Source organism: Aythya ferina (genome assembly GCF_964211825.1).
Source record: "Aythya ferina genome assembly, chromosome: 1".
Lineage (NCBI taxonomy): Eukaryota > Metazoa > Chordata > Aves > Anseriformes > Anatidae > Aythya > Aythya ferina.
The window spans coordinates 61,594,595-61,656,325 of record NC_140296.1 but is presented as its reverse complement, the minus strand read 5'-3'; the positions used below and the strand labels follow the sequence as shown (position 1 = coordinate 61,656,325).

The 61,731-nt window shown below is 46.4% G+C and overlaps 2 protein-coding genes across 8 annotated transcripts; one reads left to right on the top strand and one right to left on the bottom strand.

Moving 5' to 3' along the window:
- Positions 1-1,851: 1,851 nt before the first annotated feature.
- On the bottom strand, positions 1,852-36,501 carry CARS2 (cysteinyl-tRNA synthetase 2, mitochondrial). Of its 7 annotated transcripts, XM_084515227.1 has the most exons (15): positions 36,252-36,334; positions 36,108-36,158; positions 32,369-32,486; positions 30,049-30,120; positions 29,272-29,377; positions 28,498-28,581; positions 25,990-26,119; positions 22,641-22,774; positions 17,763-17,830; positions 14,848-14,914; positions 11,103-11,241; positions 8,926-9,049; positions 7,145-7,243; positions 4,515-4,778; positions 1,852-2,011 (listed from the first exon to the last, which is right to left on the bottom strand). In XM_084515227.1, the coding sequence occupies exons 3-15, from the start codon at positions 32,420-32,422 to the stop codon at positions 1,937-1,939; spliced, it is 1,416 nt and encodes a 471-aa protein (XP_084371353.1). In that variant the 5' UTR covers positions 32,423-32,486; positions 36,108-36,158; positions 36,252-36,334; the 3' UTR covers positions 1,852-1,936. The 7 variants fall into 7 exon arrangements, 6 of the variants coding, with proteins under 6 accessions (XP_084371353.1, XP_084371352.1, XP_084371350.1 ...); XM_084515226.1 differs by lacking the exon at positions 32,369-32,486 and having other exon boundaries at positions 36,252-36,495; XR_014691730.1 differs by lacking the exon at positions 32,369-32,486 and having other exon boundaries at positions 7,145-7,257; positions 36,108-36,501.
- Positions 36,502-42,671: 6,170 nt separating this feature from the next.
- ING1 (inhibitor of growth family member 1) lies at positions 42,672-47,407 on the top strand. Its single transcript, XM_084515287.1, has 3 exons — positions 42,672-43,191; positions 43,487-43,614; positions 46,233-47,407. The coding sequence occupies exons 1-3, from the start codon at positions 42,800-42,802 to the stop codon at positions 46,934-46,936; spliced, it is 1,224 nt and encodes a 407-aa protein (XP_084371413.1). The 5' UTR covers positions 42,672-42,799; the 3' UTR covers positions 46,937-47,407.
- Positions 47,408-61,731: the final 14,324 nt, after the last annotated feature.

Below are 61,731 nucleotides of genomic sequence, written 5' to 3'. Positions count from 1 at the left end.
AAGACAGGGATAGAAGAATGGTGGCAGGTGCTCAGGCTCTGGGTTTAGAGGCGTTTTGCTCTGCCATTATTGCCAATCTATTACCTCTATCTACTGTTACGAACACATCTGCCTGGCGGGCAGAACAGATGAGTGCTGGATACAAAGGGGAAGTTGGATTTTGCACAATACCGCTTCTGAAGTTTTTGGAAATTCAGTCAAAGCTTGTAAGGACTGAAGCAGTGTGGAGAGAGGGGCGAGCTAACTTGAAGGGCTGTCACAAAACTTTCAGTGAGGTCTGGCAGCGGGTGCTACCGTTGGACCTACGGCCCAGCTCCGAGTGTATATACTCCTTAAAGCGCAGGAACAAGCACACGAAGATGTGTCTAGTTCTTACAGCAGGTGTTATATATTCATTGCAACCACTCTTTTTTCCCAGTGGTCTGACTGTAGGCTGGAACACGGCATCGCTCATAGGTTCTTGTTCTCGTTCCTTGCAATAGCTCCCCACAAAAAGCACCTGAAGTCAGGCTGCTCTCAGTCCTTCCCCTCCCGCCCTTACGGTCAATACTTCTGTATGCACTGTGACTACTACCTCACCCCGATGCATTTTTGGTTTTTCTTTTTAAACCAGTTGCCTATTTTTTAAAATAGGTTTTTAAATGTTTGCTCATTTTGGTCTATGAGGGTTCACGGACTTCTTTTTAGATTAGAGCAACTGTCTGTCTGCTCCTAAGAGATGGATTCTTGGGGTTTATTTTAAGCAATTTTGTAAACTGTCTACATCCCTGGGGAAACCAAGCTACAATTACTTTTCCCCCCAAACCTATTGGGGAAGCCCAACTCCTTTTAAATAAAGTCAGTGCTGGATTTTCTTCCAAATACCGAGCGTTTCTGTATGTAGACCATCACGGTATGCTAGCCCAACGGCGTTTGTAGGCAAAGGCAATCAAGCCCCAGGTATCCGTACAGATTTCAACCTGCCATGTCGGTTTTAAACCTACACAAAAGTTGTAACTTTGTTATTCACTAATGTATGCAAATTGTTACAATTTTTACGCATTCTGGAAATGTAGCAGTTTCTTTCAGTAGGAAATAAAAAACATAGCAAATGAACCCGCTGGAGTTTGGTGTGTTCTGATTACGCTGCCCCCAGAAGCTGAGCTGGGGGACGTGTCTGCCCTTCCTTCTCCTTTGCCACTGGTGGAAGCAATGCAGCCACTAACAGATGTAAAATCCCAGCAGAGGCACTTGAGCCTAAGTGCTAAGGAAGGCTGGTGACTAAAAATGGGTTTAGCTTAATAAATGCCACTTGGTGTAAAAGAAAGCCTTTATCCTTTTGAATAGATCACTTGTGTAATTTCAGATGTATAAGCCCATCTTCTTATTTAGCATCTCACAAAGTGATTTGAACATACAGAAACACAGTGGTAGGCATTTCGTTCACCTCCAAAATGCTCAGGTTACTTACTTCACAGGGGCTTAATGACCACCCAGGTACCACACCACATGTGCTAATTGCATTTTTCCACTTCTGAGAGCTGGATCCTGAGCCTGCCCTAGTCCCAGCACTAGGGAAAGCTCAGGGCAATCTGTGCAAAAACAAACTGGAAGGAGCCCAAGTCTTACAGGTAGGTGCTTGCGTGGTAATGAGGGAGAAGATTTCACGGACCAAGCCAGCAGCACTGTAGTAGGAGTTACTTCAAGGCTTAACATCATCAACTCCTTCTGTGCCTAAGAAAAAAATACCTCTGCTAGGGGTGTTTGGATGCCCGCACGCCCTGCATCTCATGCACCCCTTCTGCAAGGCCAGTACTTATTTACCTAGTAGTAGGTCCAATGTTTTTGCTGAGATTACATCACTGTTAGACATTTTGTTCCAAAGATTTTATTTGGATACTACAGGTATTTACAACACTGAGCAGCTGCAACCAAAACCAAGTCCTGTAATGATGGTTCAGCTTTTTTTCTCAGTCTGCTGCTCCACTCGTCCGCCTTCCACAATTTCCCAGGTCGAAACAGCACTTCTGTCCTGCAGGAACAAGGAAACGTGTTACTCTCATCAGCCTGCATCACACAGGGATCACTGGAGCTGGCTGCAGCCCGTTCAGCGCGCCCTGTAATGTACCAGATGGAGCTCAATGAGTGTGCAGATATTATTTTTTTTTTCTGTCTACTCCAACACAAACGTCACGCAGCAAAGCTATTAATCAAGTTAGGAAAAGAGGTGGTGATACCATCTCACAGGAATGCCCTCACTACCAATGCTCAGTAGTTGTAAAACAAGCCCAGACAATTCTTCACAGTTAAGAGAAAAATAATTTAAAAAATCACTACAAGAAAACAAGATATATTTTTCAGTGTTAGGCACTCATAATCATATTCTCATGTTTAAGTGGCTGGCCTACATGGAAAACATCTCTTCTGTGGTCAGTACACAAGAAAATATTGCCTAACACATTCCTCTCTGTGAATTTTTAGGATAGAAGCCTGTTGCTGTAAGAATCTGTAGTGCAATGTTATATTTTTGAAAGAGTATCATAACCAAACCGATAATTTCAGTTTTGATGTAGTCACTTGACCAGAGCTGTTGAAAATGACAAAAGTTTATCTGAATATTAAATGTTCAACAAGCTAAAATGTTAAAGGAGCTAACATAAGAAAGGCTGGAATACAATGTAGGATTTTCTTTGTATTGAAGTGAAAACTGTGATGCTTAAATAACTGTGTCATTTCACTTCATTATATGATATATCTTGCATTTAGTGCACACTTACTGTGACAAAGTTCTGGGAACAAAGAGCCATGAGGCCATGCCATGAAAGGCCAGGTGAGGCTGGCAGTAGAACTGCTCCAGTGGTAATAAACAGGAATTATGTAAAATATTTCCCTTTCTAAAATAAGCACATTGTTGTATCTCATACGAGCACGCTACAGCAACGCAACTCTGGTGTTCTGCTCGAGTTGTGAGCCGGCCAGAGGAGGTAAAAGGCTGCAAGCTGGGTGCTGCCACATTTAACCTCCAGGTGGGAGCCGTCAGTACCGAAACAGGGAGCTGGCTCCCTCCTGCAGGACGCAGGAAGAATCAGGGGTCAAAACACCACCAAGAGCCAGCCTGCACCTGGGGAGTTCCTCCAAAGGGGCACGGCCACAGTGATCGCAGCAGGGAATAAGCAACATGGCCCGGGACCGGGGAGACTCATATAAAAACTAAAATAAATTGGGCTGGATCCCGGCTAAGGCCAATTTCTAGGAGGTTATTAAATATCCGTAAATCCCTTTAAGAACAAAACAAAACAAATCTTCAAAGGGGCTGGGGGGGGGGGGGGGCACAGCTGTTTGGCCAGATGGATCAAACGGGGCCGCTCCTCTCCAAGGCTTGGATTTGCCTTCCTGACAGAGCAGCGAGGCTGAGGATTTAGCGACGTACAAACAAGGAAGCCGATGCTCCAGCTTCCCACGGGCTCCCTTTGCTTTCACAGCTGCAGCTCGCCACCGCTGGGCTCCGGCCCCCAACCCCACTTGTATCCCTTCCACATGAAATCCCGAGCGCTGCCCACAGCTCGCGCTTGATTTTATTCAGTGCATCGACAAGTGACAGCTCTCACGCTCGGCAATTATAGGGGATGTGTGCTGCTATCCCCTAATGTAATCGTGCTTCACGGCCTCCCGTGGGTAAAACGATGCAAGGAGGCTGCGCGAGGCTCAAAACACAAGCGAGGAACAGCGCGAACTGCAGGGAGGGAGAAGGATGCTGAGCAGAAAGTGGAGCGTGATCCTGCACCTGAGGAACAAGATCAAACTAATGCCATGGAGCTGAGATGAAAAGGGCAGTGGAGCAGGAGAAGTGGAAGAAGCAGCGCACACGGAGGAAGTCACGCAGCATCTTGAGATGGGGAGGAAGCAGTGAGCCAACAAGGGGATTTCTCTTCAGCGGGAGACACAGTCGGGGGAACGAAAAAGAGGAACAGTGGCGTTAGGAACGGGCTGAGAGCAGAAAGCACTATGGAAAAAGGAGTGCGACAGGAACCAGGCAAAGCACTTGTGGCTCAGGGACATTTAGGATTGCACCTGCCAAAGACAGAAGAGGCTTTCTTGCACGGACTTATCTTTTTGGTGGGGAAATGTGAGGAGGTAGAGGAAGGTATTATTTTCCTAAGTCATCTCAGTTTATTTTCCAGTTCCTCTGCAGCCTTCTTAAAATAGCACACGTTACTCCTAGCCTTTCTTGTGTGTTAAACTCGGACAATTTAGGGATTTCTGAGCATGAGGGGATTATCAGTGGCAAAATAATACTTCCTTAGTAACTGCAGTAGCTACAGCGTGCACGGAGACACGAGGCTGAGGGGAGCAGAAGAGAAGGCCAGCAGTACCATCAGGAAGAGCTCAGCTTCAGCTCAGCTCCTGCCTCCTGCCACTGCAGCTGTATGGGATGCAGGGTGTAACGAGGAAAGTTGCTGAGGGGGCAGGAAGGGCAGAAATAACGCTGCCTTAGAGACCCTAGCAGCCTCACAAGGCAAGTAGCTGTCGTCTACCTTGATGTGGATTCCAAAGGCAGCAAGGTTCCCGCGCAGGCCGTCACAAGCCTCCAGGAGAGATTTTCTCTCCTGCATTAACTTCTGTCTCTTCTCCTTCTGCTCTTGGTTTGGTCCTTTTGATCCCACGGCACCTTCTTCTGTTTGCATGGTGTCCGCTGCTTCTGGCACAGCAAGCGCGTAATTACGGACCTTTGTGCGGAAGCCCACGAGCTCGTCCATCACGTTGGAGAGCAGAGCCGCGTTTCCTCCTCCCGCAGCAACCTGTAAATCAAACGCAGGGTTTTAAAAACATCTGAGAACGATTTCCAAAATCCATCACAATTCAGCTGCGTGCACGGAGGCCTTCCTCGTCACCTCGCACAGCCGTGCACCTTCCACTGCAGCGGTGTGATTAACACATCCCACCCCCTGCTCGTGCTGGGCAGGAGTTAGGGCCCAGTCGTGCTTTGGAGTAGCTCGGGGTGTTCCTACACAGGACAGTGTCCACGGGAGGGGGAGCAGACGCTGCAGCAAAATGCAGAGCACAGCAGCACCGCGGGGTGAGGCAGCTGCCAGGGGCACTGGGAGCAGAAGAGGGGCTGAGTAATTAAAGGCAGAGGGGACCGACTGCATTTAGTCACAGAACAGCGGGGGGGGGTGAAAGGAAGCCTTTTCAGAGGTCACTGGCTGAAGCAAACTAAAGAGGAGGAGGAGGAGGCGAGGAGGAAGCTATTTAGGGGCCAGAGCTTGAGATGCTCGGTGCTCTCCAGGATTGTAAGAGGCAGCAAATTCCCCAAACTTTCAAAAGATGTAAACATGCTGAAGAAGTGGCTTAGGAGAATGAAGGAGGAAATAAATCTAAACGCCAGGAATGTCCCCTTGTAACCTGGGACAGGAAAAGAGCAGAGTAAATGCTCAAATGCAGAAGGGAGAGAAAAGACAAATGATGAGAGGGGATAAGAGCAGGCCTCTACAGACACCAGCAAAGTTGAAACAAGGCACTTATTTCATGACACAAAGGCAAGATCCTCCAAAAGGAGGGACAGCCTGAGAAATGGGATCAGTTCACCTCCTAAGCAAAACACTGCATAAAGTCTCCTGATCTCCATTTTCTTCTTCCGTAGTACCATCCAATCCAAAGGGCTTATATCAAATTTATGCAGAAACGTGTCCTTGCCTCTCCCACAGATCAGCTGTCACACCTGGACAACAGCACCTGTAGGCGAGCTAAAGGCCTTACCTGTGCCCCCCAGCTCTAAAGAGGCACGATGGTTTCCACTCGCCAGCTAGAAGCCCCCAGCAGTAGCCGGTAAGGCCAAGAGAAAAACGTTTACAGGACTTCAACCTGGCGAGGGATGTCTTTATCTACTCTCATAGCCCCCAGACCTTTGTGGTGTCTTGAGTAAGAAATCAAGATTTTCATTGATTCGGTTATTTGAGGGCAAAAGGAAAAAGCAGAGAGTCAGGGAAGGAGCTGCAGTGCTGTTCCTTCCTTCCTGCCTACCTCTCACCAGCATCTGCTGCTGACCCCAATACCCCAAAGAAAGTAGCAGCACACAAAAAAAGAAAAGCATTAAGGCACTTATTGCACTACAAATAAATATTCACTTGCATACAGACAGCTCAGAATAAGGAGGAATGGCTTCAACATTCAGACAGACACACAAATGTAAGTGTTGAGTATTTAGTGGGATGCTAAACATGGCAAACGCGTGCGTTATGAGGAGCAGCAAACAGCTGAACTGCATCCAGCAGCTGTTTCAGGAGAAATTTTCTGGGAAAATCCGCAAAGAAGCAAAGTAACTGAATGCACTGATTGCTGTACTGGATGAACAAGGTTATTTGTATTTCCCTATTCTCTTCTTCCCCTCCCTCAAAAGAAATTTCTGTAGAATGGTTTCTCTGAAGAAAGTTTTTAACTTTCAGCCCACACTCCTTTTAGCTCTTCAGCCCCACACTCCTCACGGAGCTGCAGGAGGTGAGCACAGAAGAGCTCGCTCATCTCCAAACCTTCAAACTGCTCCCCATCCATATACCAGGATATCACCTGCCTGTTCATTGTCCTCTTCTCTCTGCAGCACTTTGCATTGGGCTTTTCCTCTCTTTTTTCCCTCCCTGTTCCTGCCCTTTTTCAAGCACTGGCAGATAGGTAAGGTATTTCCAGTGAAGGCCCCTCCTGAGGGCAGAGCAGCCCCTTCCTCCTCACCTTGGCTTTCTGCAGAGGAGCCGAGCCCTGGCTCCTGCTGGGCAGAGAAGTATTTGTATGGCTACCAAAGTCAGCCTGGATGCCATCAGAAAACAAGGAAGAGCCAGGGAAAAGACAGACAGAGAACAGTACCAACATAAAGGCCTCCAGCACTAACTTTTTCTCGTTTTGTTCCTCCAACTTTCGTTCCTACAATGCGATCGCTGCAGAAGTCAAGCAGGAATACCCAGGGGAAGGAGAAAAGCCCCCGTTGTGCTTTACCCTTTTCTGCCTGCTCAGACGCTCTCTTAAAACATCTCAGCAGAAACCACAAGCAATGCAGGAGGGTTTACTGAAGCCATAGATAGCTCTGTTACACTTCATGCTTTCAGGAAGCGTTGCACAGCACCCAACACTAGCACCATTACCATGTACCGGTGTGCACAGAAGAGGTGTTTCATACCTGTCGTTCTTCAAGGGACATCCCAAGGGCCTTAAAAACGCCTTCTACGTAGGAAATAATGCTTCCATACACAACAGAGCTTCTGGGAGAGCCGCCATCCTGTTTAAAAAACACTCAAAAGAGATTGTCCAGTCAATACACATCACAGAGCTCGGCATCTCTCCACAGCCGCGGCCGCGAGGGAGAGCTACCGCTAATTCGATAGCTCCACCTCTGCCAGTAAAACCTGCCCCAAACGGGAACTTTTACGTGGCTATAAAAGCACCTCCAGCAATCCCCTTTGTGCCGTGAGGGTGAAAAGATGCAAGTAAATGGGGGAGGGGACGAGCTTATTACCAGGCGAGGAGGGGAGATGCATGCAAGCACAGCGCGTTGCACGTAAATTGGACCTAAAAATAGCACTGCTGCGCACGGAAACCAAACAGAAGAACAAAATCGCAGCTTCAAGGGCATCCTTAAAATAAAGGTCAAAAAAAAAACAAACCACCCTTTTTTGTGTCTTATTGATTTAAACAACATGAAGTCTGCTTTGAGATTGCTTATGGTGTTTTGTCGTGCCCTAAGAGCAGCAGCAGTGATGGACTAGTGTTTAAGGACATGGGTATTTCTTTCTCTCCTCTACATTTATTGCACTAAAAAAATAAATTCAAGATTAAGTGACAGACTGAAAAGAGATTTAAGGGACTAACACTTGCCTAAAAAAGAATAATGATATACACAACCAAATTAGCAGCTGGTGCTGGATTTTATCTGGTATCTCCACCAGGGTCTGAGATAAGCCATAACCTACAACTTCCAAACTGGAAGGAGCTGAAGTGAGCTGTTGAGGAAAGAAACAGGCACGTGCCAACTGAGATAAAAATTTTGAGAAGATAAACATAACTCATTCCTCTTTTTGATGCGAATTCACTCAGTTCTTAAGGAGAAAAAGCACCCACATGTTGACTAGGAGGTAAAACAAAAAGCTGCACTGCACCCAGAGGAGCGTCAAGACACCAAGACCCAGCTGACCCAGCTGACAAAACGAATTCAGAGAAAACGAGCAGCGACCAGCAATACGTGTATTTACGGAGCAGTAATGCTACTGCAGATCCCTACTGCAAACTGGCTTAAGCCAGGGATCTGTTTGGCGAGTGATTTTGTAACGAGAAGGGGCAGATGGGGCTGAAGAGGGAGTTTAAAATCGGCACCAAAACAAGACCAGGAGGAGGCAGGATGTTTAAAGCAATGAGCAAATTCTCTCTTAAAATTGGTTGTTGCTATATGCTCGACATCTCCTTCACAGCCCAACAAGGTGGCCGTCGTGAAAACAGCAATTAAGGAGCACAGCAGCAAGGCTGAGCTGTTTGCCTCGAGCGAGAAAGGGAGCTGTGGGTAAAAGAGAACAAGTCTTCAGACCGCCCAGAAGTGACCACCACCCCTTTCCTTACTAAGGCCAACTTCAAGGCATGGATACGAAGCAAAGAAGCAAGATGAGGCCGTAAAACCAGCATTAAAAATTAGCTGCATGTCACAGAGGCTTCGGGCCTTTCGAAAAGCCGAGGTATAAATAATATCGGGCAGCAGCAAAGAGAGATACTTTGGACACAGCGAGGCATAATACAATAGTCGTATATAATTCCTGCGCTACAGCCAGGACAAATGGGGACCATTAAGGTCAACAATTTATGGAGCTTTGTTTCTGCTGGTTTCTCGTGTGAACAATAAACTAATCTGTCTGCATTAAACAGTAGGACAGTGGACAGCTGTCATTTTCTGATCTCTGTATCCTAATGGGTTACCTTAGTAACAGCCTTAAGCTGTCTGTTGCCATGGTGAACGAGGTCCATAATTGCTGCAACAGCCCTGGAGGTGTCAAAGTCATCTGCAAGTGCAGCCTTCACGTTTACTTTTGTGCTGGCTAGCCTTCAAGAAGAAAAAAGGTAACGTTTAAGATAAGACAAACAAGATGCCAGCAGTAGGCTGAAGCCGTCAGCTAGCCGGGAGGAGTCACGGGAAGGACACCCGTTTCCTCCTGAGCTGCTCCGGGAGGGGAGATGCCGCGCCGATCAGGAGGGAACACATTTTTCGGGAAAAAACTTGACGCCTGTCAGACCCCAAAGCGCTAGATCCGTTCAATAAACACATCATTAATCACAGCAACCAGCCGCGGAGCGATGCTCGCCTTCATCGTTTAAAAACAGATGGAAAGCTGCCTTGATATGAAGCACATTAGCAGTTTTGCTACGTCCTTTTATTCTGGCAGCCCGTTCTTCATGCTGAGGGCACGCTTCTCTCCCAAAGCCACGCCACGCGCGTTGCTCCAGCGCTTAGCGGGAGAGCTGGGCCGGGTCAGGAGGGAGTCCTGTGGGCAGGATCCAGCTCCGAGGCAGGCTCTGCTTCCCTGTTTCCTAGGGTAGCCAAATTCCAGCTCTATAGGGTGAGATAAAGGTCTATCTATAGGGTGAGATATAGGGTCTGGTGGAAAAGCCAAGCCCGCCTCACACAGCCTGTGGGCGGCCTGCACTCGTCAGGCAGGGCCGCTTGGCAGGGCAGGGTGAGCTGAGCAGGGGGAACAAACAGCAAGCTGCCAACAATTGCTGGGGACTTTCTCTTGTACAAAGCTAGATGAACTGAATAGTTATTGCCACTGACACGGGGATGCTGCTCCACAGTAAAGCCGGAGGAGCAGAGTTACCCGGGGAGCCTCAAGCTACCGTAGTACCTCTGGGGATGGCCTCAACCCCATTTTGCCTGTTTCTGAGTGGTTTCTCCTGGAATACCTGCCTCTCTCAGGGATCAAATGGCTGCTACCCTAAATCCATTCACCTGAAGCTATTCCCTGTGAGTTTCCCCTTCTCCATGCAATATCTATCACTTTCCCAAAATAAGCACTTTAGAGATACCCAAGTTTTGCCTTCTCATACGTCCTCCACTGACACTCTATTTTGGCTTCCTTACATGCCTCACACCTCTAAGCCTTATCCCTCACCAGCAAGTCCCCTGGAGCCTCCAGCTGAAGGACAGCTTCAGCTGCCCAATATCACGAGTAGCTAATTCACCCCCTCTCCTTGTGACATGCTCCAGTGCTCCCTATGAGACACAGTGAGACGCAGTCGGTACAGCCACGAGCTCTTCAATATGACTGTGCACGCACCACCAAGAAACTTGTCTCTCACTCCATCTTCCCCTCTGATCGCATGCCTCAGAGCTGCCTGTACGTGTGGTGCTTCACTGCCTCTCCCACCCTAAATCCAGAGCACCAGGCTCCTCAGGTTTACTCCCAACACCATCCACATCTCCGCATTTGAGCAAGCTGCTCTAGTGGAAGGCGTCCATGCCCATGGCAAGGGGCTGGAATTAGGTGATCCCTAAGGATCCCTTTGAGCCCAAATCACTCTGTGATCCTGTAAGATGACCCAGTTTTTGTAAGGGACTCCAAAAGAGATTCTCCTCATCACTGCCAGGGTCCCAGCAAACAGAACGTCTTCTTTCCCTATGAAATCTCTCCTGACCAGTTTGAGTAGCCCTTCCCTCCTTCACACCAGCCTGTCTGCCAGTTTCACTGCAAGCTCCTGTACCCAAGGCTTGTCACTTTCCAGTTGTCTTCTTTCTCCTTCAGTCACTAACACACAGTTCTTCTTATGTCCTGGGTAGCTTTGCAACTTCAGACAGAGCTTTTCCTTCTACATCAGTCAGGAGGTGCAAATGTGCTTTTATTAGGTCAGGCACACCAGATAAACAACGTGATTGTACAAATACAATGCATTAAGTATAGCAGACTGTGAGGAAAAACAGTTGGCTACAAAATTAAAAATAAATCCACCCTACCCTCGGTGAGGGTAGCAGGGAAGGCTGCTTCCCAGCTCTTCTTCAACAGAACTCAGTATGTTGCGAAGTTCAGCCCTTGGAGCCTGCCAGCAATTTGCAAATTACTGCTCACATAATGACAATCTCCATCTAGAGGAAGCACACTTACCTTTCCCACAGTATGTCTTCTCTAACAGGGTCACATACCAGCTGTCCTTTTATATAAGCATTTGCATCTCTAATAAACGAGGAGATTGCCTGGAGAAGGTGCTTTGCATCATTCATGGTCTCGTCACTGAATTCTACTGCTAAGAAGAAAAAAAAACAAGCACTGTGCTATGGAGGACATTGCTGTCACACATGGGCACGATACCCTGAGCCACGGTAGTTCCAGGAACACAAGTTTGTAGTCACTTGTCAGAGCAAACTTTTCTTAATTGAACATTTAATTAGCAACTCTGCTTTTCAAGTGCACTAGGTGAATTAGATCAACATAAGAGACAATCATTATATGTGACAACAAGGAACCTACTGGAAAGGCTTCAGACTGGTGTGAAGATTAGAAGCTCTCTGAGGCAACACCTGCTTGAATTAAAGTATTTTTTTCAGTATTGAATCTTTCTGCCTGGTTATTAATCTCACACACTTGGATGGGATGTACTTCTAATTGTCCCTCCAGATTAAAGCTGGGAGAACCCACCTTTGATCTCCCCCTGAATTTCATTCCAGTTTTAATTTAGGTAGACACAGTCAGCCTTTGGAGACCTCGGAAGACCCCTAACCCTCACCACTGACTGAGGAATACAGGCACTTACCTCTAAGGGACTGTGTCACCAGCACCTAAACGCCTAGAGGCACCCAGCATGTTGCAGTCTAGGTCTGCACCAGGTAACTTCACCGAGGGCAGAAGCCAGATGCGAGCCCTGATCTCGGTGCCATTAGCACAAATCCCAAAGAAGCCGAGCTGTCCAAACACACTTTCTGCAGGATTTGTCCCCGTGTAACTGAGGCGTTAGTCTGGACTGTATTTGTCAGGTTTTCCACTTGTGTGTAATTAAAAATCTGCATTCCTGGCTCGTTAACATTGGTTTTAGAATTAAGCTGTACTAAGCTTTTAAAAAGACCGATGTAGTGACTTTTAGGAAACTGTGAGATATCGAAGGAGATCGTTTATATCCACTAAGATTACCCAGCTGATTACGCTGGTTACAGGGGCTCCGAGAGGAATACTTGATGAAAGTTTATTCTGATGAAGCTTTGATTAAAGCCATTCTTCTCCACTGATTCAGGGCATTCTTCTAACCCGCCCCGTGCTGCAAACGCACCACGGGGCACACAGGCTGCTCGAGCAGCTTTCCATCTACCCCTTCCCTCCCTGCCATGGAAACCATCGCTGCTAAATGACGAATAACAGAGTGTTTGCTGCTAGCACCAACTTTTGGAGACCTGAACGAGGAAAATGTTTCAGTTCCTTCAAGTACAGAGTATCTCTGAGTCTGTTCCAGAGGCAAGCAGAGGGTTTTTGGGGTAAACCTAACACAGGTCACAAAAAGGCACAAGACGAGCACCAGATCTACACAAACTACAGCACCAAAGGACCATCTCTGAAATATCCAGGGAAATCGCGAAGTACTGACCATATGCTCGATATCCTCAGAACAAAAAACTCAGTAAGGAGAGCAGAGAGGCCACAAATCAGCGATTACAGCATCGGCAGTGGCAGCGGCAGACCACGCTGCTCTTCTGTTGCACGTCTTATTTTCCCCTAACACCCCGCTCAGCACTTGGCGTGCACAGCAGCAGACACGCAGGGCTAAGCTGGAGGCAGAAAGCCACACGTGGCAATGCCACCCAGCATTTGCTACCTGGCTTCTTTAAGCAGAGGAGCAAACTGCAGGCTGTCACTGCTGCAGCACCCAAGCACAGAGGGAGACGACTAGCATCTGTCAGGCCTCATTTCTCAGGCTTTATTTCCAAAGCTGTTTCACTGGTTGTGTCTCCTGGGCTGTTGTGTGCTCCTACTGCTAAGTAGCACCGATGGCTGCAGCCCGTGGTGACCTGCCCCCAGCCCCAGGCAACGCAGCCCCTTCTTCACAGAGGAGCTTTATCCTAGCGGACAGCACCTCCATGCTTCCAGAGGAAGACACCAGCCTCATCTGAGCGCTCCTGAAGGCCTTTTATGGGCTCAATGAACGCTGCCCATCTCTCCAAGCTGATATTCCAGCAGGGTAACGTGTTCTCCTTCCAAGGCTGGGATGGCAGGAATCACCACCAACAGGCTCAGGCTGCAGGAAGAGTTTTAGGAACAGAAGGTGCTCGGGATCTCACCTCTAATAAAAATACTGTGGAAGCAGGCAGCAAGGAGAAATGCAGCGGTCATCTTTGAACTGAGCTGACGGCACGGGCACGCTCTGACTCACTGCACAGTAAGTGCCTGGCTCTGCCCGTTTGTCTGACAAGGGGCCTGCCTCATCATGTGGCAGTGCTGCACACCTTCCAGCAACCCATATCTGTCTGCACAGCGGCTTACTGGCATTATATTGACACAACACCACCGCTTCCTTTCAGCAAAGCCACCTAGATTTGCACAGGCAGCCTGTTTTTTTTATCGTAGGAAGATATTTATCTGAGAAGGACGTGGCGATTCTTTGCCTTACTTCTCAGGTTGGTTCAAAGGCAGCCAGGAGCTCAGGAGCAGTGCAGAGAGGTGTGCAGGCATCCTCAGCTGCAGGGCTGCCCGTGCCATCCCTCACCCCTGAGGCAACTAAAGCAACCCAGCCTCTCAGCTTTTGTTTCTAGAACAAACACGTGTGTGACAATGCTGCGGGTGCCAGCCTTTTTTCTTCATCCTTTGTTTTATTCACTCCAGACTCCCACCACTCACTCTCCTACTATTCCAAACTTCCAAGTATTTCAGGAACACGCAGCCTTCCCGGTGCCTTTGGCTGCCTTAGGAAAAGCAAGGCTCTGCCAGGCAGGTAGCTCCTGCAAGTAGCCAGAGGTATTAATGAGCAGAAAGATCTCCCAGCCCAGTAACTGCCTGTCTGTGGGGATGCACAGCGTGTTAGGCATTAGCAAAGCCACAGAGCCTTCACCACGTCAGTTCTCCCAGTCCTACTGCTAGGTGTGCTTTATTTGAGGCATCTCGAGGCTGGATTAATAACACAGCAGGCGTTTCAGCGTGCTCCAGCATCTCAGCGCAGTACTAGGAGAGCTGACAAATCACATTATCCGCCAGCAGCCATGGTGCTACCATCCACTTTTGGCAGATATCAATGAACTGGTTTAAAAAAAACCTGGTGCTATCCACACAAAAACCTCCTCTGGTTAAAAGCAGCGCCTGCCTGATGGCAACACTCTGGTGGAGAGAGAGGGAAGCCAGCAAAATTCCCCCACAGCTTTCCCTGCCAGCAGCTCCTGCCAGCTTGCCACGATCATCAGCTCATCAAGTGTTCACCCAAGTGAGCTGCACCGCCCTGAATGCCGAGCAACTCCACGGGACAAAAATAAAATAAAAATAAAAAATTATTAGTAAACCCTTGCCGTACCATAGAGGAACGGAAGGTAAAGCTCTACCTACATATGTCTCTAAAAGCAGTTGGTTGTGACTGAAATGTAACTGGCTGCAACAGATGCAAATCAGAGGTGCAGGTAATTCATTAATTGAAAGCGTAATTAATTCCGAGTTGTAATTAACCTCAGTTTCAGGAAGGTATTTAGACAAACAGTTAAGTGCTGCTCTTGGTAAAGATGCCTTCCTAAATGTCAGCCTAAGAGCAACCCCACAGAGCACAGCAAACCTGCCCGCTTAGGGTGGGAGCTGCGGGGCACGGCAGGAGGAGCCCCCTCCTCTACACCACCAGGTCTCCGCTTGGGGAGCTGTGTGTGAAAAGCCAGGCGTAGCTTTTCCTTACCTGAGCTGTACCTGCTGCGCAGACAAAACATCCGGAATTGATCCGATGAAGACTTCTCCAGAAAATCCTAAACTCCACCCAGAAAAAGACAGCTTTAGTATCGCGTCAGATCATTTCTTAATCTGTTGTTAATTCTCTTACGCTGGTTTTACAGCATATTTCAGGCAAATTGGCATTACAAAGAAACTCTGTCCTTTAAATTAGGTTTAAAACTTTAAATGAGAAAACTTGTTCAGAGTCTGAACTAAATAAAATCGAATTCCATCGACATACAATATGATATATACATAGAATATATAAGTATACATGTAATGTCCATCACAAATATAAAACACTGAAAAATACTTTGTTAGGATGATCAAATGTTTATGCATTGAATAAAGACCTGTGCACAAAAACAAACTAAAATTACTAGACTAAGAGGTGGATACAAACCTACAGGAAAGGACAACTCCTAAGTTTTTGCAAAGTTCCTGACAAAGAAAAACTTCCTGAAGAAGAAAATGAGCGGACCTTTTCTGGAGGAGTAGCTTATGAAAGAAAACAGGGGAGCGAACAAAAAGCTTTTTTTAAAAAAAAATATATATATATATATCACTGCAATTTATCTACGCTAGTTGTGAAGCCTCATTAATTTCACCCTGCTACTTATCTAGCTTTAAAAATAATTTACTATCCCGACAAAGAACTATTTCAGTGCTTGGAAGGGACGCGGATAAAACATTCAATCCCTTGACAGCTCTGCTCTCAGCAAGCCGGTTGAACAAGGTGGCAGATTAACTGAACATCGCATACCTGCCTCTTTTTTTTTTTTTTTACCCCCAATTTGCAAATTGGTGCTAGTAAGTTTGTAACACTGAAGTACCACTGAAATAGAAAATCGTAAGGTGAAGTCAGTACAAGAAGAAAACACGGGAAGTGTCATCTGCTTAAAGATGCACATTTCGGAATTTAGCTTCTGCTGCCAGACTAAACCAGCCTGAACACTGAAGGTAGCAAAATGTCAGCAATGTGCAGTCTCTCAAGTGAAAGTAGAAATAATTGAGGCAATCAGTGCAAGCTAAATCAAGAAACAGATTGTGAAACTAAGTGGTCTTTTTTCTTTTTTTTTTTTGGGGGGGGGAAATAAACTTAACCCATAACTTTATGTACTCAGTGTTCCCAGAAGCTTTATGCGAATACACAGAAGGAAAACAAAGTCAGTAAAGTAAGGAAATAAATTCCACTGAGGAAAACTTTGAATTTGGGAAGGGGTCATCCAAATTGCAGAAATCAGTTCTGCGTTTCATTAAAAACAGAGCACGGAGGAAGAAAGTACTCGTAAATCTTTCCAAGCGGGTTGCTTGGCCGTGCATTATCGCCACGCACTTGATTTTGGAGGTCAGAATTAATAGCCTTTATATAAAAAAAAAAAAAAAAGAAAAGAAAAAAAAACACACGAACAAGGGGGAAGAAAAATAGCGCAGCTGGACTGAGAGCATCCAGCACGGCTGCAGGAAAGGAGAGCCATGCCTCAGTGGCTGCCAGGAATGCGCTCCGCGCTCCTCTGCCACCCAAGACAAAGGAAAAGCCGCCGGCACCATCCGAGGCCGTGAATTTTTCAGAGCACAGGCACGGAGCTCCATACAGGGCTTAGCGCCCAGGCTGCAGAAAGACTGTATGGGAAGAAATCTGGCTCACTGGACTGAAAGTTACTTGCCGGAGAGGATTAATACTTGCTCACCATGTCTAATCGCAGAAATTAAAAGAAGAAACCCACAAGGAAAGGGAGAAGGCCCTGAATGTTTTGTTGCTGAGCACATCGCTGCTGGCTACAAAGAAATTTCTGCATGCCTCCTGCACAACACTTTGCTCCATACAAAGAAGTGCCACTGCATAGATGCAGGGGAGCATTTCTATACATTTTTTTTCGTTGTGTGCATTGCATTCACAGCCACTCCTCCACTCTGCATCTGCTTGGACTCAGGAAAGTGCTGTGAAAATGGTGAGGGATGGATAATTTTCCTAGGGGAGGAGAGGCTTAGCTGTACACACACGAGACGAGATGGGAGAATTCAGAATAAAGCAGAACTCCCTTTAAAAGGACTGTAATTAGTCTTCCGAGAGGGCAGAGGGGAACGTGTGTGCTGAAACAGCCTCTCAAGCTTTGTCTAAAGGAGGAAAATTACCCGCTTCGAACAATAGGTGTCAGCCATCGCTGGAGCTGAGATGGTGTTAAGTACAGCGTATCACCAACATGCTGACACAAACCCTGCCCTGCGCTGTGCCACAAACTTTGGCTCAACCCCTTTGTGGGCCTTCGGTGAGGAAAGGAGAGGATCCACAAGTGACTGACTCACTGAACTGCTTCTGGTGAATGGCTCCTTCTCTCTGACACGGTAAAACAGGATGTATTTGTGCAGCTTGGAGGTATGAAAAGACAAAGGTTTCTGTACATCATCAAAAAGGTGACAGTAAAAAAAAAAAAAAGAAATAAAATAAAGGAGAAGACAAGAGCCCATTATGATAGTGTAGTTGCAGAATACCTGATAAATTACTAAGAAAATGCTGAGACTATGTCACTTCTCACCTAAAGCAGGACAAGGAAAAATATCCACCCTTGCCTAAATCCCAAACTCATACATGATAGATAAGTGTACAGCATTATTGCAACGCAGATTTCTGGTACTAGGCACAAATGCTGCTCCTACAAACACTCTCCACTCAGTGAGACCCAAGTTATGAACAATCCCTGAGTCACAGCAGGTTTCCTGCATCCCAACAGAGTAACAGGTACATCTGCATTAGAAAAACACCCTGCCTCACTTCTTCCACTGCACTATAAGCAAACGCTCATGTGTTTTCTCAAAAGAAAGCTGTGATTAATACTTACGTGTTACATACATACATCTCTTCAGCTCACAAAAATAGATTACCTTAATTGTTATGTAGTTTTTTAATGACTTGGACATTTTTTCTTGACTTCCTTTAACGTGCAAATGCCCTAGAAAAAAAAAAAAAAAAAAAGGAATTGGGATAAGTTAGTATTCTTCTCAATGGGCAGCGAATGAGGAAAAAACTCTGGAGTCTCAGGAGGCATACGCTGAGATGGACATGTGCCAACCATCTCAATGCAACATGTAAATTATTGTTCAAAAGCTTGGCCATGCCACCCTCAACATGGGCTGGGTGAATTTTAAAACAGAAGAAAATGTTACTCAAACAAGAACCACCCTAGGAGCAGAGACATGAGGGAAAAATAAAAGGAAAAAAAAAGTCTTCCTTAACCAAATTGATGATGAATTGATAAAAAACAAACAATCAAGCACTTTTCAGTCTTCACAGAAAAGTACTTTACCTGTTACCTTGGACTTCCCAGAAATGTTTTAAGACTTGTAAAGATCATCCAATTATCCTGCAATACGATGTTCTTGAAACCCAACTTTCTGTATGTACTACTCACTACTATTTTTTTTAATCCAAAAGTGTATCGTGTTAATCCAAAATACCTCAAGTGTAAAGTTTTCTGTGCATCCCCTGTTCTGAAACTCAATCTACCAAAAACTTGGAAGGATTTGGTTGCCAGAATGGATTAGAGGGGATAAGGAAGACACTCATATCTGAGGATCTGTTTTCTGAAGTTTGATTTTAAGAGATACCATAAAGCAAGTCAAAGCTTTTGAAAGGCAACTGGTAGATTTTGCTGCTCAGAAGTAACTTTCTGAAAAAGCCGTCTGTGTTTCTTCTGGATACTTATGCCAAAAAATCTGACAGGAGCTTATAGTCACAGAGAAGAGTTAGTGAGGAGTACTGTACTTGGGAAATGAAGTCATGGGCACTATCCGGGAGCATGTTTCCTTGAAGTGGGTCTAGTGAAGGCAGTGGGGAGCATCCAAGGTGGCCAACCAGACCTTCTCCCTGCGTGCTGAGTCCCCCTGCACAGCTCTCAGCTGTGCCACACCCAGCACACGTGCCTGTTAACCACAGCCCCTGTGGTGTGGCAGCCCTGGAGCACTCCAGGCACAAGGAGTGTGTCTGCGTGGCACCAGGAGCTGCATGCTAACGCTGCTCACAGTGCAGGTTTTTCACACAGGTTTGGCATGTGCAGGGTCCCTGCAGGTCCTCCACCAGGACTCATTGCCTTCTTGCTGCCTTGGGGAGCTGGTGAGGTAGAAGGAAAATAACAGGGGGATTTAGCTGGTAAGGAAACTCATCAGGCTGCTCAGCTGAACCCTGCTCCTAGCAGGGCTAACTTCAAAGCCAGATCATGCTCAAAATTGCCCAAGTTCTGCCTGAAGAAAGGGATTCATTTGTCTGCTCACTGCTGGGATGCAGTGTAAAGAAAGAGGGGAAAAGTTATAGCTGCGATGCCTAATTGGAATTAATTTTAAAATGTAATCTCTAAGCACTAATACAGCTTTCAATAGCTGCACAGACCCTCCATTTGCAGGGCTGTGATGCAAGAAAAAGGAAGTAATGATCTCCATCACACTTAGAGTAAGCAGAGCTTGGCTTCAGGATAAAATTCTGTCAAAGCAATGCGGGAGATGAGGCTGTATGCTCCTGGACCTTGTCTGCACTAGCCACACCACCAGCACTGATAGAAGACATCAATTATTTACAGAGCCAGAGGGATGCTGAACACAGAGCCAATAAAATGCTACTCAGCACCATTTCAGAAATGCAGTTAAAAGCTTTAATTGGCTTCTCTTATTAATAGAGCAATCCTGGAAGTTACCAAGCTCCCACAACTAACAGTTTTCAGATGCTGTTAACTGCAGAACCCAGCACTTAACCCTACTCAGATGCAGATTTTTAAGCATGAACTTTCCTTACTCTTTAACAGCACACCAGCAACCTTGCATTCCTTCAGATACCTGCTGCCTCCGGGTGCTCCTCAGGGTGGACGCACTACACACAATTACGGCTCCGTTTTCACAGATGGTGGAAGAGGTTTCACATCTTGTGAAGCAGCCCAGTCTGATGCTTGAATTTTGCATCACTCTGCACAGCGCTGCTCTGCCGCCCTGACTGGAGCCCTCTCCCTTCTCCGAGGGGACAAAATTCCCAGCAACTCTCCCAAAGAGAAAAGCAACCTTCTTGGGCCTGCTGAATGGGCATGAGAAGCGTCTGGTTTCACCTCCTAGCTCCTTCGACAGTGGTTCAAGTCTGTGGGGATTCTCCAGGAGAAAGCCACCTCCAGTCCTACCTCCACCACCTGCACAGCTAAATTTGCACAGCACCCTTTCAAGGATAGCAAAGAATCAAGAGTTGTATGAATCCAGGACCAGCTACAACAAAAACCTACAATTCAATAAAAACCTCATTTTCATGATGTTTAGTCCTGACTGCTATCAGGTGAGGCCATTCCCATTGCCTTGTAGCTAAATTCAGGGCCCTGAATGAAAACATGCAGACTGCCAGAAACACTGGACACTTGTAGCTCTAACAACTCAAACAAACCCCCCATACACAAACTTTCGCCAGTGGAAAATGAATAGCCTGGGTATGATTACTTATTTATTTATTTAGCTTTTGTGAAGCTGCCTAAATATTGACTGACTTAACTGTAGGCAGCCCAATTTCGAGCAATTTGGCCATGTTGTCTTAATAAGGCACAGGTAACACCTGAATTTGAAGTAATACTCCTCTTCAAGAGCCTCAGCGCTTGGAATGGTTTCATTAAAGAATCACAGAATATAAGGATTTTCATAACTTTGGCTTGGCGCTCTTCCCAGAGCACAAGTAGTCTAAAAATAAAGTCCTTATAAGAAGATTTATCCCCAGTGCAGGGATTTTCTTCCTCTAATGGGGATTGCTTCTCCAATTCTGAGCCTGCTAAAATTCTGAAGTCTGTTACCAGAATAAATTGTTTCTGAAGCTGATTCATTTGCCCTAAATAATTCACGTTATCGTCCTCCAGCAACATTTTTTGAATTAATGAATGTAATCTGTCAGCTCCTGGAGAAGCTCAGCACTCAAACTGCCCTTGGAATCAAGCTTTTATTTTTTTTTCTTCTTCATTTTCTTGAGAAAAGAAATCTTGAATCCTCTTTATTTGCTTAGTTTCAAAGGATATTTCCCCTATAGTTTTGACTCCAAGCTAGAGAACTCAGATTAACTGTATTTTTTTTTTTGGCAGAGGGCTCCAGCTGGCAGTAGCCAGTGTATTGTCTATCTCATTGGAAGCACAGACAATTTCCCAACACTTCAGGAGTGAAGCGTACCCTGGAGGATGCACCAGCCTCTGGACAGCATCTGGTAACTTCTAACAGCCTCTACATTGAGAACTGAAACTAGAATTCGGTATTAACCCCAAACAGCACAAATGTATAAAGGCCTCAGTAATTCCCAGGGTGTACCACAGCTCCACAGTTCTTGCTCAAACAAGCAGCAAGAGATTTTACACAAAGTGTTGTTCAGCAAGAAGAAAGGCAGGTTCAATCTGCAGTCTGTTGCTTTTGGTCCTTTGGAGACCATCCAGAACCACTACAACTGCAATAGGAAGAAGAAACTTCACAGTTTCTCCCAGAAGGACGCTGCCAGTCCCATCACATAACAGCGTTGTTCAGAGCATTGCACAGCACAATCTTCACTGAAGCATTACTGTATAAGGCAGCAGCTCTACACAGCAGCAATATCATAATACTGAAGACCAAGTGAATAAAAGACACTTTGCTATCATTTAGTCAGGCACAGGCAGCAAGGTCACTTCTAGGGGAACGAGACACAGAGGTCTGTGGCATCGATGGGCTACCCCAAGACCAAGTCGCTCACCCTGCAGCAACCTCTTTGGTCACGCCTGAGCAGACTAGACCAAAGTGTCTGACTCAGTCTTTGGCATTAACCTTGCACCTCTTACTCATCACTCATCACACTGCTACCGGAGGATTTAAAAAAAAACAAAACAAACAACAAAAACCCACAAGCTTCTCAGAAGAATTTAAATAGTTACAGGTGCGTGAATCATGCATCAGAGCTTCCAGTTCATTGCAGCAGAGCATCTGCTTGTTAGGTTTCTCCCACATTTCAAAACATCCCAGCTCGGATGTTTCTCTACAGAGTCACAACTGTGAGCTTTGTTGGCTCATCGGTTCAGGCATCTCAGCCTTCTCTCCATTCTTATCCTTCAGGAGTACGGAGTCTTTGTAAGAGAAGAGCCTTTTCCCTGTATCCATAATTACAGGCTATTTTACTCAGCACTCCACTGAAAACTGTCTTTTAAGCTCACAGGCAACTGGTGCTGAGAGATGATGGAGAGCTAGACTGGTTTATTCCAGTTTCAAAGCTTCTAAAACACTATGATCAGCTACCTGTCACCTTCCCTCACCTGCCTCCAGATACCGAGGGTTCTATCTCAAAGACAGCAGGAATTTCTATTTTTAGGAGGCCATATAGAAAAGATCAATTCTTTTCACCCTCTTCCAGCAGGACTGTCACAGCCAAAGTAAAATTGGAAAAGAAACTGTTATCATACCCAGTGCCCTCAAATTTTGCAGGAATCAGGTGAAAGGAGATGAGATTCTGCCGGAAGAACTTTTCTTTCCACATTTTTAATTAGGAATAAACGCTGTACAGATGATACTTAGTATTTCAGTGTAACCACTTAATAAAGGCACTCGTTCTACAGTTTCAAGATTCACTCATTTATGTTTCTTCTTTTAGTGAGGACAGAACTTGGTCACTGCAGTACAGCATCCGTTTGTAAGGTTTCCTTCCCATTTCATGCCATACAATGTCAAACCTTAAAAAAAAATAATAAAAAAACACCTTATACTTGTACAGGCCTCTCAGGTGATTGATATTTCACTTACCAGAATGCAGAAAATAATTCCCCCACTGCTCGCACTGATGATACACCTCGCACTGCGCGATCTCATTTTCATGATGAGGAAACGCGAGATCTATTCCCCCAGAATGGATGTCCAGCTGCTTTCCAAACACTGCGCTGTAACAATAATTTCCTGGTCAGCAAGGGGAACGCTACAAAAGGTTTTTGTAAAAGAAATGCAGAAAATGATAAGGTGAAACATCATAAATATAAACACATTATTGACTGATTACAGTTTCAGATGAGGATTTTACACAGATCTTAATACCAAAATTGCAGTAGAACCTGTGTGGACAGGACCACAACTGCCTGCTATTAATCTTCCTGCCTGTATGAGCAATTATTTTTCTAATTTAGATCAAAGAACGGCAAGCAGGACATCTCCCTTCCTTGTTCTGCTACGGTATCAGCATCAGACAGCTTCCTTCATCTACAGACTAAACAACTTCAGAGATGAACGTTTCTTGAAATTTGGTGTTCCTATGCTTTATCTTGTACCTTTCCTGTTAGAATTCAGGCAATACTGTACACAGTTTTGACAGAAAATGCTTAGTCCTACACTGTTATAAAGTCAAAAGAAAATGCCTAATTCTGGACGTATGAGAATGAGACTGAAGAAACAAATTCACTGAAAAGCCAGAAACCAAAGGAGAAACAACACTGCCATGCATATTATCTATCTCTAAGTGACCTGTTGGAAATGCAAACCTCTCATTCAGTCGCAGCCTGAATTACACACGCACATGGGTTAATGACAAGGGAATTATCTGAGCCCCTTGCCTCTGATTCTCCCAAGCCCACTTCTCTAATTCCAACAGCAATGACGACTCCGTGTGGGTTACCCAAGGGCTTGCATGGCACAGACATCTCTAAAATACTGGTGGTTGGAATGAAGGTATTCACGTGGCAGTATGACAAACCTCTTTCTGGTTAAGCCTCACAAGTCAAGGCTCATCAAATGTATCCGCTGCTTCATTAAGTCCCTGCTAGGTCATGCTGGGCAAGCTGGTCACTTTATTTTGCCTGCCTCTTCCATAGAGGATACTTAACCAGCTCACAGCAAAACAAACCAATGCTAACTGCACAGGAACTGCAGACACTCAAGTTGGGGAAGACACAATGTCTATGCAAGCAGAAAATGAAAGACAAGACACACATGTGCACTTTGGATACACACAGTCTCTCCTTATGTCCCACTAACAAGTTGGTCCTGGTTAGATGTCGAAATTTTTGTCCCTTCTTGGGACAAAACACCCAGGCTCGTGATGGCACTGCAGTTCTAGTTCACAGAGCCACAGAGTGGTTGAGGCTGGAAAGGCCCCCTGGAGGCCACCTGCTCCAGCAGGGCCACCCAGCGCAGGCTGCCCAGGCCCATCCCCAGGTGGCTTTTGAGGATCTCCAAGGAGGAGACCCCACAGCCTCTCTGGGCAGCCTGTGCCAGTGCCCCGTCACTTGCACAGTGAGAATGTGTTTCCTGATGTTCACAGGGAGCCTCCAGTGTTCTAGTTTGTGCCCACTGCCTCTTGTCCTGGCACCAGGCACCTCTGAAAGGAGCCTGGCTCCATCTTTTTGGACCCTCCCTTCAGGTATTTGTAGGCATATATCTTTATAGGTTTTTACATTTATAGACCCTCTCAGTTTGGGGCAGAGAAACAGGAGAAAACTAAAAGAGAGAATGGAAGACAGACTGTCTGTGGCTATGTCTAAAGCTCATACCCCACTGCTTCTTCCTGCCTGCTTCAAAACCAGATTAAGTGTGGACCTTCAGAGAGAGACCCCAGCTTGTCCCTTCCCTCTTGCCACCTGGAGGCAAACACTGTCCATTGGCAGTTTCCTCCGACAACACAAATAAGAGCTGAGGAGAGGGAAAAAGATCTACAAAATGCTCAGGGACAGGAGCTGCAGCCCATCTCTGACTGTAAGTGAAGCTCCAGATCAGACCTGAGTCACACCAGATGGTTCCCTCCTTCTCCAGGACTAAACTAGAGACCGATGCCCTTCACCTTCTCTCTCTCTCTCACACACACACACTTCAAAGATATTTCAAAATTAATTCACCTAACTTAAAGAGCTTTGAGATCTTTGGCAAAACAGACAAGTAGTTATTACATAAAATGGGTACTTGAGAGCTGACTGTGACAGTACAACACCTCAGGTAACTTACAAAAATAAGCTCCCTGTTTCTCACAGTCCCAGATTACCACACTTCCGCTCTCCACGGGTAAACTCCTATTTACATGGCAGGAGTCTCATCACAGTGCAGTGTACAGAAAATACATACATCCTCTAAATAGCATCACATTAGCACATAGGCCACTTTGTAACCAGTTGTCCTTTCTTACCTAGAGTGCACTTCTGTCATAGGTTGCACTTCAAATGCAACATGCCTTTGTGCACTTGGGTTGCTTTAAGAACTGCTCCACAGCACTGAAACTATTTAGTGACATAAAATCACCTTTATAATGCTTTTTGCTAGCAGGTAGTAATGACTAACGTCCCTACATGCACCAGCACGGCCTATGAAAGAGAAACCTGAAGCAGTTGTTCCACCTACTTTCAGCTTGGGTTCAAAACTCTCAAGTTACACAAGGTCAGAACTCAGTAATTTCTTATTAGCTTTGAAAAAAAGATATGAAACTAATGCAAAACTAAGTACCTCTACCAATGTTTCACAAAGGAAGAGTTAAAGCCTCTTTTTTCCAAACACAAATTAATAGGTCATAAATTGACACTTCATGGGACAAAGTATTCCTGTCCTGTAGAAAAAATAAAACAAAACTCTAAATTCTGAGCAAATTCTAGACATCTCTAAGCAAACTGCTACTGCATACAATTCACATCATGCCCACAGAATATACTGCCACGTAGAAATCTGAATATTTAGTAGTATGGCTGGCTTTTAAAGAAATCTGAATAATGATAGATGATTAGCAGACACATCCACAAGTGCCATTAAGATAATGTCAGCAAAACTTCCTGTGTCCTGATACAGCACTACAGGCTTGACTAGGTCCGCTGGAGATTACATGACGTGGAAGGGAGGAAGATGAAAGAGGTCTTTCTTAACTTTCACAAAAACTTCAGTTACTCAATTCAAGTTAAAAGAGTCCCTAATCAGCTACGTGATCTTGCATGGCTTATTTTAAATGCACGCTTTTCTCTCTAAGGAGAGAAAGTGCCAAAATATAACAAGGCAGCTATGGAAAGTATTCAGATTAGAACTGGTGCTTTCTACTGATCATAAAAAAAAAAAAAGAGCAGTACTGCTTCTACTACTGTAGTGCGACTGATGACAAAAACCAGCGATGGATTTAAAATACCAGAAATCTGACCTTGATATCGTGGAGCACTCGATGTGCCATCCAGGCCTTCCTTTTCCCCAGGGAGAAGTCCAGAATAACTCTTGAGGTTTGGCAGCTTTCCACAGCGCAAAATCTTTACTGTAGCGTTTATCAGTATCAACTACCATGGAAAAGGAATTTGTTAATGGGACATGTCTCAGAAAAATAAATAATGAACAAATGAAAGAAAGCAGAAATGTGCGCTTAGTGAACCATTCAGTTTTTATTTTCTGCCCAACTCCTTTTTCTGTGTCCTTCCTCCTTTCCTGCTTACCTTGGGCTTCCAGTTCCTTGATCAAGCTTTTGAAAAAAATAGTATGTGGAATTTGACTTCTGCAGGCTAAAAAGATGGATTCAAGATTCTTTAATACATCTCATCTTTTCTGTTCTTTTGGCTTTCTCTGGTTTTATCTCATTCGCTTAGTTACTTATCATCTAGTTTCCTAGGATATACAGGTTGGACTGCAGCAGCAGAAGAAAAAAATCCTTAATTATTTAACATTGCTCATCTGTTTTTATCAGCAGTGACGTTAGATTTACTTCTTTCCTCTACTTATTCCAGACCATTAACAAAAACACCATGTATGACTGGGTCTAAACCTACCCCTGCAGCATTCCACTACCAACACATTTTAATGATGATTCACAGCTATTTTCAGGGCTCTATCAGGTGGTCATTTTTCTTGATCCACTCCACTTGTCCTTTATTGATATTATATAGAGGCTGTTTTTATTCAGAGCGTCATGCAATATTAAGCGGAGCACATTACCGAAATCCATTACACCTGCTTCATCATTCAAAATTGATAAGAAATAAAGGGACAGAAATATAACCTGAGCTCTACCAACCGAATCTTCATCTCAGCTTTCACTGTCTTGCCAAGCTCTGTTTGACCTGCATCTGTTGATTCCATCCCTCTCTTGCCTTTTTGGAGTATATTACTTCGAAAACAGCACTCTTCATCTTCTCAGTTATAAACTAAGGAACGGTCACTGAATCTTTAGAGATCAGAGTAAGTTCAGTAGTAAGTGAATTTGAATTGAGGGGAAGCAAGGTAAAATATGAATGATTGCAGCCATGAGACGCCTCTGGAAACATCTTTTCCAAACCCTAACCAGAGCTGGCTCACCTACAGCAGGCTCCCCAGGGCCTCTGTTAACCCCAGGGCAGCCCACAGAGTTAACAGAGCTCTACAACCAAGTGCTTATTCGTGTCAGAGAGCAGCAAGAGGGATCTGTTCAGGAGATGCTGGTTATGACACTGTGCCCTACAGCCACCACAGTTTGCTTTGGCGATGAGTGTGCTGTCTGGGACATTTAGGACTGGAAATGTTCTGGATTCGCAGAGAATGAGAGTGACCTACAATTCACTGGTTTTTAATTTCAGAAGAGAGGAGACAGCAGGCAAAGCCCTGTTTTGGCACCTGTCTGCTTCCAATTGTCACTAAAAACACCCCAAGGCCCCAAGAAACTGGGGACCTGGTAAAGCAGAGCACACACCACAGGACGCCAGTTCTGAGTGCAGTTCTCCAGCAGCAAACAGGAGGGCACAGCTCCTCAAAATGCCTCCTGTGCAAACTCAAGAAAGGTAACACAGCACAATACAATGCAGGACATCCTCGCCTATATTCAGCTGGGGACCCCTATGCTACTATGTGCCTAGGATTGATCAGGAGGATGGTTGCAGCCTGTCAGTTACTGCCCCTACAGAACGTTCCCTTTGTGGGCTGTAATGAAACAACTCCAGAGCGGAGCTGTGAGAAGCTTCTGGCTGCAATTCACCTGAGTATCACCTCCTAGACATTTCCAGTAATTGCAAACACAATTTTTTTCAATGAAGAGGTAGTGAACTTCAGCATGAAAAGCACACGGGAGACCTGCATCGAACTCTCCTATGCAGAGACCTGATCAGAGCCAACTTACGGAAACTACAGCGAGGATCAGCAGCCCTGCTCAGCAAAACAGCAGCAAAAACAGAAGAACACAGCCAAGTGCACGTTACCACAGCCCATCAAAAGGGCTCACACAACCACTCTGCTTAGCAGTAGTCCAGTGGTAAATAATGAAAGAAGTAAATGCATCTGGTTAGCACGCACCAGAAGGGTGCAACTGCCCAACAATAACGTGGCAGGTGACGTTTCCCAGCATTTCCCCTCACCCACCTCACTGCTGGCTAGTGCAAGGGCTGACAGCACCACCTCATCACTCAGCTTATATACAACACTCCCAAGGATTTAAATAAAATTGATTAAGAATCATGATTGTTCTAAAGTACCAGAACAAAGGTATAGAGAAAACCAAGCATGAAAAAAAGACAGTTTCTGCTTGCACTGCCTCAATAAGCAATCACTAAAACACAATGTCTTAATTAACTAAAAACGCTGGCTATGTACAACAAGTTACAAAACTGTTTTAAACGGTTGAATGAAGGTTTATGCGTAGATACATCATGAGTTCAGACGAAGCATTAACACAAACAAGTTGCTGCCATGAGCTTACCTGCTTCATCTTGTGTGTCAGGACTAATAGCAGTTAGCACTCCATATCTTTCTCCCCAGGATTTAACATCGAAATAAACATTGCCTAATAGAAAAGAAATATTTAGTTTTAGAGCAAGGATGGGGCACATTCACTCTGCTGATATGATGGAGAGATAGTATTTCCCTGAAAGCAAAACAAAACAAAGTACCTTTGAACTTCCATTTGAAATTCTGATTTAGAAAACCAGAAATGCTGCAGAAGTAGCAGCCCATGTTACTAAGCTTTACAGTAACCCCATGGCATTTTCTTGATTTGCACCTAAGACAACACTGTTTTCTGGACATCTGCCTGGGTTTTGACCCTGCTAACTAGCAATCCCCTCCCATGACTGAATTATTACCTACTAATGTTCCAGTTAAAACACACTCGCATCCTTCTACAGCCACTAGTGCTACTAAAAAATTTTCCACACATTGTGTTTTGCAGGCATGTCTTCTACAGTACATGGCAGATATCCAGCTCCTGCTACAGCTATAAGCTTCCCCCAGCTCCCTTGCAGAACCCAGGCCAGGACTTCCCCACAGGAGCTGAGACAGCAGCTCATTACAGCAAACAATTATGTTAAATAATGAACTACTTTTAACTTAAAAATAGGATAAGAGTTGTTTGGCACACTCGTATCATCACAAACGAGTTGCTCAAGCAGTAGTAATCAACAAAACCCGGTACAGCATATCTCACCTGATCCCTAAGCAGGATCACTAAGAGGAGGTGCCTTACTGCAAATCTTACCTCGCGAGGTTGCATAAGCCTGTCCATTAGCAATTATCGTTTTTATAAAGGAAATTATCTGAGGAATGTTTTCGGTAACTCTCATATACACTGTAGGAGGAAGGACCTTAAACAAAGAAATGGTGACAGTTCATTAGACTGTGTGAAATACACTACTGACAAGCCACTCCAACGTCAGAAACAAATTTTAATGACCACTCTTCTTAATTTTATCTTACAAAAAACAATGTTGCAAATATCATAGAAAGATTGCAAGCACTATTTAAGATGCAGATAATATTAAAAAAATAAAAATGAGGGACAGAAAAAGAAATCTACTAGTTTTCCCCAGTGGCTTACTGCCTGCTTCTGACAGTACTCTGGAAAAGAAGCAAAGTCACCTGAACTCAGTGACAGAATATTTGATGTTTTATATGCTTTAGATCAGGATATTTCTGCATGACAGTAACTAAGTATTATCTGTGAACCAAGGCTTTACTGCATGGGGCAGGAAGTCTGTGTTCTTAAATAAATTTAACTTCTTCATTCCTCTTCCAGAATAGCCATGCTTCCTCTCCCCCTCCTTCAGATGGTGTGCAACATAAAGCCTGTTTCTCCCCAGAAGAATGAGAAAGTAAATCACTACTCAGTTTCTGAACAACACTTCATCAGACAAGCAATCAATTGTGTTTTGTTGTGTCCTTCCCCAACCCCCCACATCAAACTGTCAAAAAAGGATTCCTTACTAGAAAAATTGCATTAAAATACTCTAAAATTTAGAAGCTCAATTATCTATACCTTCAAGGCAGCCATATCTTGCTTAAAGTCTTCTTCATAAATGCGAGCAAGAGCTACTGGCGATATATTCATCTGAAAAAAAAGATCAGTAAATCAAAGCGATAACATAAAATACTGCAATCTTTTATCAGGCAGTTAGTAGCTAATTGGAAGACTTACAGAACCCCCAAGGTACAGAGTCAGAAAGGCTTATTAATCTAGCATTCACGGGAAGGGGATGCAAGTTATTTATAACTTAAAAGTAGTATTTCATTTAGGCTCCTGAACTACCAAAATATTAATAGATAACTTTTAAGAGAAAGCAACAGAAGATTAAAATAATGAACTCCTTCCCTCCCCCATTATTTTCCTCTTGAGAGGGTCGTCTTCCATTTGTACCTACAAGATACACTACAGTGCACAGATGTAAAATTCATTCAACTTATTGGCAGGGGACGCCGATACCACCTCCTTGTCAGAGACATGCAGGATGAGACAGGATATTAATTTGCAGTGATTAAGAAAAATGAGATATTTCAGCTGATTGTACTGAAATATGAGTAACAGTCAGGGAAAATTAACTGAAAGTCAGTTCCGTGTTTTGCCAAGTGCAGGAGTTCTCAAACATCTTCTCCACATTTCTCATTCACAAGCTGACTGACAGGAACTGGGATCCTCGCAGAAGTGCACTCCAAAAGGAAAGAGGCAATTTAATCATGTTAAGAAGGCAAAACCTGCCCTGGCAGGCAAAAGCATGATATCAGTGTTTCTCAAATTCAAGTTTTACATCTTCTCTGAGGAAAACCTACTGGGGAAGAGCCAGCAGACTGCCACCCTCTCCAGCTTGCAGATCACTGAATCGTTAACAAAATCAATCCTGTTCCATTGCTTCAAGTTCATTACTGGAGTACCTTCAAGGGGTGGGTACCTCTATTCAGACAAGTTAGTGGACTAGGCAGGAGTTCTGGTGAAGACCAGATGCTCATCTGGCAACAGAAGGAGGAAGATGCTCAGCGCAAAGGCATGCTTCTGCCTGCAGACCAGAGGGAGAGCTCTTCCAGCAATGGGATTCACCTCAACACGCAGCTCAGCTGCTTCTTTGATCAACAGAAAGACAAAAGCACCTAAAGGAAGATGGGAAAATTTCCAAGCACAGACAGACTCATCTCTTTTTCAAAGGACCACTCAGGGAATGTAGCATGCTTCTCACAGACCAGATGCCCAACTTTCAGAATCCCTCTATATGAGTCCCACCAGAGGATGAAAAACAACGTCAGGCACGTTGATCCTAACACTAATACTTCAGCTACAAATGTTGGCAACAACAGAAGCCAAAAGCAAAAAAGAGATCTTAGAAGCAGAGACTTTGATTGTACAACCAAAGCGTGCGGAGCAGGGCATTCAAAAATACACAAAAATGCTACATAAAATAGATCTTCTTAGAACCAAAGAATGGAGTAAATAAGCACACGTTCTTTTAAAACACCTTCCCCACACAAAATAAAATCTCCTTGATGTTCCGATGACAAAGAAAAAATGTAAAACGCAGCCTTCTTTTTTTGGTTAAAGAGAACTGGTCTTAAAAAAAAAATGCAAATAAAAGGACTATTAAAATGCAGAATAAATTCTTGGTATTTTTGGGTCCAAAAACATTTTTAAAAAATGACATTAAACATTCACCAAGCACGGTTGTTTAAAAAGGTTTGATTAAAATCCATCTGAGAACTACTTACAGCCATAAAACATTTAATCATGCCAACAACCCTGAGAATTCAGTGAAAAGTTTGGTTGTGTTGATTTATTTTTTTCCCTTCTGTATTTTTGTACTGATCCAACCACCAGGCCCATGTCTTACCAAGCCTTACCCAAAAGTGTCAACTTTCAAGGAGGCCATGAACTCAGACAAGACTAAGGACACGTCTCAAGGTGCTGACTTTTCAGCTAGAGAGTGCTTGGCACCTTTCAGGAACTGCCCTCAACCCTGTATATCATCATTTACTGTCTTTAAAGCTCAACAACATAAAACATTTCTTCAGAAAACAGCCAGAAGCTACTGGCTTCGGTTTGCTTTTGGAAAAAGATATGCTTCAACTCTGCTGATGGGTTGCCATGGCTTTTTCTTTTCCATTGGCCTTCCAGACAAGGCATAAGGCCACCTTTCAATTTAGCTGCACCTGCCCCAGGAGCAGCTAGAGGGCTAAAAATCTCAAAATGTATCACCTATTGAAAAATAAATAAATTAAAAAACAACAACAACAAAAACAAACTTAGGTTATTTCCCTACATAACTATATCTAGGAAATACCAAAAGTTTGGATCAAAGACTGTAGCAAATACCTACCTCATTGGCTCTTTTTATGATCTTGTCATCTATGTCTGTAATCCCCATCACCATGATAACTTCAGTTTCAAAAAAATGAGTCAGTATCCTTCGGATTATATCAAACCTAACATAGGAGCTGGAAGAGAGAAAAAAAAGAGTTTTTAAACATGCAGCAACAGGAATAAATTTTGATAAAAATGTCAAAGAGCACTGGCAGCCACAGAGATATTCTCAATACCCTAATACTTGGGGGAAAAAAAAAAAAAAAAGGTGGTCTTGAGTGCATAAAATGCTTTTACAAAATTAGTTCCAATCTGCACAAAAGTCAAGCAAATTTCAGTTGAACTGCTCTACCCTCTTCTGGCATTAGTGACACATTACAGCAAATTTTCTCCGCTTTCTTTTCTTGCATCTCTTTATGGTAACACTGAGCTGTGTTTCAAGCTGCCTCTCACCCAGAAGACTTTTCCCAAGCAAACAGTACAGAAGAGAGACACGGATCAGTTATTTTTAAAATGAAAGGCCCTCAGTCTGTGTATGCCAGCAGGCTTTCAAAGTCCACCACACAGAGAGATAGAGCTCGTGTTAACTTTGCTTGGGGTCGAGTAACAGGTAGAGCTACAAGCAAGCTATTTCATTAACACACCACAGATCTTTTCTGACAGCAAAGAAGAGCTGCTCTGGGGGGGTTACTTTATTTTATTTACAGCTGAGAATAAATCTTCAATATCATCCAGGCTGTACGTGACAAAGCTGAACATTCGGCGCGGCCAGACGGATCCACCTGCACGCGGTGCAGGCCTGCGGCAGCCTGCTGCCCCTCACAGGCCCCCCGCTCTTCCTTCTCAGAACATGCTTTGACTCGGTAAAGCCCAATTACTGTGTGAAATAACAAAAGGTGACTTCAAGCTCGCACTCTGCCCTGCAAGATGAGGAGAAACCTCAGCCTCCACTGGCTGTGAAGAAACCCGAGCGCACTGCGTCTGCACAACAGAGCGAAGAAAAGCCCCAGGAGCTGCAGCTTTCCATGGCACCCACACCACTGGATGGGCTGCACCCACCGTGTCTGTCAAAGAAAATGAGTGTAAGCAAACACTGCCAAGGGGTTTGCATCCTTCCCCTCAGCTGTGGGGACCAGGCAACCTTAAGATTCAGATTCTGCGTAACAAGGACATGGGCTTGGAGCCCTGCATTCAGCTCTGGGGCCACCAGCACAAGGAGGACATGCAAGTGTTAGCACGAGTCCAGAGGGCCACAAAGATGATCAGGGGCTGGAGCACCTCCTGTAAAAACAGGCTGAGGGAGTTGGGGTTGTTCAGCCTGGAGAAGAGAAGGCTCTGGGGAGACCTTACAGCAGCCTTCCAGTACCTAAAGGGGCTACAGGAAAGCTGGGGAGGTAGGGACTCCTTGTCAGGGGGTGGAGTGATAGGACAAGGGGGAATGACATAAACAAAAAAAAGGGCAGACTTAAATTAGATATAAGAAGTTATTTCCTATGAGGCACTGGAGCAAGATGCCCAGAGAAGCTGTGGCTGCCCCATCCCTGGAGGTGCTCAAGGCCAGGCTGGATGGGGCTTTGGGCAACCTGGGCTGGTGGGAGGTGTCCCTGCCCATGGCAGGGGCTTGGATATAGGTGATCTTTAAGGTCCCTTCCGAACCAAACCATTTTGTGATTCTGAGATGATTTTAGTATCTTGATGAAGGAAAATACTTTACTTTTGTTGTTTGCACTGTGTCCGTATTAAAAAGGCCTTTTGGAAGGTAGCACATGCTGCCAAGAAAAGAGATATTAATGAACAGCTGCTCACTGGGAGCAATGTGCATCTCATGTTGTGACACAATTCCAGTAGATTAAATTCTTCTTTGGACCTCTTTCAAAGGGACAATGCCAGCACCAAAAGCTTAAAACTGTATTTAACAGTTCTGCAGCTTTAGTTCCCAAATGATATACAAATTCTGTGTTGTTCCCTGGCAAAATGGCATGAAGGAACTCCCTCCTATTTGGGCTTATTCTTACCATGGCCCTAACCAGGCTGTAGCCCACATCAGTACAATCCAAGCCAGTCTCAGCACTAAGGGAAAAGGTGGCATTTTCTGCATCTTTTTTTTTTTTTTTTTTTTTTTTTAATATATAGAATAAATTATGGATGCTGTCTAAAAACACACAGGGTGCCTGTTTTGAAGTCTGGAAGCACAACATGCTAGAGAAAGTTGGATTATCTAGAGAAGTAGGAAGTCTTAGTGGGGAAAAGAAAAATAGTAATGCAATTCTTTCCAAATTCCTCTTGAGGATCTCAAGCTCATTTCCATTATTCATGATCTGCTGTTCTTGTTACGCTCACTGCAAATGAAATGGAAAAAGGATGGAAAAAAGGAATTCCAGTGATAAGATCAGATGCTGCAACAGTGCAACACCATGAGGGTATTTTATAGGAGTGACCCTGTAGCAACATGCATCATTCCATGTGACTTTGTGCTATTTTCCAGAGCATTTCCTGATCTGTAGCCTCCCATTCATTTCAGATGTGCCAACAAAAGCAATGTTCTTGTAGCTCTGCAAGTAGGCCTAGATACTGGTAAAAAATAAAAATTAAAACATTCTGAACAGGGCAGCTGAGATGTCACTACTGAGATCTGCAAGACCACAGACACTGGGAGGGAACAGTTAATTCCTTGCCCCCTGAAGGGTTCACCTGTTCAGAAAAGAGAGAGGAAGATCTTTAGCACAGGCATCCTGCTGTACTACAGAAAACACGTGAAGGCATTAAAGAGGCGGCAGAAGGATGATAACATAGCTCCTTATCTGCGTGACACACCACCGGGAATGTGATATGCAGCCCTAACTGTTTTTTCTTATAGTATAAGTGAAAAGGTCAGGAATAGGTGGCACAGAAACATGGCAAACTTTCAGACCAGGGAAGCTTGAAATTGTTAGTTTGGACATAGGCTAAAAACGGATGGAAAAAATAGCAGATCTCTTTTAATCTACTCTTTTAATCAGGAGAACGTGGAGAACCACTGACTGAGACACTCAAAAGACACATAATGATCCAAGTTGAAGGTGAAGCCCTCTGGCTTTATAAATGCTGTATTCCGGACCCACTATACATACCACTTTGTATCTGTTCTAGCAGAGAAACATGGGCAGCATTTATAGAAGCGGTATAAGTTCTACTCCACAGGCCAGCTGTGCAAGGCAATGCCCGCACCTCTCCTTCCTTGGTACAGTTTGATTACTGAAACTTTATGTTAAAAGAGCATCACGCACACACACACTGAGGAAAGATGCTGAAGGAAAGACGTGAATAAGATCAAGAAAAGAATATCTGTGATAACAGGAATATTATTACATGTAATAATATAGTGTTATTGTATCTTAGAATAGTTCACTCTGCCAAAGCTATGTGGAATATCACCAGAGAGGAAAGTTTTTGAAGAGCCTGCACCTGCAGCACCATGCACAGCAGAGCTGCACCCAGCCTCCTGGAAATGCAGCACGCATGCTGTTGGCCCTGCTGACTGTCCTGGTGAACCTACAGGGGTAATGGGTATAGAAATTACCCACGGATATGGAATATATATATATACACATATGCCCTGCTGGTGTGCCAGCAGCCAGCAGAGCTCACTCCCCTCCCTCCCCACGACCCCCGGGCACCCTCTGCCTGCGGGGTTAGGAGCCGGGGGCTCAGAGGCAGCCCGGATTTCGCGAGCAGCCGCAGCAAAACCCCCGTCCCTCCCCTCTCCGCTCACTCACCAGGCGTGCCCGAGGTGCGCCCGGTCGTACACGGTGGGCCCGCAGCTGTACCTGCGGAGACACAGGGAGGCAAACGGCGCCCGTCAGCCCCCTGCGGGCAGGGACCGGCGGCCGAGCCCCGGGGCTCCCCGCCCCCGCCGCTACCAGGTGGCCACTCGCTCCCGGGCCAGCACCAGCGGCTCCTTGCTGCGGCTGCGGCTGTTGTACGCCACCACCCCGCTGGGGCTGCCCGCCGGGGGCACCCAGCGCTGCTGCCTCCTCCGCCCCGCCTGCCCGCAGCAGCAGCGGCGGCAGCACCGCCGCCATGTCGCCGGCGCGGCCCCGCGCCAGCCCCGCCGGGCGGCCGCCGCCATTCCGCGCAGCATGGCCGCGGCACCCGGCACCCCCCCCCCCCCGCCGCCGCTCCCTGCTCCGCTCCTCGCCCGAGGCGGGGAGGCAGGAGGGAAGAGGAGGGGTCGGGGCGGCTGTCACCGCCCCCGCCGTGCCGCCCCGGCAGCCCGGAGGTGGCCGGGATGTGCTGCTCTGCTCGGGCTGCTGCTGCTGCGGGATTTGGGTTTATTGACTCAGAGCACGGGGAGGAAGCGGGGCTGAACCGGCTGGAGTGCCCGGACCTGCTCTGGGAGCTCCGAGCTGCTCACCTGGGGTGATTAAAGCTGCACGGAGCAGGCGCACGGTATTTGTAAGCTGCTGTTTGCTTCCCTAAGTAACCCCGAAGCAACTATGGCTCTTTGCAGCTACCTGAGAGGAAGGTGTGGGGAGCTGGGGTCGGCCTCTTCTCACAGGTAACCAGTGACAGGACCAGAGGGAATGGCCTCACGTTGTGCCAGGGGAGGTTCAGGTTGGCAATGAGGAGCCATTTCTGCTCAGAAGGAGCAGTCAGGCACTGGGACGGGTTGCCCAGGGAGGTGGTGGAGTCACCGTCCCTGGGGGTGTGCAAGGAAGGGATGGACGTGGTGCTTGGGGACGTGGTTTGGTGGTGACATTGGTGGTAGGGGGATGGTTGGACCAGGTGATCTTGGAGCTCTCTTCCAACCCTAATGGTTCTGAGAGCAGCTACCAAGAAAACAAGTGAGAACTGCACAAGCACATATAATATTTTCCTCCCTAGTTTCCCAGCTTCTGACTGGGTGACTTCCTGAGCCGGACACTACTTTTTTTTCCCCGTGTATATTTTTTTAACCTATTCTCAGTGAGTTAACTTCTTCTGTTAACTTCCCCAGCCACCAGCGAAAACCCACATCAGCTCCAGCCTCTGGCAAGGAGCACCACAGGCCCGCTGTCAGTTTTAGAAGCAGTCCTCATGGCCTGTTTTGAAGATGCCCTCCACCTGCTGCAGCCCTTAGCCCTGCGTGGTAGGAGGGAACCACCAGCTCCAGCACGCTCTGGCTGTGCCACTCCCTGCTGCCTCTCTCCCCACAAACCTCTGGTTTGGGGCAGAGCCTTTTCTCCTTTCCCACAGCACTGCAGTGCCCACCAGCTAAAGCATCTTGCTGGCCTCTGCGTGGAAGGTAATAGTGCGTGACTGCAGTCTTTCTTGACCGCACTCTGCAGAGAGTAGGGTTGGCTGTGGTGAACCACCTTGCAGAAATCCTGATGCTGTGTTCTCCTGAATCTGCCAGGGATAGGTTTCTTAGATTTTTTTTTCTCATCTTGAATATGAGTGTTTAAATCACCGCTTTTACATAATAACAGAAATCTCTCTTCATCCAAACAGTCTGTCTGTATCTGGCTTATCTGTGGAGAGTATCAGACATACAGCCCTACTACTGACAGATGTTTTCTGCTCTTCATAATATACAGTTGTGTTCCACAATGTTTTTCATTTATCAATGAACTTTTGATTAGATAAGAAACCTATTTTATGGGCTTGCTATTTCGAGACCAGCTAGGATAAAACTAAAGATACCATCCAGTAACCTTGTAAGTGTTTGCTTTAGACGTTTCTCAGGAAGCTAATTATTTCAGTTTCCATAGTCGGCTGGTTTTGATGTCTTCACTATTCAACACACATCCTGTTAAGAGTTGTCTTTAACTCTGTTGTCTTCTTTGTTCTGTACAGTGCCAAGCACTTTGAGAGAGGCCAAATCAATACTAAGTAACAATGGATGTTTTTTTAGCTGTAATTCCAGGTTTAGCTGTCATGGATGAAACTGGCAGCAGATCAGAAGAATGGAGAAACTTTTTCTTTCCCTGATGGTTTCAGAAGGCTTAGTGCCGCTGGTATTCCGACTAGCTTTAATTTAGCATTTAGTCTAGAAATGTCTATGTCCTGAAAAAAAAAAAAATAAATCTGAGGGTAGTAAAGGCTATACAGTCATTATTAATAATAATAATAATTTAATGCCTGAAATAAACAGTTAACATTGTTAACACTTTAGATTTGGTTTAATGCAGCAGAATAAATTCATTGGAACTGTGGAAAGTGTCCTGCAAGCAATATATTATAACCATAGCTGATATATTATAACCATAAATTATGTACCTTAGAAAAAACTAATAGATGTTCTCAGAAACAGCCTGTGGCTGTAAGCACACCTCAACTTATGACACCTATAACCACCTCCCTTCCTGATACCCTTATTCCTATCTTGGAGCACGTAGAATGAGGTCCTCATCTACCAGAGGAGCAGAATAATATCAGGAAAGGATTTTCTGCCTCCATTGGGAGACTTGTCTTCTTTGCCATCTGGAGTGGAAGAAGATGCCTTCAGACGTTGCCAGCAGCTGGAGCCAGGGGACCAGATTGATACCTGTTACTTCTGTATTTTCTGCTGACTAGTTAGTAGGAGATGCAGTATGCGGGGGGGGGGGGGCAGGTAAAACCCTTAGACACACCTCATTGGGATTTTGACTATCAGAGCTTCAGGTAAGCTGTCGTTTCAAGGGGGCACACGCATATTTAATATTGTCAGCTCATGTTTTCACCTTTCTCATAGGAGCCATCAAGGTTAAAACTTCTCTTAAATACAAGCTGAAACTCGAAGGTAAGGCTGTGACTCCAGAATCCCTTAGAATGAGTTGATCTATTTTCTGTACCTGCACATGCAGGAAGGCAATGTTTCCTTTCTGGGCTTGAGTGAAAGGGAAAAAATGGTAGAAACACACACGTGTTGCAGGTCTGCAACGTTTCTGTGGTGGGCAGGGATGATCTCTGAGTGTTCTGGCTCACCTGGCTCCTCGTATGATTTCCAGTTTCCAGTCTCGGGTACTCAGACCAGGATCACATGCGAGACTGGTCTCCAAGAGGGGTGTAGTAGTATAGGCAGGCAAATCCCAGAGCATGCTTTGTATCACAAGTAAAGAGCAAATAAAGCTTATGCTACAAAATTGTTCTTTTCTGTTTATTACTAGGGGATACATGATTTGTAACATTTACAGTTTCCCAATGTATTGCTTGGGGTGCTACATTTATCTTAAGAATGAAACCAGGCTGTCTTAGAATTGCCGACAGAGGAGAAAAGCAGTGTGTGTTGGGTTAACAAGAGCACGTTTCTAGTATCAGTGGCCCATCTAGTCTGATTCTACTTCAGGAACCTGCAACGGGATCTGAACCTGAGAAGGTAAGGGGGGAAGAAATGCTGTGAAGAAACACTACAAACCAAAAGGAAAGACGAGCTAAATCCCCTGCAGTGGACTGAATTTATTCTTAGAACTCTGGAGGATTCTGTAATAGACACACTCCAACTTACATTTTATAGTGCTTTTTTATTTTTACAAAATGTACAAATTCTTTTTGTCTAAGAATCCAATTTAGTTTTTAAAATTAGAATAAAAGTTGTCTCATGCTTATTACAAATGCTTGACTCAGAAATGTTGTAAATGTTGAGCAGCCATTCCCCCAAAGTTCAAGAAGAGTATGTTTTATAAAGATAATAAATCATCTTGAGATACCTATTCTAGAAGAGTAATTCTGGGGAAACGAAATAAAACTGAAAAGAAATTTCAGGATTGGTGGACATAAAGAACAGTTAATGTAATAAACTTTCTTGCTCTTACTACGAGCCATTAGGCCTGGACCCTGAGTTTTCAGCACCACTGCTGTTCAGTCGACCTATCCATCAGCTGTTCTAGCAGATGCTACAAGTTTAACATCAGATGTATTTGGTTTCTGTGCTGCAGTTTACAGAAATAAGCCGGGGATTTTGCATGAATTTGGTCAGAGGTTAGTCAGAGGTTTGGTCTGTTGGTTGTTTCCAGCTGTTGAGGTGCATCTCCTCTGAACTCTTTCTAGATTGTGGAGCCCATGGAATAAGCTCCCCTTGCTCTGTGTCATCTCCAGCTGTACTTCTGCCTTGGCCTTGTACTGCAATGCACAATTACCAGTTCCAATCAGCATTTTTAGGGCACTTGTAGTGCCAGTGCTTATTAGGCTCATGAAGTGCAACAGGTGCAAATGGCAGCAGCCAGAAAACACGTGTGAAAGAAATAGTGAGGTTAGCAGTCTCAAGGCAAGCAGGCAAAGAGATGGGGAGCTGTCGCCAGTGAAATGCTTGCTTTTTAAAGTAGGACTTAAAACTTTTTTTTTTTTTTTTTTTTTTTTTATAAAGAGTGGAAGGCTTAGGTTAGATGTTTGAGAAGTTCTTGAGCCTTTCCTGGGAAGCAGCAGAAGGACAAACTCAGCTAGATATTTTATTTTTATTTTTTTTCCCAGATTTTAGAACAGGAATTAATCCTGTATAATTTATGATACAAGCAGGTATTTCTGGCCCAAATACCTGTAAATGGTATACGCTGTCTAGTGATGCCTGTTGCATGAAAGTACAAACTATGACTTGTCTCCTGGCCCTAATACTTGCAAAATTCAACTCTGCTCATCTTTCCTGCTAAACTTCTGCAGTTTTGTTTCAGAACTTTCAACCATAAGCAAGATTAATAGACTTGTAAAATACTATTATCATCTCCCATGTAAGTATGAATGTAGCCTTGTAAAGAACAAACAGACAAGAAAAACAAATGTGACTGTAGAAGAAAGGGATTAAGCTATTAAATGGTGAAGAAACAGTACTTTATTAGAAGGAATAACTCATCCGAGTTGTCTGTACCTATAAAGTATAATGACTAGTGATGAGAAGACGCTATCTTTTCTAATAAAGGGGGACACCGCTGTAGTAATTACAGAGTATTTCATACAGCAACATTCAGCTAAGCTAGAGAAAGAGAATGGGGGCAGTATTTCTTACACGTATATATATGTAAGTTGTTATATCCTCAGTATCTGCATTTATGGAATGTGTCTGAAGGTTTTGAAATGGATGCTGCTCCTATTAAGAATTCTGAACGTTATGCTGATAAAAACATAGCTACTGGAGTATTTATGTTACATAAATGATGTGCTAGATCTACAAAATAAGTTACAGAGCAGTTGCACGGTTTGTCGCTCTGGTTGCAGGTTCCCTTGGTTCTCACTGCTGTAAATTTAGATCTTCACTATCTACTTTTAGATCTACTTTTGGGCAAATTACTGAAGCCTGGCAAGCCACTACTATACTTAGAAGATGCACCTTCCTATTTTTTTTCTTCTGTGATGATGGACAAAAGTTCTCGCTCAGCAAATCAGTGGGGATAATTTGAACTGGTTTATGAAGTGTTATCTTATTTGTATGTGTAATTACTGCCCCGTGTGTGGCACGGTGGTTAACTTTTTTGCAGGAACAACTCTTCCTGGGTCTCGCTTGAACTCCCTCTGGATGCCTTTCCTCTGCTGAGCCGTAATTACCGGCTCACAGCCCTGTTAGCTGCCTTTAATCGCCGACAGCGCCTCAGCGCCGGCCAGGCGTGAGGGAACCGGGCTGCCCCCGAGCCGGTGACGCTCCGAGAACACACGAGGCAGAGAGCGGCCTTCCTCGGGGCGGAGGCAGCAGAGTTTTATTTTTATTTTTTATTTATTTATTTATTTATTAAAACAAAACCACGCCCCCCCCCCCACCACCACGCCGCTGCATTTCCAAGGGCGGGAGCCGAGCAGCACCGCCCCCCTCGAGCCGGAGCCGCCCCTTTCGGGCTGGGGCCGCCCCCTTCGGGCCAGGGCCGTCCCCCTCGGGCCGGGGCCGCCTCCGGGGAGCGGGGCTGGGGGCGGTCGCCCCGCGCCGGCCCCTCAGCCCCGAGCAGGCCGCCCGTTGCTAAGGGCCGCGCCGCGCCGCCCCGGGGGCTGCCGGGAAATGTAGTTCGGGGCCGCCCCCCGCGCACGCCTCCATTTTCTCCCCGCGCCGCTAGCAGCGCGCATGCGCACCCCCCCCTCCTCCTCGGTGTGCCCGCCCCTCCTGCCCAGGCCGGTATCCCGGGCAGCGCTGTCGCCGCGGCGCCCTCCCCCCCCCCCCCACGGCTGCCTGTGATTGGCTGAGCGAGCCGCGGGGCGGGCGGCGAGCCGCGCGGCGATTGGCTGGCGGGGCTGCCAGGCGCCGCGGGGCTGATGGCTGCGGCTGCCCGCTGAGGACAGAAGGAGGGAGGGCGGGGAGGAGGCAGGAGGGGGGCCGCGCTTCTCCTCAGCGCCCGGCCCCACTGGTAGGGCGGGGGGGGGGGGGCACGGCTCCCGGTGCCCCCTCAGCGCAGTGCCGGTCCCGTGAAAGCAAAGCACCCAACTCGTGGCAGGAGGAGGAGGAGGAGGAGGAGGAGAGGAGGAAGGCTCCGGGCGGGGGAGGGGAGCCCGTGTGTCCGTCTGTCCGTGTGTACACACGCCGGCGGGCGGGGTGCGCATGCGCCGTGCGCGGCGGGGCCCGAATGTTTCCCAAGTGTTTGAAACTGGGCTGCGGGCAGCGCGCCTCCGGCACGGCGGCACCGGCAGGGGAGGAGGAGGAGGAGGAGGAGGAGGAGGAGGAGCAGCCGCGGCGGGGCTGCCCCTGACAGGCACTTCGCAGGGCGCGTTTTGTTTGCGGAGTGTTTCGGAGGGGCTGGCTCGAGCCCCCCGCCTCCCTCCTCCTCCTCCTCCTCCTCCTCCTCCCCCCCCTCCACGCACACTCACTCACACACACACACACACACACACACACGGAGCCCTCCGATTGTTCCCGTGCCGCCTCCTCCGTGAATTACCCACGACGACAGCCATTCAATCAGCTGCTGCTGGCTGGAGGGGGACTGGCGGAGGGTGTGCGTGTGTGTCTCTGTGTGTGTGTGGTGTGTGTGTGTGTGTGTGTGTGTGCGGCTCCCTCTGCCTCACACGCGAGCACTCCGATGTAGCTGCTCTCGGCTCCTGGGGGGCGAGCCCATCTCCCCCTCCTGCCTCCTTCAAGGGGGGGAGCAGCACCCGCTGGGCCAGGGGGACGGAGACGGAGAGAGAGAGAGAAGCGCGTGGAGAAGGATCTATTTTTTTTATTATTTTTTTATTATTTTTTTTTTACCCCCCCCCCCTTCCTTCCTTCTCGCCGGATGAAAATGTTGAGTCCTGCGAACGGCGAGCAGCTGCACCTCGTGAACTATGTGGAGGATTACCTGGACTCCATCGAGTCGATGCCCTTCGATCTGCAGCGAAATGTCTCCTTGATGAGGGAAATTGACGCCAAATATCAAGGTAAGTGCTCGCCCGGTGCGTGTGTGCCGTGTGGGGCCGGGGGGAGGGCGGCTTTGCTCCTCGCCCCGGCTCCCCTCGCCCCCCTGTCCCCCGCGGGGTCGGTACTTGGGTTTTGGGGAGCCGGGAGCAGGGGGAGAGCCGGGCGAGGAGAGCCGGGGAGGGAGAGGGGCTGATCTGCAGCGTTAGCTCTTGTCATGGGGCGGAACAAAAGGTCTCCGGCTTCTCTCATGAAGCAAGGACTCTGCTTTTTCTGTGTGAATCGCCGGCCGAGAAGGCGGGGGGCAGGGAAGCGGGGTGCGCGCTGCACAAAGCAGGGGAAGGAGGGGGGGGGGGCCGCGATGGAAGAGGGGCTGCGGGGCGGGGGGGGGGGGGTACGGCACAAAGTGCCGTGCGGACGGGGAGATCACAGCACAACATTTAGGAATGTACAGTATTCATTATGGCTGTAGTAGGGGAGAGAGGCAGCGAGCGAGGGAGGGAGGGAGGGAGGGGAGGGGAAGAGAGGAGAGGGGAGGGGAGGGGGGCAGGGAGCGCTCTCCCCGCTCCCTCCCCGGTGGGTTTCGCTTCACCCCCTGAAGCAGAGGGCGGGGGGGGAGCTCTGTGTGTGTGTGTGTGTTTGTGCGTGTGTGTAAGGGGGGGGGCACACGGCCGGCCCCACGGATGTGCCCAGCGCCCAGCTGCCTCCCTGCCGGGCCGAGGGAAGGAGAAGGGGCAGGGGCAGGGCCGGCCGGCGCGGGGCAGCCCTGTGGCAGCTCTGTGGCAGCTTTGTCACTCGCTGTCCGCTGGGGAAGGGGAAGGGGGAGGGGAGGGCTCTCCCCGGCGCCGCTGACAGCCGGGCGGGGAGGGGGCGCCCGGAGGCCCCTGCCCTCCCTCGCTGTCCGCGGCTGCCCATGAGAAGAGGGGAAAAAAAGGGGCCGGGGGAAAACTTCCTTGGGCGGGGAGGCGGCGATGGCGGGGCAGGGCGGGCTGAGGCACGCCGCCGCCGCTCCCGCGTCCCAGCACTGCGCGGCCAGCGGGCGCCTCCGCGCTGTGCGGGGCGCTCGGCGTCGGCGCGGCTTTTATAACCGCCCCTCGTTAGCATAGCGCCGCTCGCCCCGCCCCCCGGCGGCGCTGATAGGGCGGCGCGCTCCGCGGGGGGCGGGGCCGGCCCGCCTTCGCTCGCCCATTGGCTCGGAGGGCGGGCCGTCCCGCCCGGCGCCCCGCCCCCTCCCCCCGTGACGTTTCGAGAAGCAACTTTTCGGTGGCGTTGATTTGAATATCTCGGCCTGCCCCGGCCGCCGGGCGCTGATTGGCTGCGGCGCCGGCAGTGGGCGGGCCAACCTTGGCCTCCCCTTTTTCACTCTCCCGGCTCTGATTGGACGGCGCGAGGGGGCGGGCTCTGCCCGCCGCGTCCTCTGATAGGCGCGGCGCCTCCCGGGGCCCCGCCCCCTCCCCGCGCCCCTCCTCCCCCGCCTCGGCCGTTGCGCTGCCAACCGGGGGCCCGCCGCCGGCTTCCGGCCGGAGAACAATAGCCGCTGCGTCACTTCCGGGGCGCGGCCGGTTGCTAGGCAGGGGCCGGGCCTGGCGGCGCGGCGCTTCCGGGGCGCGGGGCGGGCCGTTGGGGCCGTTGGGAGCGCGGTTATAAAGCTCGCTCCCGGTTAATAAACAATTAACGAACCGATTAACGCAGCTCCTGTCGTTACTGGGCGCGGGCGGGGGGCTGCAGGCGGCATCTCCCAAAGCAAAACTCGGAAACTGGTGCTTCCAATGGGCTCATAAACGGCTCCCTGGAACTTTGAGCACCTGAGGAATGTTTCCCTTTAAACTCTTTAAGCTCTCTTCAGGTGTCACTCACGGCCCAACGGGGTTTCACTGTTAGCGTTTTAAATCATCAAGGAGCTTCATCCGTTTCCCTCACCATAAATCATCTTTAACACTGCTCCTTAATTTTAACTCCTTCCTTGCAGCAAATATTTAGTGAAAAGTTACACAAAAAGTAAGCCACAGGTGTTGTACGGAGCCCGCAGGGAGAAAGCAGCCCCCACGCCTCCCATACAGCAGCGGCAATTCTGTACCCGCAGGGAATTCATCGCCCGCGGCAGTGCTGGGTGAATCTCCCCGAAACTTAGCTCTGGCCCTGTGTGTTTGGGGTCGTGCCTCAGCTGCCAGGCACGATAGCAATTATTAAGTAATTTATTGTCTGATTCCTGCACGGATTTGTGCTTTCTTTCTCTTCTCCCACTCTCCGTCATTGACCACAAGCATCAGCCTTATCGGACAGAAAATGCCCTAGAAAACAATCCATTAACTCCCCTTTTAATTCCACAGCTGATGCTGGAACTTGTGGCGATCCGTGTATTTTCTGTTCTCTTTAATTACTGATAAAGGAAAGAGCTGTCACCGTGCGTGAGATTATATTTAGTCTCGTTTTTTTCTAAATCAGCACTTGCGTTCTGTTCCTGAGGGACCTCCTGGGACAAAAATATTCCGCTGGAGTCATGAGCCACTTGTCAAGTTTCAGCTTCAGGGAGCCTGCCTTTGATCAGCCTCGTGCATTACAAAAAGGTGTTGCTGTGTGGAAGGAAAAATGCAGGATTTCTCTATCTGAAATACTTACAGTTTTTACTTCTTCCCTGCAGAGATTCTGAAGGACCTGGATGATTACTATGAAAAATTCAAACGAGAGACAGATGCCGTGCAGAAGAGAAGAATGTTGCACTGCATACAGAGAGCGCTGATTCGGAGTCAGGAGCTGGGCGACGAGAAGATCCAAATCGTCAGTCAGATGGTAGAGCTTGTCGAGAACAGAACCAGGCAAGTGGACAGCCACGTGGAACTGTTTGAGACGTGCCAAGAGACTAATGACACCACTGGGAACAGCGGCAAAGCCAGCCAAGATAAGTCAAAGAACGAGACAATCGCCCAGGCTGAGAAGCCCAACAATAAGAGGTCAAGGCGGCAAAGGAATAACGAGAATCGAGAAAATGCTTCAAATAATCATGATCACGATGACATCACCTCAGGAACTCCAAAGGAGAAGAAAGCAAAAACATCCAAGAAGAAGAAGCGATCCAAGGCTAAGGCAGAGAGGGAAGCTTCTCCTCCAGACCTTCCTATTGATCCCAATGAGCCAACATACTGCTTATGCAACCAAGTCTCCTATGGAGAAATGATAGGATGCGATAATGACGAGTGCCCCATCGAGTGGTTTCACTTTTCCTGTGTGGGACTCAACCATAAACCAAAGGGCAAATGGTACTGCCCCAAATGTCGAGGAGAAAATGAGAAAACTATGGACAAGGCACTGGAGAAGTCTAAAAAAGAAAGGGCCTACAACAGGTAGTTTGTAGACTTTTCACGGCAAAGAAAAATAAAACCACCAAACCAGTGTATTTATTGTCAGTGTCACCTTTGTTGAGGTGAAAGGATTGTAAAATGTATATTTTTAAAGGAGGTTTAAAACTGAACCATTCCTGTTATAGGGACGGCAATAAGAGCAATTTTTGTTTTTCATTTGGTAAGCTGTAACAAGAATATGGTCTGTGGACCAATGTATTCCAAAAGTAAAGTTATAAGAGTTTAAACTGAATATTCAGGTGGGTCTTAAAAGATAAATTAATGCTTTTTTTTTTTTTTTTTTTTTCTCCTCCCAGTGCTGGTAGCACTCTACCCATTAAAATTTTGATGACAAATATTTCCGAAATGTAATTTCTTTTTCTTTAATGAAGAATGTCATTTACATTTGAACGGAATTGTTAAATAGCTTAGCCATCTGGTTGTATCTGAATAAAGCTGCAGTACATTACAAATGTAACTTCTTTCCGCGATGAGCAGTGGGAGATCAAACAAAAGGAGGGCAAAAATTTGGTTCCTGCTACAAAGTGTCAGTATAACAGTTCAATAGCAAATGTTTAAATAGGCTTAGAGGATTATTTTTAAAAGAAAAGAAAAAGTTAATGGTTAAATTTTACACAACAAATATTTTATATGCTGGCCAAGTACCACGAGGGCCGTTTTAAAATAATTGAATATGTTTTATATTTAACCAGGAAGTGGTTTAGTAACGAGAACTTAACATAAATGAAGCTTTATACTGTCACAGATAGTAGTGTAGCGATCCTTAATTTGTTTAAGTTGTATAAATGTACATTCTTAAGTGGAGTTGCACTTACTGTATTATACTTGGAAATGCAGCCAAATGCCATTGTGTAACCAATGCGCATTTCCTGCTGTATGTATGAAAATTGTACAGCTGTGATATTAAGAAATAAATGAAACAACTTTGACAGTTTGCTCCTTTAGCAATCATGTTTAATGACCACTCAAAGAGTTTAAAAAGGAAATTTGCCTTGAACCTTAGCAGCTCCAGCAAGCTGCTGCTAGGAAGCCTGAAACTGTTGTAGTGGTAACCAAATTGCAGTTCTGATAACCAATCTCCACAGACCGTGTGACAAACAAGCGTGTAGAAGAGCCAAAGTAGCATTTAACTTTCCGTCCAGCTACACTTCTCGTGTTTGCAGTCGCTTCCAGACTTGGCCGTTTGTCTAAAAATCAATAGCGTAGAGCTGGTCTCGTTCAGTTGTTTTCATGCCTTTACACGGTGGATATAAATTATTCCATGCTTGTTATCAGCAGAAAGTGCTTTTGCGTGACAGCGTTTTCAGACTATTGCTGCAGCCGCTCCGGGGCGGGCGTTTTCATGCTTTTTGGTCACCTCATGCCAAAATCCTGTAGCTGCAATGAAGGTGGTGCGGTGCTGGAGGTTAGCTGTCCAGATCCTCCGCCACAGCTTCATGGTGAAGCTTGGTCAGCCGGGCTGGTGGCTGGAGGGGTGCCGTGCTGCTGGCTGAGCTTGATCCCGGCTCCTCGTCCCCCTGCGGGCCTCAGCTGTAAGTGCAGAAGGGGCCGGGGCCGCGAACACAGAGGGAGAGGTCACAAAATCCACCGGGTCGGGCAGGGGACTCGTAAGAGTGTGGGAGGCTGGGGCTGGGAATTGTTGGAGCACAAAGCTTTCCTAAAATCTGTAATTGCCTTGTTTTGCTTCCTGGGCACTCGGACGATGCCACTGAAGTAACGCTGTTCTGTTCCGATGTACTCCAGCAGGTCTCCCTGTTGGAGGGAGGAGAAACAAAGCTCTGGATCCGGTTGAAGGGACTAAGTGTTTTCTAAAAGGGTACTGAAAAGCCACAAGGTAACACCACTTCACCACGCACGGACGCTCCCTGCCAGGCAGGTACACCCACAGTGACAAGCAGAGGCTGGGTTTTACCTCTAAATAGGCACACAGTGTGTATGTGTGTCATTATAAGCTGCCAGGTTAAACCAGGTCGCCTCTGCCTTCTCCAAACGACCACTCAATCATGTCTCCTGCTCCTGGCATGGCTCAGTGTTGGTCTTATCTGCTGAGAACCTTCTCCAGTTCTTCATACACGCTTACCAGCCTTACCTGCTCCTCTACTCGCAGCTGTTACCTCTAGTCCCCCGGTTTGTGGTCTATTCTGCCCCTACCATTCTGTTGCCCTCCCAGCAGCTTCTGGGAGGCTGAGAAGATGGAGATCTTGTACTGGTGGAGTCCCAGTGAGACGTTATCTAGGAGCTGGTGCAGACAGTTTCAGACCTTAGCCTTTTCCATTAAATGTCTGCATTGGCTCTGTGGGGCATTTTGAGTGTGAATAGCTAGAAGAAATTATTTTCACAACTCACCGTATTCTAGGCTGCCACTTTGTTTTGCTGCTTGGCCCCGACAGCTGGCTGGACCCGCGCTGTACCCTTTGACAGGTCTAGTTTCAGCCTGTGAGCACAGTTGCTTACTTCAGTTAAATTCAAGGTACTCTGCCATGGAGTTAAACTCTGTTGGTGGAAGTAAAGCCATCTTGTACCGACACACTGCCAAATGCTTCATACCATGCAGACTTTGTCCTGGCTTTGGTACCTTGTCTAAAATGCTGTCCTTACAGAAGTAGTAATTCTATTTTTTTTGTAGCTATTTGGAGTTTATTTAATGGTCATGAGAAAATGCCATCCTTCGAGCCAATCTGCGTTGCCTCTATGGGATAGGTGCAGCTAATTTGCAAGCTTCCTTATACAGCCAGCAGGCTGACACAGTGCTGTGATTTGGGGACATCACCTGCAGCTGTGAGATCAGATCCGAATCTCTCGATGACCACTTCCCACTGCGAGTGCCAGCAACAGGATTGACTAAGAGGGAGGCTCTCTTCTAGGAGCTGAGCTGAGGCTTCTGACTCACTTCCCACAGGCTAATAAGCATCTATCCAGTATTACGGGATTAATTTAATATATAAAATTCAGCAGATGTTTGTTGAGGAAGTCACAGCGGTAGGAATCACAAACTTTTCATTGAAAGCATTCAGGCGACTGTAACCACCACTGGTCTGTGACACATGTCACAGGAAGTCCTTATTGTGTTACTGAGCACTTGAACTGGTGATAAAACCCTTCCAACTAATGAAAAACAGAGTTTCAGCACCCAAGTCAAGGGAGCTGGTAGCAGTCCTTACACTTGAGTCGTCCCCGTCCCCAGGCAGCAGATTTGTTCTGCAGTAGGGCAGCTACGAGTTGGTGCTGAGGACACAAGTCAGAAGGTAAGAGCAGGCAGGGAGGGAGCCCTCGAAGCGCAATGTCAGCTGCAACTGCAAAATGTTCCTAGTGGGACAGCTAGAGAGAGCCACCATGAGACTGAAACAGCAGAGCAAAGCATCGCTTCCAACCATTATGTCACCTGAAAGCATCCCAATTAAGCAGAACTACTGTCTCCATTAAGCAGCAGCAACCCTGGCCATGTGTATCATTAGGTTTAAATAGGTTTCTTACTAATTAAGCACAGCCACTGATTAACTGTGTCCTAATTTCGTGGAACATGCAGAATAAATACAATTGAATTGGACTGCTCTACTAGTCTTACTTTTCATAGGGTATTTTTAGTTAATCTTTTAAATTTGTAATGAGATGCAAGAGCTAGGTGAATTATTGTAAATAGTATTTTAATAGAATATAATAAAAAGAAAAAGTTCTCAGTAGCAGGAGTGCTTCAAAGCAAATTAGAGTATTGCTGGGATTCATTCTGTTGCTTTAGTTAAACTTAACATCGTCTTTGAAGCCAATTCAATCCTTAGACATAAACCTCCTTGTGCTAGCTCCCAAAGATGTAAAGATTTCCTGCTTCCAAATGTCAAATGTAGTGCGAGTGTTCAATGTAGTGTCAAAACCAGGTGAGCTAGGAATGCTACACACAGCTTCTTATTTTCCCAGGTATCACCGAATTCCCAGGTCTGATGAGTTAAAGGAACAACGCAGTGAGGAAGAGCGCAGGAGTAAAGGAAGTATCTCTCTGAAGTGCTGAGAGGCAACACTGAGATTTTCTCATGAGTTCGGGGTGGCTAGATTACTTTTCCCAGTAAGCATTTACTGTTGGTAGTAGCCAAAAACAAGGTACTGTACCTCTGCTTCCCCCTCAGAACCAGGAGCTGGGTTAGTGGCCAGGTTAGCAAGGTGGAGGCTCTTGCAGTCTTGGTCTTCTACTTGTTATGGTGAGGCCTGAACTTGTTCCTGCAGCCCATGGCCATGGTCACCACCCCTGGTGGGTGCCACCAGCCCCTCTGCAGGACTTACTGCTCTTGCAGCGGAGCTGCAATGGTATTTTGCATTTGGCTGGCTGGTAAGTCCCTCAGAGTTCAACACACCTAGGGCTGCTAACTCAGCATATGTAAAAACTTACGTACTTAAAATAAACCTGGATGTTTCAAGTGTATCTCGTAAAAGCTTGGTGAAGACAGATGGAGTCACCTTTTGTACTCTCACTTTGTGGAAGAATTAATGCAATTCAAATGACTGCTGTCCCCTCAACACTACCCATCCTGAACTCCCTCGTCTCCATCATCATACAATTCACTTCACGAGTTTGATTTTTTTTTTTCTTCAAAATAAATCAGACTTGCAAGGAAATGGTTTTTAGAGATAAGGATGAGAAACTCAAGTGAATTGTGCATAAATGATTTACCTGCATACAGGAAGGGATGTTCTGCTGTGTTAATTATAAGATACATATCAGGGGACTTTTCATTTTGCCAGCCTCCTCTCTCCTTGAGATTCGCATGGTCTCATCTGAAATAAAATGCTCCTTTCTCATAATAACTTCTTCAGTCTTATAACTTTGGGAACAGACAATTTATTGAAAGCCGTATCAGTAAGAGATGAATTGTTAGATGCATGTTCCACACGGTGATTTTATTCAACAACTAAAAGATTAAGGGCAACTCTTTCTGAAAAGTCCCCCGAGCTTTAATGCTTCAGTTTGTAGGTGCCCCCTGAGGATGTTGAAAGTAGAAGGAAATTAATGTAACGTGCCTTGAACTTTAATCAATTCTAATCTATGGCCACAATTACTTAAAAAGTTTGATCACAATCATATCATTTTGGCATATTGTTCCTGCAGGACAGAAGCAGGATTGTTTGGATGCACTGATTTCCATGCTTTATCGGGGTTTGATCCATTTTGTAATTTGTCTCAGTTCCTTATCTGCCGAGCCTATCCTGCTTGGGTTGGAGACAGCTTCAAGAAGACAAAAGCAGTATTAAAATTAAAGTTGCTGATATTACTCTCGATCTTTGTTGTCCACACACACGCATACACACACATATAGATATTTCTGGGAATACAGATGATGTCAGGAGAGCTCTGTTGTGCCTGAGCTCTTCGAATCAGCACAAAGAAACCTTCACAAAAAGAAGAGAGGGACTTATGAAGAGTAGAAGTAAGAGTACAATAGCGAGGTGAACAGCTGGACTTCTGTATCAGAAGCAATCCTTCCTGGTCCATAAAAGATTTAAAGGAGTTATATCTAATCAGGTTCAAGGGAAATAGAACATCAAATTTCCTGAAAAGATAAATACAAAGTATGTGACACTTGTGCATTTCTGCTAGTTTTGATAAAAGGACTGGAGGCTATTATGTGCAGAGGCGGTAGTAAAATCTTGCAAAGCCAGAACTGTGTCATGCTATGCAGGAGAATATTGAAGAGCTGTTTCAAGTGGATTACCAAGATGTCGTATCATCCACAGATTTTATTTTACAGGAAGCTCTGCTGACCAGGAGATATCACCTGTGTCTGCAGAGGTGTCAAGGGAAGCCTTAGAGCCTTGTTTGTGCAGGTCAAAGGCTGAGGATTCACCTACCGTGTCAGAGCAGAAGCAGACAAAATTATGTTTGCCTTCAACTCACTGTCAGGACATAGCTAAGCAAGTTTGTCAAAAAATGGTGAGCCACCATCCAGAGGGACAGGCCAGAGTGGGGCACCAACCCGACCACGTGCAGTTCAGCAAGGACAAGTAGAGAGCGCTGCAGCATGGAAGGATGAGCCTCGTGCAAGAGCAGAGGCTGGGCTGGTGGGGCTTGTTTCAAAAGAGCAAATTTTATGATTCAAAATATATCAAGTATATATTGCTGTGAGTTAGTGGGACTGCTGGCACTTGGGGTTCAACCAGATCCCATCCAATGGTCCCTTCCATGCCAGGTTATTCTGTGATCTTGTTATCAGGGAATATTCTCAATAGTGATGGCAAGCAAAGTGCTAAGATCAGAGTGAGATTTCAGCATGCAAAATCTGCATTTTACTATTGCTAGAAGAATGCTCTGCTGCCAGAGAATGAGACCAGGGCTGAGACTGAATTTGTCAAAGTATTACATAGAGCTGGTGTGCCTTTACAGGACAGGGTATGCAAGAAGAGCTCTGAAAACCTGAAAAACTCCTCCCTGTCCTCTGTCTCTTACACAGCTCTCCAGAAGTTCCCAGGGAAGCACCCACCAAATCCTGGTTCAGGTGTAAGGACCCCTTGAGGCATCGGATAGGAGCCTGGTGCTTCACTCCTCACAATCCGTGCTATAAAGTAGAGGCAAATAAGCAGAGGAGCCCTATTAACCCACCCTTAACTGATCCTGACATCAGCTTACAGCCCTCGGGTCTAGCAGGATGACTTTTTTTTTTTTTAAAAAAAAAAAAAAAGGTATTCCATGGTGATTTCTGTCAGATACAAACGGATGAGAATATATCACTGGTTTTCCTAGCCCTTTTCCTAACCGAGTGCAGGAGAAGGGAGTCCCTGGGTTGTATAATTTATCTGAAGATTTATGTTTTATGTTTGCTGTGCCTCAGCAAAATTCCCAGCTCCCCACATCTCATTTCTGGTTGAGTTTAGACAAATCCAAAACCTGACATCTATTTTTGGCTGCTGTCTTATGTTACTACTTGTATATGATCAGAGCTGTTTGAAATGCTTGCAGTGGTAGGAAAAGTTTGATGCCAAAACACTCTACAACACTGAGTTTCCTAAATAAGCTTTGATAGCAGAGGGATTTTTTGATCTTAGCTGTGCTTGTGACCGGAACAACACAGAGCTTGTCTTCTTTGTGATGTGTTCTCATAACCTCAGTTTTCTTTCTGTAAATCCTGAACCTCGGGAAGAGGGAGATTTGCAACGAAGATGCAAAGAACATTTAGTGGACTGGAAGATGAAGTTTTTTATGAAAAGGATGAGGGAAAACAGCATGAAACTGTCCGTAGGCATGGACCTGAGTGTCAGGAGCAGGTGCCTCTGGCACCTTGCCCTCTGTGCAAGACTTGAGCTCCCAAGCCTGTAGGAGGCAGGGCAAGGGAGGTGATTCTCCCCCTCTGCTCTGCTCTTGTGAGACCCCACCTGGAGCCCTGTGTTCAGCTCTGGGGTCCTCAGCACAAGAAGGACATGGGTGTATTAGAGCAACTCCAGAGGAGGGCCATGAGGATGATCAGAGGGCTGGAGCACCTCTCCTATGAAGAGAGGCTGAGGGAGTTGGGGTTGTTCAGCCTGGAGAGGAGAAGGCTCCGGGGAGACCTTACAGCGGCCTTCCAGTGCCTAAAGGGGGCTACAGGAACACTGGGGAGGGACTCCTTGTCAGGGAGTGGAGTGACAGGACAAGGGGGAATGGCTTTAAACTGAAAGAGGATAGGTTGAGATTAGATCTCTGGAAGACATTCTTTTACTAGGAAGGTGGTGAGGCCCTGGCAAAGGCTGCCCAGAGAAGCTGTGGCTGCCCCATCCCTGGAGGTGTTCAAGGCCAGGCTGGATGGGGCTTTGGGCAGCCTGCTCTGGTGGGAGGTGTCCCTGCCCATGGCAGGGGGGTTGGAACTGGGTGATCTTTAAGGTCCCTTCCAACCCAAACATTTCTATCATTCTATGACCCTATGTCGTTAGCCTCAGTGCACAGACTTCATATCCTGGGCTTTGTCACTAAAGACTCAATCACTGACCATGCAGTGTGCCCAAACATATACAAGAAGCAGAGTCACCCCACACGGCTGTGTGGGACTGTTTTGGGAGAAGGTCCTCTGTATCAAGCTGCTGCTGGACATGAAGTGTCTTTCTTGCTCCAGGACCCCGGAGGGGCGGTACAAGTGGGTGGCAAAGCAGTGCAGCAGGAGAGAGGCATTCTGACCTGAAACACTGCAGAAATCGGAGCTGTGAGCCTGGTGGTAGGGTGGCGTGAGCCAAGGATCGAGTGAGTGAGTCCCTCTTTCTCTGTGTGCCCCGAGAGGTCTTGTTCCTCCCCAGGGGAGCACAGACTGGCAGCTGGAATTTGTCTTGATTGTGGTAGCGTGCCTGTGAAACCGCAGTTTGTTGATTTCCTGAAATTTATCTGTTTTGCAGATGCTGTTGTTGTTAATAGAGAGCTGTTTCTGCAACTTTTGAATGTATTTAGCCCAAAGCAAAACCAACCTTGCATTTACTGGAAGCAAGAAGGAAGATAAACACAAATGAGCCCAAGGAACAGGTGCTGCTGTAGGAGACTGGGAATTGGGACGAACCAGCTGTTTATGTGCATAAGCACAATTTCTACTGATTTCACATCTCTGACTATCAGCATGCATCTTATCACCCAGTCCATACCATCCTTCCCGTCCTTTTGTGCCCATTTCATGTCAGAGGAACTCCTATAGCTTTTATTAAAGCCAACTGGAATTTCAAATATGTTTTACAAGATATTATAACCCCGAAGTCTCATTTTCACAAGATCCAGTGCAACCGCAGATTTTTTTTTTTTTTTTTTGATAGTGGGTCTTGATTTTTCCTAAGGTTCCCATGATGCGAATGTAACCAGGTTTTTATGGGATTGGATGCATTAAATGATTCTGTATGATTCCCTCTGTTACAATCGAATGCCTTACCCACTTACCTTAGTGGGTAAGTGCAGATTTGCTAATCACAACATTGGGAAAAAGTATCATAAAGCGTAAGAAGTTGCTAAATTTACCAAGAAGGAAAATAAATTTGTGTCTGTAAGATGGAATTGCTAGTTAAAATGTTAAACATATGAATATAATAGGATGGTAGCAATTAAAAACTTTAACTATTCAGAAAAAAATGCAGAACCAAAGCCTGAAGTCAAGGCAGATAGATATCTTGATACATTCATATCAAAAAAACCCTTTCTCTGTTGCTCTCTCTCTAAGTCCTGTTACACATTGGAACAAAGATCCTTCTACGCTGACCTGCTTTACACCAGGTTGATTCTGAGTATCAGCTTCAGAATATTTTCATTTGTTGCTGGTTTGTGGCTGAGACCAAGGTGTCTGGCCGGGATCACCAGATACTTTCTCCCTGAACCTCTGTGCTCAGGGGTCCCCGTCTCTTTTCGTGTCCAAGGAACCACAGCTGCTGTTCAGCCCTGCACTTTGCAGCACCAGGATGGACCTTCATCAAACCTAAATTTTCTGTAATCCGTACTGGGTACATGGGAGTCCCCATTCACACACAAAGTAAGGACAGGGTCTGGAAACACCTGAAGGGAAAAGCTTTTGGCATCCCGCAGCACCTTCCCATGGGGCCAGCCACACTCTCCTTTGCAGGAGCTGAATGAGATAGTGTAGGTGAGGCACCCTGACACAGAGTAGATATCTTTTACACATACCCTTGCCACTGCCCCAGCAGTCCTTGCATACAATGAGCTGATCTCTAGCAGGAGAGTGAAGGAATTGTGTGAGAGGTAGGGTAACACTATTAGTAGCTAGGGCTGTCTCGCTCCCTGTTATAAGGAACGAGATCGGCAATGGTTACATCTCAGTCAGGCTGAGGAAGGCTATGAAATGAAAGAGACAGCTAGCAGCTAATCAAAGAGAAAGAGAGGGAAAGAAAGGGAGATTGAAAAATAAAGGTCTCTATTAGTGGGAAGTTGTAGCCCTGCAGCAGGGCTGTGAGAATCCAGCCTCTCATGCCTCGTCCTCTTTCGTCCTCTGCAATGTGCTGGGAAAATAAAGTTTAAAAAATAGTGGTGGTGTGAGGACAAATGAAATCCACCATTTTTGGAACAGCTGTTAAATATCAGTACTTGTTTTTAAAAAACATCAACTTGTTACCTGAGAATTTCTGAGAAGTCTGGAAAAAATGCATCATCCCACCTCTGTTTTGAAGAGAAGTACATGGCTAGCACCCATGTGTTCAGGGTGATGCAGCACGTCAATGGAGGGCTGTGTAAGCCAGCTCCTGCCTTCCCTGTGCAGCACACAACACTTTGGGAAACCCACGAGCTGCTCCCCACTACCTTCAGGTATTTAGTGCCTTGCCTCAAGCTTGATCCATCAGCCCTTACACAGAAACTGTTATTACTGCTCCTCTGAAGCCTTTTATTTACCTCGTTCATATTCTTGGGTAAGTTGCTAAATTAAAATAAATTCTGTAAATTCCATGGATAATATATAGCTTCAGTGACACTGCCTGAAGCTTTTACCGGCAACTGTTATCTCTAACTACAGACATATATATTTTTTTGGCATGACTTCTTCCCACCAGCTTGGTTATATGAGAGGCTATTGCCGAAGCAATGATTTTCTCATATACCTGTTTATGATTTTGTTCCGTCAGCCAGTAGGAGAATGAAAGTCACTGCCTGAAAAGGTTGTTCAAAGACGGGTGGCTGCCTTGAAAGTATGCAGTAATTTTGGTGCGGGAATAGCTTGAGGCAGAATCTGCCGGATAAAATTCCCCAATTTGTGCTGTGCAGAAGTCACGGCCTGTGGGATTTGTCCCAGCGCTACCTGCAATCAACAGCATTTTTTTCAGTCCCCTGCTTTCTGCCTTAGCAGCAAATGGGCAGGTGCCTGGTGTTTGACACCGAGCACCCTAAATGCCTGTGACTGCAAACTGAATTCCAGATGCAGTTCTGCAGTTTGCTGCTGTTGAAGAGGCAGAACAGTGAGCCTGATTCTCACCTCCACCACTAATGTCTTCACTTCTCTGACCTGAGACATGCTGAGTCTGTTTTGCCCGTGACAATACTTGTTGAGTGATCTCCCTGTCCTTATCCCAACCCTTGAGCCCTTTTCATCACTGTGTTTTCTACCCCTTTCCCTTTGAGGAGGGGGAATGAGAGAGCAGTTGTGGTGGAGCTCAGCTGCCCAGCTGAGTAAAACCACCGCAGTGGGTGAAGAACCTGTGAGGGTTTCCTATTCCTCAGGCCATATTTCTTATCCAGGTGTTTCAGCATTGCCTGAGGAGCTCTGGTTGCTGGAAGGGTTGGGCATAGCTGGAGCCCCTCACCTCCCAGGCAAAGAAAGAGCTGAGGGCAGGAGGGAAAACATTTTCCACTGGAAATGCAAACCATGGTGCTATTTAATGCATATTAATGTTCTAGGTACAACAAAATAAATTACCTAATCTATTCATCTATTCTCTGATGAAAACTTGCTGGTTTGGACTGGCCTCATTTCTCTTTGTCTGAAGCTCTCTGATGGCATCCTATTTAATTTTCCCTTTCATTGAGAAACCGTGCTTCCAAATGTGAGCATTGTTAGCATGCTCTGCCTAATTAGCGATAATAATCTTTGTTGAGGCATGCTGAATTCAGAGACATCCAGTAAAAAGTGATTTATTTATTTATTTTTTCCCCCATCAGCCTTGTCTGTCAGGCTGCTTTTTGTTGTTCCAGTGCCAGCCACGTCTGGTTACGTGGTGGCTGAGCCCAAGAGCACGTGGGCAGCAGCAGGGCCTCCAGTGGAGATGTGTCCTATGGATCTGTGCTGATCTTGGAGATGGATCCACCAAGGATTTATCCCCTCATATCCTGCTGTGCCAACAAGCCTGATGTCCTTCTGACAGGTAGGCCAGGGAGTAGGGGACTGGCAGCCTGGGGTGCCTGGGCCCAAGGCTTCACAGAGTCCTGGCCGTGTGATCCTGCAAATCTTGCAGAAGCAGTGAGGTGTCTGATCTGTAACTGCACCCCTGAGCCTTCCATGGCTGGTAAATAACTGTGCCCTGGACTGGACGCAGCAGGTCACCCAGCTCTGTGTGGATCTGGCACTGCTAGTCATGAAGCCACGTTGAGGCCAGTGCCCATATTTCTGAGGCTTTTGACATTTGAGGAGCATCAGACCTGCAGGACAAGCCAACAGCAGCTCTGCTGGCAAAAAAGATTTTATAAAACAAACCATAGAGAAAAACTGCTGCAGTTTTACAGAGCTCCCTGTATATGAAGAGGGAATTTGCCCAGAGAAGCGCTGTCTCTACAGTGTGCAGAGATCTCGAATGCACTGCTAGATTGATCCCTTGTAGCTGAAAATTACCATCGCTGTTCAATCGCATACAGACATCTTAAATTATTAATGGGATTCCTGCCTGAGGGTGAACATTGTAGATTCGCATTCTGAGATTTTTAAGAGCTCTTTGCTCACAACTAGGGCTGTTAAATACAGTTATTTGCTTTATACGTCTCATATAGATCGATATCAGCTGAAGAAATACCAGAGGGATAGAGAGCAAAAGTGTAAGGAGAAAATCTATGACCAGTGTGCCTCAGATCATCAGGGATTTCTGACTCTGACCAAGGTATTCTCCCCTAACCTAACTCTAACCTTGTTGCTGGCCAGCCCTTGGATCGCGGGTGAAATTCATGCAGCTGCACTCAGCACATAAGCTTTAAGCGAAAGCCAAGTGGTCGCTTTTAATCTAGCCTTTTCCAGCTGCTTAACCTGTTTTGGACAAGATACTGTAAGGTGGTTCTCTTTCTGATGTGAAGCACTTCATCAAAGGCTACTTTGAGAGCCCCTTTCCTCTCGTCTCTTGAGAAACAAGATGTTGTGGACTAAAATTTCCATGGTAAAGCAGCAGCAGGCTCTGATGCTCTCCCTTGGGCAGGAGGCTCCACCTTTAAGGCATCCCTCGCTACCGAAAGCAGCTCCCATGCGCTGCATGCAAGCAATGTTACTTCCCGTGGGGCAGTTTGGGAACCCGCCCCAAAACTGCACAGCCCTTTGTCCTTGCAGCTGTTGTGGATATCCCGTGGGCTGTTTTCCTGAGGAACAAAAGACCACAGCTTATGAACCGGGAAGGGGACAGCCAAGCAGCAACACACTGCCCCTGCAGCAGTCAGCTCCCAAAGCCAGCAGAGATACTGCCCAGGCAGTCCCATGAGTTCCTGGTGGCCCAGAGGGCTTGTTTTGTGCTTCATTCTCTGTATAGGAAGCTGTATTTTGTTTCTGGATCCCATTTTTTTTTTTTGAAAAGACACCCCACTAGAGATACCATGTGGGTCTTCACTCTGCCTCTTCATCTTTGTGCTCTGCCTTGAACCAACACCTGCATGCAGTGCTGCTGCTCTTCCATTCTCCTCTCACCGGTGGTAGCTTCCTAGAGCCGCTGAACATCAGAAAAGTCACAGTGAGGTAGAAGCTGCTTTGCCTTTTCCTTTCCAGGTTCCCGTCTGTGCTGTTCCTCCTTTTGCAGCTGTCTTAGGGTAAGGTTTCACACGATGGTGTGATCCAACGTAACAGCCCACCGCTGCCAAACAGGGACGGTTCCCGGCCCGTCTCCTGGCCAAGGTTCCTCCCACCACCTCTGCTTGGTATGCCACATGCCAGGCTCCTTTGCAAGCAAAACCAGAGGAGAGGTTTTACCATTTCAGTAGGTAAATAGGTCCGGGAAAGGGTCTGTAAGATGCTAACCATGCAAGGCAGGCAGTAGGACAGCATGGCCAGCAACAAGAGACAGGGGATCAGCTCCTTTTAGCCAACCTCAGATAACTCTGCTGGCTCAGCTGCATGTAAAACTCCAGCCACAGCCCCCAGGTCATCTTTCTGGCTTTTGCAAGTGCTTCTCAGGTGCCCACCTCTCCCCATGCAGAACTGGAACGTCGTCGGAGCAGTGGGCCCTCCTGCATGTTACAAGCTCAGTCATGCAAAATGAAAAGCTGTTCTCCAAACAAACGGGGCAAGCAAACAGTTGTGCAGCTTTAAAAAGCACTTGTCCCTGTGCCCACACTCTGAAGGATGGCTCATTCGTGTGAGTAAAACAACTTTCTGCTCAGGGATTCCATTGAAAAGAGAGAGACCAACCCCAGCTATTTTATTTTTTAATCCAAGTTAAACCTGTGCAGGCACTGGCATATCCTTTCTTATATGAAGAGTCATTCTAGCCGAATTAACTCATTCCGTTACGATCCGTGCCATTCAGCCTACACGTCTCCTTATGCAACCCTGTCGAACTCCTACTTTCCAACAATGCCAGGAAACTTTGGTGCTGAAGCAGTGAAGATGGTGATTTAGCAGGCCATGTAGGCAAAGAAAAAAGATTAGCTTTCTAATGTTGTGGAGAGAAGTGTTGCTATGCTTGGTACCTTATTTGCCACAAATGGTATCTTAATACAAGCATGTTTCACAATATGTTAATCTTAAATCAAGCATCTAATTATTAATACTGATGCAACACACTTGGAATCACAGCACAGTAATTAGTCTTCCCAGTGCCACTAGTTCAGAGCATTTAGAAATGAGCAGTAATATAGAGAAATGTGATAGAATATGTTCACAATTCCCAGTGAGTAAATCAGATAATGCCATCCATCCCAATGTCACCTAAAAAGTGGTCAAATATGTTGTAATATATCCAAATGTATTCAGGATTTGCAAATGAGAATGAATTAATAAGACATGCTAGTCTGAATAGGCTGGACAGATTTTCAAAGTTAGCATTTGAACTGGATATTAAATGGGTTTTTCAGTACTTTGTGGTGTGATGCATACCTGGCGAACTAGCACAGCATGAGATTCAAAGGTCCTCAACCCCACCCCCCAAAAAAACAACAATGTTGGTTTGGAGCTG

Excerpts from the sequence above, each read along its gene's own strand:
- CARS2 (XM_084515223.1), bottom strand. The coding sequence starts at position 36,413 with ATGGCGGCGGTGCTGCCGCCGCTGCTGCTGCGGGCAGGCGGGGCGGAG. Across the intron at positions 7,244-8,925 it reads AGCTTAAGGCTGTTACTAAG|GATGGCGGCTCTCCCAGAAG; the intron begins GTAACCCATTAG and ends TTTTTTAAACAG. Across the intron at positions 4,779-7,144 it reads TGTCCCTTGAAGAACGACAG|GTTGCTGCGGGAGGAGGAAA; the intron begins GTATGAAACACC and ends TTTGATTTACAG.
- ING1 (XM_084515287.1), top strand. The coding sequence starts at position 42,800 with ATGCGCCGTGCGCGGCGGGGCCCGAATGTTTCCCAAGTGTTTGAAACT. Across the intron at positions 43,192-43,486 it reads TGGAGGGGGACTGGCGGAGG|TCCTGCGAACGGCGAGCAGC; the intron begins GTGTGCGTGTGT and ends GAAAATGTTGAG. Across the intron at positions 43,615-46,232 it reads AATTGACGCCAAATATCAAG|AGATTCTGAAGGACCTGGAT; the intron begins GTAAGTGCTCGC and ends TCTTCCCTGCAG.